This window comes from Cololabis saira, chromosome 2 (genome assembly GCF_033807715.1).
Source record: "Cololabis saira isolate AMF1-May2022 chromosome 2, fColSai1.1, whole genome shotgun sequence".
Taxonomy (NCBI): Eukaryota; Metazoa; Chordata; class Actinopteri; order Beloniformes; family Belonidae; genus Cololabis; species Cololabis saira.
The window spans coordinates 4,958,322-5,019,269 of NC_084588.1; the positions used below are offsets into that span (position 1 = coordinate 4,958,322).

General features: G+C 45.5%; 1 protein-coding gene across 1 annotated transcript; it reads left to right on the forward strand.

The window, feature by feature from the left end:
- The first annotated feature begins 24,182 nt into the window (after positions 1 to 24,182).
- On the forward strand, positions 24,183 to 57,494 carry hsd11b2 (hydroxysteroid (11-beta) dehydrogenase 2). Its single transcript, XM_061736516.1, has 5 exons — positions 24,183 to 24,630; positions 43,639 to 43,851; positions 50,116 to 50,301; positions 52,631 to 52,768; positions 53,113 to 57,494. The coding sequence occupies exons 1-5, from the start codon at positions 24,330 to 24,332 to the stop codon at positions 53,532 to 53,534; spliced, it is 1,260 nt and encodes a 419-aa protein (XP_061592500.1). The 5' UTR covers positions 24,183 to 24,329; the 3' UTR covers positions 53,535 to 57,494.
- Positions 57,495 to 60,948: the final 3,454 nt, after the last annotated feature.

The following is a 60,948-nucleotide window of genomic DNA, read 5'->3' on the forward strand; positions in this document are numbered from 1 at the left end:
AGTATGATCTTTGCATGGGCTAAGTATTTAGCTTAGCTCCGGAGCACTCACCGGACCGGACCGGTGAGTGGCCCCGGCGGCTCCAGTGTTCCCTAACGGAGCCACTCACTCGTTAGGTAACACCGGAGCTACTCACCGGAACGGACCGGACCGGACCGGTGAGCAGCTCCGGTGCTCCGGTGTTCCCTAACAGAGTGTTAGGGAACACCGGAGCTCTATTAGTAATACATTTTTCTTCTGTTTATGGTTTCTGATCTTCCAACCACCTGAATCTGTTCAACGACACCTTCAGAAGACGCACGGTCCTTCCTTGAGCCAGCAATAGTGCATACATGTTATTTATATACAACTTATGTTTTATTTTTTTTAACAATAAAGTTGCCATTTGTGAAAATTCAGTGTTGTGATTTCTTTACAGTTAACATGATTAATTTGTCTTGTAACATAAGAAATGAAATGATGAGCAATTGGAGTAAAGAACTGTGGTGTACGCTGCGGTTTAGAATTCAATTAAATCTTCCTGTGTTAAGACGAGGTGATTAAAGGCTGATTTATGGTTCCGCGTTTCACCAACGCAGAGCCTACGGCGTAGAGTACGCGTCGATTTAACGCAGAACCGTAATTCAGGCTTAAGATCCGTTTACACCGTGTAACTGCATGCGAGCGTCCGACTATCGCGTTGAGCTGCGTGACATCGGACGCTCTCTGTCCACACTGAAACCGTTAAACTTGCGGCCAGTTAGGACAGTCCAATACAAAAAAAATAAAGCAATGGAATTTATTTTGTCGCCGAAGCTCACTCGCATGGGACATGCTTTGTGTACGGAGCCGGCTCTTCTGCCCGGAGGCTTTGTTCCCTCCCCTCCTACATGTCATTCAGGCAGCCAATCAGCGCAGAGCCTCATTATCATAGCCCCGCCCCCTCAGAATCCCTCAGATAATGAGGTTGGAAGCGGTAAAACTAGAGACATGGCCCACAGGCTGAATTTCTGTTTTATGTAGAAAAAAACAAGCTTTAGATTGTTTTTAAGACATTCAAGCCCTGTTTAAAATATACATTAAATGCCATAATAGGTCCCCTTTAAATGAAAAATCACGTTTATTGATAAATGGTTGCCTAAGGGGAGTGCCTTAGGATATATAAGCGGCTGCCAGTAGAGACTCTAGGAAGGAGTTGAGAGTGGAGTCTGGAGGGAGTAGAGGGATACTGGTTGTGAAAAATATTAAGACTGAATTATTGTTAGATTGGATTACGCATTACTGGTAACGGACGAATGAACTATCACCCGGAGAGTCGATACTATCCTGTACATATTTGTAAAAAGTTTTTGTTTTTTGCTGTTGTTTGCACTGCTGAGTGACGGTAAGGACATAATAAAACCACCACTAACAACAAATCGGCTTGCCATCATTTTTATCACCCAACACGAACTCTGTCACACAAAGATTAGCAACATCCTCTCGCAGAGTGATGCGGAAAAACTAATTTATGCATTTCTATCTTCTAGGCTAGATTACTGTAATGTGTTATTAGCCCAAGTCATTCGATAAATATCATCCAGCAGATCCAAATTGTGGCAGTCTGACTGCTGACAGGAATCAGCAGGAGAGACCACGTCTCTCTAGTGTTAGCTTCACTCCATTGGCTACCCGTAAAACTCAGAATCCAATTCAAAGTTCTGTTCCCTGTGTATAAAGTCCTAAACGGCCAAACTCCTGGTTTCTCCAAGACCTGATAGTTCCTTATGTTCCTGGCAGAGCTCTCCGTTCTCAGAGTGCAGGTTTACTCGTAGTTCCTAGAGTATCCAAATGTAGATTTGGAAGACGGGTCTTTGCTATCAGGAACCGTTACTATGGAACCAACTTCCAATCTGGGTTAAGGAGGCTGACACTACCTCCACCTTTAAAACCAAACTTCAAATGTTAGTGTTTGGTAAAGCCTATAGTTATTTGTAAACTCAAGAGTCTTGAGGGGTGTCAAACTCACGGATTTTCATGGAGGGCCACATCAGCATAAAGGTTGCCCTTAAAGGGCCAGATGTAACTGTAAAATAGTATAAATGTAACTAAATATAAACAAATGTAACTACTCCGTAACATATCGTGAAATAACTTTCTGTATTCATTACTTGTGTTGTTTTGTTAACAATAATCAAACTATTCAATTAAATACATTAAAATATGATCAAAACACAAGTTATGACATTAACTTTGTTTAAAACATTTTAACACAGTTGAGGTCAGAGTAACATAGAACCAACCAGCTGCTAAGAACATGTGTGACAGATGTGGCATTTTACAAAATAGAAATTTGCACGGCGTTGCAGGAGTAAACATCTGTCTGCATAAACACATACACCTGTAAACAACAAATAAACTGCTACATATGAAGTAGTATGTGTAATAAACTGAAAATAAAATCAGGGTTGTGTCAGTTCACAACTGCGAATTGATGATGAGGACATTCTGCCTGTCCTTGAACACACCAAGCCCCTCTCCTCCATCCTCATCCATTCATTGTGTTCTGAAAACAACAAACACTAATCTACATGCAAGCACAAGCATTACATTTATTTTTATTCTTGGTTGAAATACATATATACATATTTATGTATATATATGTATATATATATATATATATATATATATATATATATATATATATATATATATATATATATCCCCTCCTTGAACCGCCACCTTACTGTGGTGGAGGGGTTTGTGTGCCCGAGTGATCCTAGGAGCTATGTTGTCGGGGGCACTTTCGCCCCTGGTAGGGTCTCCCATGGCAAACAGGTCATAGGTGACGGGCCAGACTAAGAGCGGTTCACAAGCCAATCATGAAGAAGAAGACAGCGAGGACCGTTACGTCGCCCGGATCGGCGTCACCGGGGCCCCGCCCTGGAGCCAGGCCTGGGGTTGGGGCTCGTAGGCGAGCGCCTGGTGGCCGGGTCTTTGCCCGTGGGACCCGGCCGGGCTCAGCCCGAAACGGCGACGTGGGCCCGCCTTCCTGTAGGCCCACCACCCGCAGGAAGGTCCATGAAAGGCCGGTGCAATGTGGGCTGGGTAGCAGTCGTGGCGGGGTGCCTCGACGACCCAATCCCTGGACCAAAACCCTCACAGTGAGGACATGGAATGTCACCTCGCTGGGGGGGAAGGAGCCGGAGCTTGTGCGTGAGGTTGAGAGATACCGGCTAGAGATAGTCGGGCTCGACTCCACACATAGCTTGGGCTCTGGAACCCAGCTCCTTGAAGGGGGCTGGACCCTCCACTACTCTGGAGTTGCCCAGGGTGAGAGGCGGCGGGCTGGTGTGGGCTTGTTAATAGCCCCCCAGCTCAGCCGCCATGTGTTGGAGTTCACCCCGGTGAACGAGAGGGTCGCTTCCCTGCGCCTTCGGGTCGGGGAAAGGTCTCTCACTGTTTGTGCCTACGGGCCGAACAGCAGTGCGGAGTACCCGGCCTTCTTGGAGTCCCTGGGAGGGGTACTTGATAGTGCTCCAACTGGGGACTCCATTGTTCTACTGGGGGACTTCAACGCTCACGTGGGTAATGACAGTGATACCTGGAGAGGCGTGATTGGGAGGAACGGCCTCCCCGATCTGAACCCGAGCAGTGTTTTGTTGTTGGACTTCTGTGCTAGTCACAGTTTGTCCATCACAAACACCATGTTCAAGCATAAGGGTGTCCATCAGTGCACATGGCACCAGGACACCCTAGGCGGGAGGTCAATGATCGACTTTGTTGTCGTTTCATCTGACCTTCGGCCGCATGTCTTGGACACTCGGGTGAAGAGAGGGGCTGAGCTGTCAACTGATCACCACCTGGTGGTGAGTTGGATGCGCTAGCGGAGGAGGAGGTTGGACAGACTGGGCAGACCCAAACGGATTGTGAGGGTCTGTTGGGAACGTCTGGCCGAGCCCTCCGTCAGGGACATCTTCAACTCCCACCTCCGAGAGAGCTTCTCTCGGATCCCGGGGGAGGCGGGGGACATCGAGTCCGAGTGGACCATGTTCTCTGCCTCCATTGTCAACGCGGCGGCTCGAAGCTGTGGACGCAAGGTCTCCGGTGCCTGTCGTGGCGGCAATCCTAGAACCCGGTGGTGGACACCGGAAGTACAGGATGCCGTCAGACTGAAAAAGGAGTCCTACCGGGCTATGTTGGCCGGTGGGACTCCTGACGCAGTAGATAGGTACCGGCAGGCCAAGCGGGCCGCGGCTCGGGCAGTCTTGGAGGCAAAAACTCGGGTCTGGGAGGAGTTCGGGGAGGCCATGGAGGAAGACTTTCGGTCGGCCTCGAGGAAATTCTGGAGGACCGTTCGGCGCCTCAGAAGGGGGAAGCAGTACTCTGCCGGCACCGTTTATGGTGCTGGTGGGGAGCTGTTGACCTCGACTGGGGACATTGTCGGACGGTGGAAGGAATACTTCGAGGATCTCCTTAACCCGACTGACATGCCTTCCACTGAGGAAGCAGAGGGTTGGGGCTCGGAGGCGTGCTCATCCATCACCCAAGCCGAGGTCACTTAGTTCGTAAGCTCCTCAGTGGCCGGGCACCGGGGGTGGATGAGATTCGCCTTGAGTACCTCAAGTCTCTGGATGTCTTAGGGCTGTCTTGGTTGACACGCCTCTGCGACATTGCATGGAGGAAGGGGACAGTACCGCTGGGGTGGCAAACCGGGGTGGTGGTCCCTCTGTTTAAAAAGGGGGACCGGAGAGTGTGTTCCAACTACAGGGGGATCACACTTCTCAGCCTCCCGGGGAAAGTCTACGCCAGGGTACTGGAGAGGAGATTATGGCCGATAGTCGAACCTCGGAATCAGGAGGAACAATGCGGTTTTCGTCCCGGTCGTGGAACACTGGACCAGCTCAATACCCTCTGCAGGGTGCTCGAGGGTTCATGGGAATTTGCCCAACCAGTCTACATGTGTTTTGTGGATCTGGAGAAGGCATTTGACCGTGTCCCTCGTGCCATTCTGTGGGGGGTGCTGAGTGAGTATGGAGTCCGGGGCCCTCTACTAAGGGCTGTCCGGTCTCTGTATGATCGAAGCAGGAGTCTGGTTCGCATTGCCGGCAGTAAGTCAGACTTGTTCCCAGTGCATGTTGGACTCCGGCAGGGCTGCCCTTTGTCACCGGTCCTGTTCATAATTATTATGGACAGGATTTCTAGGCGTAGCCAGGGGCCGGAGGGGATCCGGTTTGGGAACCTTGCAGATGATGTTGTCCTGTTGGCTTCATCAGACCGGGACCTCCAGCATGTGCTGGGGCGGTTTGCGGCCGAGTGCGACGCGGCAGGGATGAGAATCAGCACCTCCAAGACCGAGGCCATGTTTCTCCATCGGAAAAGGGTGGCGTGCCTTCTCCGGGTGGGTGGAGAAGTCCTGCCTCAGGTGGAGGAGTTTAAGTATCTCGGGATCTTGTTCACGAGTGAGGGAACAATGGAGCGTGAGATTGACAGACGGATCGGTGCAGCGTCCGCAGTTATGCGGTCGATGTACTGGACCGTCGTGGTGAAGAGGGAGCTGAGTCGAAAGGCGAAGCTCTCGATTTACCGGTCAATCTACGCCCCTACCCTCACCTATGGTCATGAACTTTGGGTAGTGACCGAAAGGACAAGATCGCGGATACAAGCGGCCGAGATGAGTTTCCTCCGCAGGGTGGCTGGACGCTCCCTTAGAGATAGGGTGAGGAGTTCGGTCACCCGGGAGGAGCTCAGAGTCGAGCCGCTACTCCTTCACATTGAGAGGAGTCAGCTGAGGTGGCTTGGGCATCTGTACCGGATGCCCCCTGGACGCCTCCCTAGGGAGGGCTTCCAGGCATGTCCCACCGGGAGGAGACCCCGGGGAAGACCCAGGACACGCTGGAGAGACTATGTCTCTCGGCTGGGAACGCCTCGGACTCCCCCCGGAGGAGCTGAAGGAAGTGTCTGGGGTGAGGGAAGTCTGGGCATCTCTGCTGAGGCTGCTGCCCCCGCGACCCGGTAACGGAAAAGCGGGAGAAGATGAGATATATACATATATATATATATATATATATATATATATATATATATATATATATATATATATATATATATATATATATAAATAAAGTGCTTAACACCAAACCCAGTGGATTATGAAATTAATAATGGATCTATAATTTATTTAGCAGAGCGATACTAGAGGGTATATATTTATAAGTATATATTTATATTATAAATACAATATAAATATATATTTATATTATATATATTTTAACAAGGTTTTTAAGAATGCTATATCTGTTTTCTGGAACAAATGTCTGACACCAGAGTGTCAGTGTCTGTTTTTAGGTCTTGTAACGCAGCGTGGAGGTTGTCATCACTGATGCGTGATCTGGACTTGGTTTTGTTCATATTCATTACTCAAAACATCTGTTCGCAAAGATAGTACCAGGCAGCATGGAGGCGAAGCCGTGGCATCACAGTAGATGATACCATTCCTCGATTTTAGCATCCTGGAACTTTGTTGTCAGGCCACTGTCGCTTGGAGGCTGGATTAACTCCAGTTGAAGGTGATGGGGCACGCTGCGGACATCGGTGGTGAAAGGACTGGAGCAGATGGCAAAGCTGGGGTGCTGTGGTCTGAAGTTAGAGAAGCGCCAATCAGTCATTTAGGCCCAGTCCCAATCCCCCCCCAGCCCTACTTTTCAGTCCTACCCCTAAATTTTGCGCGTTCCCGTGAGGGTAGTGGTGTCCTAATTCCTCTTTGCATGTAGGGCTAGTGGGCATATCGAGGGCTAGTGTGTATGAATCTAGCTCTACAGAGCGAGGGATTTCAGATGCTGACTCGCCGACCGAGGGCCAGAAAAATTTCCCAGACTGCTTTACGTCATCATTTGCAGACTGAATCAAACAAAAAAACATGACGGACATTTTCTAATTTTAAGTGAATAAAATCAATATATAACAGAGTTAGTTTCTGCATAAAAATGCATTTTGATTACATTTCTAGCGAGAAATATATATTTTACTTTCATAATATTCACTCAGTGAATGTACATAATCACTCGCTTGCCCGTTGTTGCGTTGTATCCTCAGATCGTGCCAGAATAAAGGCTGATTTATGGTTCCGCGTTACACCAACGCGTACCCTACGCCGTACCCTACGCCGTACCCTACGCCGTACCCTACGCCATACCCTACGCCGTAGGCTCTGCGTCGATTTAACGCGGAACCATAACTCAGCTCCCGAGCCGGCGGCTCTTCTCATCCCGAAAACATCAGAGCAAATTTCTTAACAGGCGTTATTTGGATAAACTGAGCCCAGGTTGGGGATCTTAACGGTTACTTTTACGCCTGAAAAAATATTAAAACTTAAAGGTATAGTCTGTAATCGTATTCTAAAACATGTATTGTTATACTGGGTGAAATGGTCCTTCCATCCTGAGAGTAGCCAGTGAATAATGTGTTCAGAAAAAGGAAAGAAAAAAATCCGACCTCTCTGACAGCTTTAATCCTGTAAAAACTCTGACCAATCTGTTTTTTGCGCACCGAATGGCACGGATTGGTCAGAGGACCAGAGGATTGGCAGGGGGGAAAAAAACAATCAGATGCCTTCATTTTAAGTCCCGCCCATGCCCCCTCTGTCCCCTGCGCGCACTCTGCTTCCGGCCCCCGTGTCCACTTCCCACGGGTCCTCCTCGGCTCAGAGTGTCCCAGTGTTCCCCCCCCCCCCCGTTCCTCCAGACCGACTGGCAACCGCGGCCTGACATCGGAGGGCCCCCGCCGCTCCCGGCTTCACCGCCGGCTCGCGGTCGGGCGGTCACGTCGAATGTAACGGCTCGCCCTGCTAAAAAGGCTAAAAAAAGAAAGCCAAAGTGCAATTCTGCGGTGCAGGTTGTCCGCTACGAGGGCGGAGGGCACCGGTGCGGGTGGCGGTGCCCTGCAGGCTCTGGAGGCACAGCTACGCCATAGGGTACGCCATAGCCTACGCCGTAGGGCACGCAGCGACGCACACCATTCTGCGTTGGTGTAACGCGGAACCATAAATCAGCCTTCAGTGTGCACTCTTTTGGTGGATGATGCAATGATACTGTACGTTATCAGAGACGTGTGACAGTCACTTTTCTGCATTTTGTCCTTCATTAATCCAACCGAGCCCGTTTTTCCTCCACACATTGCAGGTGCACCGTCTGTAGTTACTCCCACCAACTCTTCCCAGAGCTCCTCTGTGACGGAGAGGTCCGACCTCATGCCTCTCTTGAAGCTACAGTAGATCACTGTGCCGTGTTGTCTGTGCTTCCATCAACAGCTAACGAAAGGCTGTGTAATTGCGTGACTCTTCGGGCAGCTGTGCCAACAGGTTTCCTGCTAGCTCCTTGACTTGACCTGCAATGGTGTTTCTTGATGAACTGACATTTTTAAAAGTCTGTATCTGGTCGGGACACACCTGCTCACACACTTTCAGCATGAATGATTACATGCAGTCAATAACCCTTTTCTAACCGGGATATTAGCAATAACCCGGTTGCGCACGGCCATGTAAACACCAATAACCCCTTTGAATAACCGGAATTTGCTCATATTCCGGTTTTTAAAAACCTGAATATGACCCCTGGGTTACTCCTTTTAAAACCTGAATATTTGGTCATGTAAAGCCTAACGGGATATCCCCATCAAAAGGAACAGGAATTTGTTTTCTGCGCATGTTCTTTTCGCAAGGAATCTTGCTCTTTTGAGTCCAGGAAGTTCTTGAAGAAACGCAAGACCAGGAGGAGACTAATCACTTCATAAATGTAATGAAAGATATGAACATTTTGGCATTTGTAGACGGTAGAAAGTACCGGGATAGCCAGATTTACAAAAAGGTGAGCGAAAGGTTGCGCAAAGCAGCATTTTTACGAACGCCAGACCAGATCAAGCTCTGCTGGAAGACGCTGAAAAAGACGAACTACAGGACCGAGAAACAAAACGACTTCTACTGGGCTGTTCATTATCCGCCGTGCTGCTGTTGTTGTTTTGAATTTGGATACAGGAAGAAGAAGCAGAAATGACGGGAATTGCTTCATGACGTTCTCCATGCGTCACTGGTTTGATCCAGATATCCCAAATGATTAATTACCATGTATACAGGGATAACCCTGTTTGCTCACGCATGGAAACACATTATTCCCAATGTTTCAGTAACCGGAATATTGACCTTAACCCCAATTTTGACTGCATGTAAACATAGTCAATGCTTCAAAAAAGGCACGCTCTGAAAAAGACTTCAGCCACAATGAATTTAGCGTCTTTGGAGGTGGCTTTTGTGATCACACAGTTTGTTGTTTTTCTTGAAGACTAGCTTTGGAATACTTGGCTCCATGTTTGGTCTCAAAATGCCGGTGTAGATTGAACTCTTTGATGACCGACGCGGCCTCATTACACACAAGAAATAGCGGCCTTTCTTCCTGAAGCACAAACATATATTCTCCCTCCCATCTGTCATGAAGCTTCCTTCCATCTGCATCAATCTTTGGCTTACTGGACATTTGGGGATAATTTGTGGATATTCCTCAATCTGATCAATCTCACTTGTGGACACTACGATCTAGTGGCAGGTTGCTGTCACTTCGAGGGTAACATAAACGCGTAATGTATTGTGGGAAATGTAGTTTATGGTCAATGTACGATTTAAAGCAACATAGACCTGTTTCTTTTTGTTGTTTTTTTTACAACCAAGGAAGCATTTGCTGGCCACATGAAATGACACCGCGGGCCTTGAGTTTACCACATGTGCTCTAGTGTGTTGGGGCCTATAGTCATAGCTGCAGCTGCAGGACCAGACTAGAGCAGCTGCTCTGAAAGAGAGCCAAAATGTCCAAATGTAATGGACATGTCCAAAAGTATTACCATGTGTCCAAAATGTATTCTACATTTTGGACACATGGTAATACTTTATATGATGCACTTTGATTCTTTGAATGAACTCACTGTCTGAGTCTTGGAAATGCAATCATCTTATCTTATGCTCTTTGTTTGTTGTGTAACTTTATCTGAATCCAGGAAGGAACTACTGATCACCTGACCATTGTAATTTCCTTCTTGACTGTTTACAGACTTGATGACATTTGACATTACAACACAACTATAGATTATTATACAGGGCATGGGGGCCGAGGCCCCATCTGTAATCTGATAGGCCCCTGAAGTGCCCCTGTTCTGTCAACGGGCAAGCCGAGAATTTGATGATCACTGCTGCAGTTCCACCCCCAAACTGGTGGTGGCGCATGTTGCGTCAATACAACTGAATAGAAGACTCTAGGTGGGACAAAAACATTATGGTAGACGTTATTGGACAGTTTTCCGTAGGCTCTGCGTCGATTTAACGCGGAACCATAAATCATCTCCGAAAACATCGGAGCAAATTTCTTAACAGGCGTTATTTGGATAATCTGAGCCCAGGTTGGGGATCTTAACGGTTACTTTTACGCCTGACAAAATATTAAAACTTAAAGGAGCTGTATGTAAGAGCAATAATAAAACAAATCATAAAATGACCCCGATATGTCAACAGACATTTAAAAATCATGTTCATTTCAAATACTTATGTCACTGACAACAGCACTCAAGCCAGGATATTCCAGTTTAAAAAGAGGAGTTGCAGCCCTCAACTGATGTTTATGTTGTCATTTTTTGTTTTGGCCTGAAGCTCCACCCTCCACCTATCTCCCAATCACCAAGTCAGTATTGTTTCTGAAGCTCCACCCTCCACCTATCTCCCAATCACCAAGTTAGTATTGTTTCTGAAGCTCCACCCTCCACCTATCTCCCAATCACCAAGTCAGTATTGTTTCTGAAGCTCCACCCTCCACCTATCTCCCAATCACCAAGTCAGTATTGTTTCTGAAGCTCCACCCTCCACCTATCTCCCAATCACCAAGTCAGTATTGTTTCTGAAGCTCCACCCTCCACCTATCTCCCAATCACCAAGTCAGTATTGTTTCTGAAGCTCCACCCTCCACCTATCTCCCAATCACCAAGTCAGTATTGTTTCTGAAGCTCCACCCTCCACCTATCTCCCAATCACCAAGTCAGTATTGTTTCGGCATCCGGGTTGCCAGCTCGGCTCTAATTATGGCAGCCATGGCAGCCTACGTTCCTGCTGCATTCTGCAGCCTACCTGGCAACCTCTGGTCGGGGGGAGGAGGGGGAGGGTACACGCCGCTCAACAATATTTTGAAAGTGACTGCAGTACCAGTTTTGGCCATTTCTTACAGACGGCTCCTTTAATAAAGTGGCATGTTAACAGCACTACAGCTGAAATTAAAACAGCTTTTAGCTCTGGGCTTCCTGATATGTTGTGACGTATGTGCAAACGTAACTACACAGTCGCTTACGTACCCGAACGTAAACCACGCAGTGACGTAGCAAGTGGTGTCCCAATCCCTAGGGAAGATTACAAGGGCCTTACCCTAGTGGCTTCATTTTTAGGGCTAGTGGTAGTAAGTGAAACCTAGTGGTAGAAAGTAGGGGGTGTATTGGGATTGGCCCTTTATCTCATGGAGCAGCCTGTTCGGGCCCCCAGGAACTCGGTGTGGGACCTTCAGGTCTAAGATCAGTGAAGCAGAAATTTAACTCAGCTTTCATTTACAGCATCACGTCTTGATCTCCAGTCCAGGACCGTGGTTCTGTTCTGGACTGAGCGGTCAGCCGGGGCCCACCTCTGTCCAAGGGGCCCCTCCTGGGGTCTCTGCAGTGAGAACCAGGTCGTGTCCTCTCAAAGAGACGTGCCCAAAACAAACAGCCTCCGTTGTCACAGTCTGTATTTATCCAGTTCCACGAAGTCTCAGCACACCGGATTCTTGGATGAGGCGGTTGGGCGGGGGCCCAGAGCGTCCTGTGGCTGCCAGCAGCTCCTGGCTCGGACACGCTGCCTGTAACGGTCTGTTTCATTCATCACTGACGACGACCTGCAGGCCCCGTCTGAGAGGGCGGAGGACGTCCTGGATGGGTGGGGGTATACTGTACGTGTATGTGTGTGTGGGGGAAGGCGTTATATAAGAGCAGGTTGTTATCTAATTATACTCCAGGAACGACGTGTTTGCATCTGATCCATGACAGCAGATAAACAGGGGTCGTCCTTCTGGCAGCTCCGTAAGGCCGTCCAAACACTCTTCTGCTGATTACAAACCAAAACACTCAGAGGTCTCAGCCAGGACTTTCTAACGCACAGTTTAGTGCAGTGGTTCCCAAACTGGGGGACGCGCCCCCTAGGGGGGTCACGGCGCTATTGCAGGAGGGGCGCGGTGGAGTTGGAAGGTAGACTAAAAAAAAAAAAAAAAAAAGATTTTTTTTTCTAACCGTGGACCTGCTTCTTCAGGAAGAATCTAACCGGGGACCTACTGCTTCAGGTCCCACAACTACCCGGTGTTACTGGAAGGAAGATGCATGTGGTAATCTCTCACCTGCAACCTGGTTTGAGAGGATCTGTAACATGAACAAGCCCACCCCACTCACTGAAAAGGTGTGGGAATTAAAACTGACATTTTTGCAGAGCAATTGTTGAGATTTTGATTATTTGTTTAGCTGTTGCTGCATTTTTTTTTTCCTCAGGGAGCTGGTTATTTTTGGAAAAAAAATGTTGAAAGTAATGCATACTGTATTGTACAGTGAAAAGGGAAAAAAAAAAATAAATGTGTTGCACACATGAAGCAAGCCCACTCCCATCACTGAACAGATGTGGGGATTAAAGGTGTACTTTTTTTGTAGAGCAAATGTTTAGATTTTGGTTTGTTGTTTCAATCTATGCGAGCTGGTCAGGTTGAAAATCTATTTTTACAGAGATGGACAGTTTTTTCGCACATATGTTCAAAATATGAAATAAATTGCAGTCGCATTTGAATGCAAAAGATGTGTGTGTCTGCATTGGGGTGGGGGGGGGGGTGCTCAAAAATTCTGTTACGTACAAAAAATTCTGTTACGCCTGGCAAAAAAAGTTTGGGAACCACTGGTTTAGTGGATTCCAGGAGAAAACCGCTAAAAAGATGATGTAATCAGGACTGAGGTCCACAAACCTGCATCTGAACAACCAGCAGAAACCTGGAACCATGTCCTCTGGACTCATGAGACGAACGTGGACATGTCTGGTCCTCATGTCCAGAACCATGTTGGGAGGAAACCAGCAGAACCACTTGAGAGCCGCTGAAGAGCGCGCTGGTGGAGGCATGCTGGTCAGGGGGATGTTGGAACTGTACTCCAGGAATAGTGTTGATCCAAAGCCCGGATAAATGGGGAGGGGTTGCGCCAGGGAGAGCATCTGTCCTGAAAAATAACTAAAGATAATTAAAGCTGCAAGCAGCGATGAATGGGCCCTTGCACCATTGTGCACATTCAGGCGTGCTGCAGTGGAAGCTTGTATGACTTGCATGTAGATTCTTCAGGCCTGGACATTTAGCGGATGAAACCACCCACTACTCTCTTTATCAAACCATTCAAAAGTTACGGCAGAAAGTAGGAACTATCAGATATCGACCAATCAGAAGAAGGGGCGGGGCTAATTCATGCCAATGAACGTCAAGTACTCAAAACCGAGTCAGATGACACCACCCACGAGTCTTTATGACAAACCATTCAAAACTTATGGCAGAAAGTAGGAACTATCAAATATGGACCAATCAGATGAAGGGGGGGCACGCTTTTTGGCGTCTAGCGTTGCCACGGTAACGCTTTTTACTGAGAAAAGTAATGTGCATCGTCGCAGGATCGAGCCTCACATTTTGATGTATAACACACCTGGGTGCACATTACGGTTCGGGCGAAGAAGCGGCTGAAGAAATGGCATAAATTGGGGCAAAATTACATGATTATTTCAAAATGGCCGACTTCCTGTTTAGTTTCGGCCATGGTGCCAAGAGACTTTTCTTTAAGTTGCAACATGATACAGGTGTGTACCGATTTTCGTGCATGTACGTCAAACCGTATTGTGGGGCTTGAGGCACAAAGTTTTCTAGGGGGCACTGTTGAGCCATTAGGCCACGCCCATTAATGCAAACCATTAAATATCACATTTTTCGCCAGGCCTGGCTTGCGTACAAAATTTGGTGACTTTTTGGGCACGTTTAGGGGGAAAAAGGCCCTCATTACGTCGGAAGAAAAACGACAAAAAAAAAAAAAAGAAATTCCTACAGATACAATAGGGCCCTAATTTAGCTATATAAAGCACCAATGTTGCGGTGAGGAAAATTTCAAAAGTATTTTTTTAAATATTTTATTTTGGAATCAAAACCCAAGGACAGTAAAGACCCCGCCGCAAACGTAATACAAGCAGAAACAGCTCACACTGTCAGGTCATGGAGGAATGATGATATGATGCTGAGTCACAACAAAAGTCATCTCAAAGCTCTTGACTGAAAGTGAACGGGAATGTGACTCAGTTTTAATCCCATTCATGAAATAACAGTGTTTTGCAAGTTCCTACTTCTCATGAACTAGTTCAAAGTTCAGTTCTCATAGTTTAAAGTTGAATAGTTCATGTTCATAGTTTACCATTTTCATTTTAAACTAGTTCAAATTCAGTTCATTTCAATATTTTTAGGTGAGAAGTACGAATGAAACGCCCCCCTATCCTAAAACTGTTCACTGTACAATCATGTATTGTCCTAGTGGCTTTTCAACTTTACTCAAAGACTGTAAATCTCCTACAATGTAGTCCATTATCAGTTTATCTCCCTGTTGCTGGGAAATCAACCCCCTGAAGGAGCAGCAGTGACTGGGGTCGTTTGGGGCTGTTGGGTCGTCTTGCTCTTTCCTGATCACTTTGTTTGATTATCAAGAACTTGCAGATATTTTCTCACTCTGGATGGATGTTTTAACTCCAAATGAAGTTTCAAATGTGAAGTTGGCGAGGCAAACGCTTGGACTTGTTTTCTCAGTGCAGGTGGACATAATTTGCACAGAAAGATTTTTACTGTCGGACTCTTTGGGAGACGATGTGTAAAATTCCAGATAATGATAAGCGGAGCATCATCTGACGTCTCGCTGACGCTGCGTCTGCAACGTCTCTCTCTTCACTGGTCATGTAAAGATGCACCGGGCTCAGACTGCCATTGCCATGGAACTGGAGCCCGTTGCTATGCTAGTGTGTGCACTGCATTGTGGGTAATGTAGTGTGAAGTCGTCGTCTCGTGGAGTATTTTAAATGTGCGCTGCTCGCTGGTGAAAGGAGAAGGATTATTCCGTAATAATTGGACCTAAACAGTGAAGCTGAAACTCACATAATGTGAACAGTTCAAATTCCAGTTCATGATCTGCAGAATGAACAAGTTCACGTTCAAGTTCTTTACTTGCAAATATGTTGCGTTCAGTTCAACGTTCTCACAGAAATGAACGTGTTCAATGAAGGCGTTCATTTGAACTCGTTCATGCACAACACTGCAGTCCATGTATGACATTTTCCCGGTGGTCCTCTGTCCTGAATAAGCATGAGGAGTAGAGGAATGTCTCTTATGACGGCACGAAACCTCCATCAGAACCAGACTCAGACATCCATCTTGAGTCGTTTGAGTTTCACAAAACCTCCAAATTTGATAAAATTCCCAATTGATGTTGTAGCACGGCAAGTGCCACAGGGCCCGACTGACAGGATGGAGAGGACACAGAGTTTGGTGCAGAACTCTTTTTATCAGCAATCACCGCCACACGCCTAGGACACAGTGCTCAAGCACCTCACACCAGCAGCACCTCACGATCAGCATCCCAAGGACCCCTTGCTGCTGCCCAGCTCTGCCTTATAAGGCAGGCAGGGTGGAGGGGCGGCAGCCACTCAGTCGGATGGGACACAGGTGCGTGTGTCCCATCAACCTCTCCACCCTGCCACACACCCCCAACGCCAACCTCGCGCCGGGGTCCGTCCGGCCGAGCCTACTCCCCCCCCGCCCCCTCGGAGCGGGGGAGGAAGCCCGGGACCGCCGTCTGCGCCCCTGGGCCTTCTTGGGTCGCTCCGTTGGCCCTGGCGTCTCGGGAGCTGTCGCTTGGTGGCCCGCAGCTTCTGCCTCCCGGCCTGTCAGCTGCGGCACCGCCAGCTCCTCCTGCCGCTGAGCCTACTCCCCCCCGCCCCCTCGGAGCGGGAGAGGAAGCCCGGAACCGCCGACTGCGCCCCGGGCCTTCCTGGCCCGGACGGCTGCCGGGAGCCATCGGGAGGCCGCCCTCGGCGTCTGGCCCACCAGCGGGAACAGTCGGGGGGCCGCCCTCGGCGCCGGGCCGAGCAGCGGGAACGGTCGGCCGGACGCCCCCGGCGTCGGGCCAGACAGTGCGTCCAGGACCACCCCCTCCTCCGTGCCGCGGCCCCGCGCCAGCTGCCGGTCCGCCTCCGGGACCGCCTCCTCCACGGCGCAGCCCTGCTGGTCCGCCTCCACCTCTGCAGCCGACTCCGCCTCCGACTCCACCTCCGCCTCCGCCTCCGACTCCGTCCCACGAGCCATCGCCTGGTGGCCTGCAGCCACTGCCTCCCGGCTGGTCGGCTGCAGCACCGCCAGCGCTGCCGCCCGCCTGGGGTTGCCGTGGCGAACCCCAGGCGTGGAGCTGGGGTGGGCCGCTCCGTTGGCCCCGCCGTCTCGGGAGCCGTCGCTTGCCGGCCCGCAGCTTCTGCCTCCCGGCCTCTCAGCTGTGGCGCCGCCAGCTCCTCTCGCGCTGCTGCGGCGAACCTCAAGCGTGGCGCAGGGGTGGGTCGCTCCGCGGGCATCAGCGCCGCCAGCACAGCAAGCTGCTGCTCGCCCTGGTCCCGGAGCAGGGCGGCCAGGTCCGCCATGGCATGGGCGAGCGCGTCCAGGGCCTGCTCCGTGCCTCCCTTCTCCATCCCGTCGGGCCCCACGTTGGGCGCCAGTGTAGCACGGCGAGTGCTACGGGGCCCGACCGACAGGATAGAGAGGACACGGAGTTTTGTGCAGAACCCTTTATTGCTATTATTATTATTATTATTATTATTATTATTAACACCCAGGACACACGTGCACAAGCACAGCTTCACTCAGCAGCTTCAGCTTCAGTCTGACCACCAGTCTCAGCAGCAGCTTCTCCTCTTATAAGGCTGGCAGGGTGGAGAGGCTGACGGGCCACACCTGTGTCCCGTCAGCCTGAGTGGCTGCACCTCCTCCACCATGCCACAGATGTCACCATCCATGACCAAGGAACAGCTTCTGGGTTTCATTTGAAACCAACTTGTAGTTAAACTTCCTCTACTGATCACTTATGGTCTGGATCCAGACCTGCAGTTCCTCTTAAGACCAGCAGGGTCTGGATCCAGACCTGCAGTTCCTCTTCTGACCACAAGGGTCTGGATCCAGACCTGCAGTTCCTCTACAGACCACTAGGGTCTGGATCCAGACCTGCAGTTCCTCTACAGACCACTAGGGTCTGGATCCAGACCTGCAGTTCCTCTACAGACCACTAGGGTCTGGATCCTGAACTTACTGACCACAAAAATCAAGATAGAGTTCTGGGGCCTCATGTACAAAGGGTCCGTGGATTCCATTGTGAATCCTTGCGTGGAAATCTTGCGTACACAAAAATAAATTCAAAACCAAAAGCGCTGCAAAGCAGGGTTGACCAAACAAACATGAGAGCAGACGAAAAACCAGACCTGAAAACACAGAGGGAGGAAACAGTACGGAACAGCAGGGAGCAAGGGAAAGACAAGACCAGATATACACAGAGGGGTTGACGAAAAACAGGTGCAGATGATCAGGGCAGATGGGAAACAGGAACGTCAAATAAGAACAGAAACACAAAGACACGGCTTTCAAAATAAAACATGAACTTAAACCGAACTGTGACAGGAGTGTTGCAAGGAGAGACTGGTCTATGTCCCGGCCTCCATCACCGGAGAACTTTCTGGATCCTGCAGCACCTGCAGCCGACTCGATATAAGACTCGGAAAGTTGCCTAAACATTAAATAAAAACTTTATTCATTCATTGCTGAATCACATCAGTTTGAAACCAACCTTTCAGTGACATGTTAGATTTATTTGAAAAGACAATTTTAGAGAACCGTTTTTTATGTTTTTCTGTTCAGACACAGTTATTGGATATTTTAGAATCTGGCTTTAATCTCGAATAGTCGACCCATACGGTCGTCATGGTGACAGAGATGTCCGACCTGTCAGCAGCTCCAGCTGAAAGATCATGTTGGTCTGAACCGGAGCAGCTGGTCCAGTTCAGGGCAGAGATCCAGAAGATCCTCTTGGTACCTAAACCAGCTGATGGTCCAGTCTTAGTCCTGGACCAGCAGGTCCAGACTAAACCAGCTGATGGTCCAGTCTTAGTCCTGGACCAGCAGGTCCAGACTAAACCAGCTGATGGTCCAGTCTTAGTCCTGGACCAGCAGATCCAGACTAAACCAGCTGATGGTCCAGTCTTAGTCCTGGACCAGCAGATCAGTGTGATCTGATGCATCAGCAGGTTCCTCTAACGGAGCCAAGGCTGTCATTGTAATTGACAGGTTCCACCGTTGTGATTGACAGGCTCCTACCTTCATATGTTCATGTGGTTGATTGTGAGATTGTTACAGCTCCACTCTTGTGTAATTTATCTGGTGATGTGGGGACTGTCGTGTCCTTCATGTGGTGGTGAACTTATTGTTGACGTCACGTTTCCTCATATTCTGGACTTCACTGCATCACCAGTGTCGCCAACGGACAAAACCTCAGATAAGTGCGTACGCCAGACATGATGTGTGCGTGAAAGACCTTAACTTTCCACGTTCAAATCACTTTTTGAACATCCAACCGTGAGCGTAGAAAGTGGCGTACGCACGTTTTTTGTGCGGCGCACTCTTTGTACATGAGAAACACCCCTGGTGTTTCTTTACTGACCCCTAGAGTCTGGCTCCAGAACCTACTGCCCAGTATGGTCTGGATCCAGAACCAACTAACCACTATTCAATTCAATTCAGTTTATTTATATAACGTCTATTACAACAGAAGTTGTCCCTAAGATCTTTTCAGAGACCGGAAGGTCAGCAGGTCAGGATGTCAGCAGGCATCTAGCAGACATCCACACAGGCAGGTGGAAGCAGCAGTGGGATGATCAGAGGGGGGACTGCAGGGCAGCATACAGCTCCTGAAGCTCCGGCCTGCAAATAAATATGATTCTGGATCCAGACCAGCGGTTCCTCTACTGAACGTTAGGCTCTTGATCCATAACCTACTGACCACTATGGTCTGGATCCAGACCTCCCAAATCAAATCCATCTGGTTGTCATTGTTGCATTAGCCAGGTTTGGAGGAGTCAGATGTCCCACAGGGTTAGGGTTAGGGTTCAACCCTGCAGAGGTTTGTAGTTGATGTCATAGAGCCTTCATCCAGCTGTCTTCTACTGTCCGTGGTGCACGTTTGTCAGCTCCGCTCATTTCTCCTTCAGGTGACGTCATCCCTGAATGCAGCACCGAGGACAAAAGATAAAGCAGTTGTGAGGTCAAGCTCAGAACATGCTGATCCCATCCTGCTGCAGATGACAGTTCCACTAACTTTCTGCTGTTACTGAACATTTTCTTTTTCTCTGTTTCAGGTGCTGAGGGTTGAGCAGTTTTTCATCTGAAAAGACTGTTCGCCATGAAAGAGCTGAGACTCTTTGTCCAACAGTGTTTTTGACTCCCCAGGAGAGCAGGAGGTGATGGGCTTGTCTCACAGCATCATTGCTCTGCACCTGGAACCCTGCAGGTGAGTTTCCATCCATCACAGTGACATTGATTACGTTTACAAGCAGTCAAAATTTGGGTTATTGCTAATATTCCGGTTACTGAAACATTCGGAATCTTCCGTTTACATGGTAATTAATCATTCGGGATATCTGGATCAAACCAGCGACGCGCGGAGAACTTCATGACGCAATTCCTGTCATTTCCGCTTCTTCTTCCTGTATCCAAATTCAAAACAAACTTTTCACTCACTTTCTTGTAAATCTGGCTATCCCGGTACTTTCTACCGTCTACAAATGCCAAAATGTTCATATCCTTCATTACATTTATGAAGTGATTAGTTTCCTCCTGGTCTTGGTTTCTCCGTGTTTATAAGAACTTCCTGGACTCAAAAGACCAGGATTCCTTGTGAACAGAGCATGAGCAGAAAACAAATTCCTGTTCCGTTTGATGGGGATATTCCGTTTGGCGTTTACACGACCCAATATTCGGGTTTTAAAAGGAGTAACCCAGGGCTCACATTCGGGTTTTTAAAAACCTGAATATGAGAAAATTCGGGTTATTCAAAAGGGGTTATTGGTGTTTACATGGTCGTGCAAATTCGGGTTATTGACTTCATGTAAACGCAGTCATTGTGAGTCCACAACGCTGAAATGGAACACATCCGAGCTCATGGGACGATGAACCGTCATGAGTATCTGAAACAGGATCCTGGTCTGCAGACACTTTGAGTCAAAATCTTAAAATGATCAGCTGGTAGTGCAGCCGTCTCACAGCCAGGAGGTCCTGGGTTCAATTCCCGCCAGGGACGCTGAGGGCGCTGAGTGCGTGTTAAGTTCCCCCATGACTTCGGTGCCCACACCCTGGGTGGGGTTGGAGAAAGGGCCTTTCTGTGTGGAGTTTGCAAGGTCCCCCCTGTGTTCCCTTAGGTAGCTAATGTGAGCTACCCTCACAAAAACATGCAGCAGTCCTGGGGCCTCATTTATAAAAGAGTATGTAGGATCCATACTAAAAGTGCACGTAAACCCAAAAGCCAAAAATGGCTGGCGCAAAAAGAAATCCGGATTTATAAAACTGTGTGCACGCACACTTGCCCGCCATGTTGCTAAAAATGCATTTTGATTACATTTCTAGCGAGAAATATGTATTTTACTTTCATAATATCCACTCAGTGAATGTATATAATCACTCGCTTTCCCGTTGTTGCGAAGTCTTTTTCAAACCTCGCCTGAATAAAGGCTGATTTATGGTTCCGCGTTACACCAACGCAGAGCCTACGGCGTAGGGTACGCCGTAGGGTACGGTGTACGCCGCACGTCGCCGTGTAACCTACGCCGTAGGCTCTGCGTTGGTGTAACGCGGAACCATAAATCAGCTCCCGAGCCGGCAGGCAGTTTTGATCCCGAAATTTTCGGAGCAAATTTCTTAACAGGCGTAGCTACAACTGTTAGATTTCATCTATTAAACCAACATTTATTTTCCTAAATGATTTATTTCAGCCAGCGGCAATTCTCCACAGAGTTGCAGGTTTCTTTGGGTATCTTAACGGTTACTTTTACGCCTGAAAAAATATTAAAACTTAATAAAGTGGCATATTAACAGCGCTACAGCGGAAATTAAAACAGCTTTTAGCTCTCAGCTTCCTGATATGGTGTGACGTATGTGCAAACGTAACTACGCAGTCGCTTACGTACCCGAACGTAAACCACGCAGTGACGTAGCACGCAAAATTTAGGGGTGGTGCTGAAAAGTAGGAGTAGTGGGAGTATTGGGACTGGGCCCTGGGAAGATTACAAGTGCCCTAAAATCTGTGGCTTCTTTTTTAGGGGTAGTGGTAGTGATGGAGGGCTAGTGGTAGAAAGTAGGGGGGGGATTGGGATTGGCCCTTACTGGACAATGAGACCGACCTTGCGTCTTGGGGGCCCCCTGCTGGCTGCGGGACGTCTGTGCATCTCTTCACATGTCAGAGTGAAAACCTCTGAACCAGCCCAGCATCCAACCATGTAGGAACTGTCTCTATGGAAAATGTTTGAATGTTCCGACCCTTTAGTCATCTGCTGACTTGACTGATGTAAAACAAAGACTCACTTGAAGAAAGGGTTGCTCAAAACAAACAAGGTCTCTGTTTCTTAGTTTCTCTCTAATTGTATTTTTGGAAAAATGTTTGTTTTTGCATGTTTTGTCACATTTACACAGACTCAAACACACAGAGTTTCTATGAGTTCATGTTTGTTCTAGTTCTGCCTGGTTAAAAAAGAAAAGTACAAAGGCTTGAAATTTTGTGCTACTTGTGCTTAATTTATTTTTTTATTCTGTTATTATTTTATTTATTTTATTATTTATCAAAGTACTTGAATTTACTTTAATATTATTTTAATTTAAGCAATTTTTTATTTTTTATTAATTTTAATTTATTTTATTGATTTAATTTGCCTGAAGATGATTATTTTTTACTTTAGTCTGTTTGAATGGTTGTGTTAAAAAAATAAATCAGACGTTACTCAACAGTTACTCAGTACTTGAGTAGTTTTTTCATCAAGTACTTTTTTACTTTTACTCAAGTAATTATTTGGATGACTACTTTTTACTTCTACTTGAGAGATATTATTCTGAAGTAACAGTACTTTTACTCGAGTACAGTTTTTGGCTCCTCTACCCACCTCTGCCAGTGACACGTGCAGAGCTGCCAGCCGACGTTTACGTCAGAATATCCCATTGCACATGATGACTTGACGGCAAAACCAGAATTACTGCAGCGTTGAGCCAACGCTGGGTTAATATAAGGCGCTGATTTGCTTTGGTGAGTTTGGTAGCATGATGGAGACGGATGCGGAGGTGATGATGGCCAGCCATTGGCTAAGCTGACTGTCAATCAATCATATTAGAAATAAATGTATTGCTTGATATGAACTCTCCCAGCGTTGTACAGAAACATGCCCCCCTTAGAGTCGTCATGGATGTGAAATCAGAGATTGAGACCAGAACGGATGTTTGTTCCTGAATGTAAACGTGTTTATTTCTGCTCTGAAGTTGGACATTTTAACCTGGAGGTCGGTGCAGGTCGGTGCAGGTCAGTGGAGGTCAGTGGTGCTGTTCACTGGGGGCTCCTCTACACGATGACTGCATGATTCCTGCAGTCGTTTTAGATTATTATGTCTCTGTGGACAGGACTTGGAATTTCATCCTGACTTTGGTTGCAGGACCAGTGTGACGTGGTGGTTGAAACATTGTGGGACAGCCGGTACGGATGTGTGATGAGCCCCATTTCCGTGATTCCTTCATCTGCAGCAGTCCACGTCTTTAGAATGTCCTCCCTGACAACCTAAGGGCACCACAAACTAAGGACAATTTTAAGAGGACTAAAAACCTTTCTTTTTAGAAAAGCATTTTATTGCTAAACAATGCTGTGTTTTTTTTCTCCTACTGTAGTTGCTGTTTTTAATTGTTTTATTCTCTTTTTACCTATGTCTTGATTTTTTATCCTTTTATCTCTTATCTTGATTTTATTTTATTTTCTGTTTCCTTTTTAATTATAAAAATGTAGCACTCTGAGATTCGCAGTAATGTAAAGTGCATTATAAATAAAATGTATTATTATTAGTATTATTAGCCTTTTCTGTTTTAGCCCCTGGCTTATGGAATGACCTGCCGGAGGAGATCAGGGAGATAACACACTGTCTTCTTTTAAGTCACTTTTAAAAACTCACTATTTTAGACTTGCTGACTGTATTATTTGTCTGTTTTTATTATCTCTCAATTGTGTCTTATCTTAATATTGTACTAACTGTTTGTTTCTTGTTTTTAATTGCATGTAAAGCACTTTGTAACTTGTTTTTGAAAAGCGCTTTATAAATAAAGGTATTATTACTATTATTAGTCTAAAATCTTGAAGGAGCGTTAGGATGAATAAACCTCTGTGTGACATCACAGGGGGCATGTGCACTTCCTAATAAAGAGTTTGTGGATGACTGTCTTAACTTTAGTCTTGAAAAACCTCTAAAAAGACTCTCTGTTCCCGATCAAGAACATCAGTCCTGGTCCAGGAGAAGGTGACGTTCTGGGATGAATCCAGACAGATCTGAGCTCTGGAACTGGAAGATTTCTGCTGAGTCCATCTGATCTGATAGCATTTATACTTTATGTTATACTTCTGAACATGTGTTCCTTGAACTTGTTGTCAGATTTGTTCACTGTCACCTTGCAGCTGCTGAGGTCGACTCCTTTCCAATGATCATGTCATTTTAGAGAAGTAATCTCACTACAAGGGTTAGGGTTAGGGTTAGTTTGTACCAAGAAAGGATGGCTGGATGTGTGTGTGTGTGTGTGTGTGTGTGTGTGTGTGTGTGTGTGTGTGTGTGTGTGTGTGTGTGTGTGTGTGTGTGTGTGTGTGTGTGTGTGTGTGTGTGTGTGTGTGTGTGTGTGTGTGTGTGTGTGTGAGTGAGTGAGGGAGAGAGCAGATTACACGCTGCTTCAGTGTGTAGTCCCTCCTCCTCCACCTCCCTGCAGCTCTATATAAACTCTGGCAGAGTCGCAGAGACGCAGCCAAGGCTCTGGTCTGATCAGTGTGTGAAGGAGTGTGTTCAGCAGAGAGGGAAAGTGGCCGAGAGACACCGACTGACCCAGGGACTTCAAAGAGACAAAACAAAATCCCTCCAGAATCCTGCAGGAACCAGAAAAACTGCTCTACAGGTGGTCTCCTGGATGAACGCTCTGGTGATGGACGACTACGCCCTCCCGTTCTGGATCTACCTGGCCGTGCTCACCGTGTTTGTGGCTGGGTTCATGAATAAGATCCTGGCGTCCCACCTGAGCACCGGGCCCATGCTGGTGGCGTGGCTGGGGGCCACGGTGCTGGTGGAGCGTCTGTGGGCGTTCTGCCTGCCGGCGCTGCTGCTGCTGCTGCTGCTGCTGCTCAGCCTGGCCTGCTGCATCTACGCCGCCGCCAGGACCGGCCCGCCACCCGCCACGCTGCCCGCCCACGGCAGGGCCGTCCTCGTCACAGGTACGACCCGGCTCTGCCCACTTTTTAAGCTGTCTTTTTACTGCTGTCATTGGAGTCCAGAGCCATTTGGGGATTGTAAAAAGTCTTGGATTTGAACTTGATCATTGAACTTGTTTAAACTGTAAAATCCTCCATCTGAAAGTAAGAAAATCATTAGATGCAGAAAAAAAGCTTTAACTCAATACTCAGGTTCAGTTTTGGTTGAGTTGGTTTGGATTTTTATATTTGTCCTGAAAAAGTACCAAAACTTTTCACTTTCTCGATTTCAAGGGACGGAAATAGGAAAAAGTTAAACAAACTTTATACTCAATAACCTGTTGATTTATTGATTCCCGATTGGGAGGCTGATTTAGTTTGGTTCTGGTTCAGTTTGGATTTTATTCAATATTTCTATTTGTGCTGAGGAGGGTCAGAATTTCCACCTGAAAGCAAGGAAATCAGCCAGACTTACTTTCCAACAAAAAGCTGCAAACTTCACTATTTGTATTTGTTCTTAAAAGGCATTCAAGTATAAAAAAATCAATCATTTCAAAGTAAAAAGTCCAGAAAAAGCAGAGAAGCAAGGTTTATGCTCCATATTAGTTTGTACTTTTGTCCAATGACCTGCTCAATTTCCTGCAAACTTCTTATCATATCTTTTTGTTTGAACTGAGAGCCAAATTTGTCCTAAAATAAGAGCACAGGTTGTAAGTTTCTGTGAAAAGTCTGAAGCAACAGATTGTTTTAAAAGCCCATTTAGGAGCTGCAGCCTTCCTAGTGTACCGATATAACACCTATGTGTGTGTGTGTGTGTGTGTGTAAGTGTGTGTTGGATGGGTGGTGGGGGGTAGGGGGTCGGCCTCTCACTAAAAGCAGAAGTTTCTCAACCCTTCGCGGGGGTGTAAATGTTCACACAGGTCAAAAAGTCTTGGTATCAGAATGCTGATGCGATCACTCACGGGAAGTGGTGTGTTGGGGAATAAAGTTCATGAACAATAGCTGCCTGGAGTGTGTGTGCGTGTGCGTGTGTGCCTGTGTGTGGGGGGGTGTGTGTGCATGTGTGTGTGTGGGGGGGTGTGTGTGCATGTGTGTGTGTGCATGTGTGTGGGTGGGAGTGTGTGCATGTGTGTGTGTCGGTGGGCGTGGGATTCCCCTTCACAATAAAAGCCTGAGTGTTTGCTGTGCACTGCTGATAAGAACCTGATGAGTGCATGTACCTGTGTGTGTGTGTAGGTGTGTGTGTGTGTGTGTGTGTGTGTGTGTGAGTGTGTGTGCGCGTAAGCGTGCTCTGGCCCCCGCCTCCTCAGCCAGCTGGCTCTGTACTCTCTGTGCCGGAGTTAACGAGATAATCAGATCTGCAGATTAATGTGACGCTTTAATAACCCTGTCTTTGTGGAAAAGTGGAAACCTTCCCAAAGCCGCCGTCGCCATGGCCACGGGCGGACCACCTCCAGTCGTACCTATGAGGGGCAAATGTTAGCTCCCCTGCATTTGATCCTGCCTCGTTTTGTTTTTGCAGCGCTGTAGCACTCAGGCGTGTGCTAACCCAACAAAAGCAGGGACAGACATCAGCAGTCTTCTTAGAGAGGAAGATGCTGCTCATCATTCGGGAAAGAGCTAGGAAATCATTTTCAGTTTATTTGGAATCAGTTGTTCAAAGGAACAAATTATAACTCTATTCAAAAATAAACCCTGGTTAAAAGGAACTCCAGGGTTCTCCTCAGGACCAGGTAGTTTAGTTTAGTTTAGTTTATTTGCACATAAAAAGAATATACAACCGCCAAAAGTTCCGACGAACAGTATGTAGAAAAAAAAGGAAACAAAGAAAGAAATACAATGTAACAGAATAAATGTGCAGGAGGAACCAAAAAAAACCCATAAGGGCTTGTGGAGTGGTCCTCCTATAATGAAACAAACAATATCTACAGAGATATGTAAAACATAGGACAACTAAGGAGAATAAGCTGAATTACTAGAAAAACAGGAATCTGATGAGGATGTGCAGAGAAGTTTCATGGAAATTAGATGTTAAACTTTGCTAAGCTGGGTTAACAAAAAAGTTGTGATTTGTTTTTTGAAATTATTTGTGCTCGAGCATTCTCTAATATTGAGTTGTACGGTGTTCCAATAAAGAGGACCTCTGAAAATTGGGAAAAAGTATTCCTGAAAAAGGTGGGATGGATATTGTTTGCAGACCTAGTATTGAAGTGATGAATTTGGGAACTGAATTTAAATAAAGAATGAAAACAGGTTGGAAGTAGCTTGTGAATGGATTGATAGACAAAAAGACAAATCTGAAAAACATTTACAGTAGAAATAGAGAGAATACTTAGGGATTACCAGGTACCAAAAATAGAGCAACTGTACATGTCAAACTAGAGATCCATCAGGCCTCTGTGTCTTTAAGACTCACTTTTAATCTAAGCAGTTGACTGGTTTTATCTAATGTCCCTGATTTAGGTGTGGAAACCTCTGACCTGGCGCTGCTGTGACTGTGATCCAGATGTAATTCATCTGTGCTTCGTCTGTGATCTGAGTTGATAAGCGCTGATGACCTCATTCTTCCACATATGGGGGATGACCTGTGTTCAGCTCAGTAGATGAAACCCCCCACACATTCTTCACTGCAAGCCTCCGCCGTCCCCATGTGAACAGGGTGGGGGTGGTTAGGGTTACAACAGGGTCAAAACGGAAAATGAGGCAATCAGTCATCCGCTCTGAGGAGGAATTATGCAACAGGCTCTTAGGGGGCACTGAGGACCCCCGCGGATAAAGACCAGGGTCAGACTCACATCTGGGTCTGGGTGGGGGGGCCAGATCAGAACTCACTATCCATCAGATTAGACATAGGGTTAAAGGGAGACGGGCCGTGGACAGGAAGTGATGGATGGATGGATGGATGGATGGATGGATGGATGGATGGATGGATGGATGGATGGATGGATGGATGGATGGATGGATGGATGGATGGATGATGGACGGATGGATGAATGGATGAATGGATGGATGGATGGATGGATGGATGGATGGATGGATGGATGGATGGATGGATGGATGGATGATGGATGGATGGATGGATGGATGGAGGATGGATGGATAGATGAATGGATGGATAGATGATGGATGGATGGATGGATGGATGGATGGATGGATGGATGGATGGATGGATGGATGATGGACAGATGGATGAATGGATGGATGGATGGATGATGGATGGATGGATGGAAGGATGGATGGAAGGATGGAAGGATGGAAGGATGGATGGATGGATGATGGATGGATGATGGATGGATGGAGGGAGGGAGGGAGGGATGGATGATGGATGGATGGATGGATGGAAGGATGGATGGATGGAGGGATGGATGGATGGATGGAGGGATGGATGATGGATGGATGGAAGGATGGATGGATGATGGATGGATGGATGGATGGATGGATGGATGGATGGAGGGATGGAGGATGGATGGATGGATGGAAGGATGGATGGATGGAGGGATGGATGGGAATTCTAGGGGGCATTTGTATTTTAGTGGACGTTTTGTGGATCAGAGTTGAGGCTGTGGTTTGGTTTGTTTTGGTTTGGTTTTGGGTCTAGTTTGGTTTGGTTAAGGGTCTAGTTTGGTTTGGTTATGGGTCTAGTTTGGTTTGGTTATGGGTCTAGTTTGGGTTGGTTATGGGTCTAGTTTGGTTTGGCTATGGGTTTAGTTTGGTTTGGTGTTGGGTCTAGTTTGGTTTGGTGTTGGGTCTAGTTTGGTTTGGTTTTGGGTCTAGATTGGTTTGGTGTTGGGTCTAGTTTGGTTTGGTTATGGGTCTAGTTTGGTTTGGCTATGGGTTTAGTTTGGTTTGGTGTTGGGTCTAGTTTGGTTTGGTGTTGGGTCTAGTTTGGTTTGGTTATGGGTCTAGTTTGGTTTGGTGTTGGGTCTAGTTTGGTTTGGTTATGGGTCTAGTTTGGTTTGGTGTTGGGTCTAGTTTGGTTTGGTGTTGGGTCTAGTTTGGTTTGGTGTTGGGTCTAGTTTGGTTTGGTTATGGGTCTAGTTTGGTTTGGTGTTGGGTCTAGTTTGGTTTGGTTATGGGTCTAGTTTGGTTTGGTGTTGGGTCTAGTTTGGTTTGGTTATGGGTCTAGTTTGGTTTGGTGTTGGGTCTAGTTTGGTTTGGTTATGGGTCTAGTTTGGTTTGGTGTTGGGTCTAGTTTGGTTTGGTGTTGGGTCTAGTTTGGTTTGGTGTTGGGTCTAGTTTGGTTTGGTTATGGGTCTAGTTTGGTTTGGTGTTGGGTCTAGTTTGGTTTGGTTATGGGTCTAGTTTGGTTTGGTTATGGGTCTAGTTTGGTTTGGTTTTGGGTCTAGATTGGTTTGGTTATGGGTCTAGTTTGGTTTGGTTATGGGTCTAGTTTTGGGTCTAGTTTTGGGTCTAGTTTGGTTTGGTTATGGGTTTAGTTTGGTTTGGTTTTGGGTCTAGTTTGGTTTGGTTATGGGTCTAGTTTGGTTTGGTGTTGGGTCTAGTTTGGTTTGGTGTTGGGTCTAGTTTGGTTTGGTTATGGGTCTAGTTTGGTTTGGTTATGGGTCTAGTTTGGTTTGGTTTTGGGTCTAGATAAGTTTGGTTATGGGTCTAGTTTGGTTTGGTTATGGGTCTAGTTTTGGGTCTAGTTTGGTTTGGTTATGGGTTTAGTTTGGTTTGGTTTTGGGTCTAGTTTGGTTTGGTTATGGGTCTAGTTTGGTTTGGTTATGGGTCTAGTTTGGTTTGGTTTTGGGTCTAGATTGGTTTGGTTATGGGTCTAGTTTTGGGTCTAGTTTGGTTTGGTTATGGGTCTAGATTGGTTTGGTTATGGGTTTAGTTTGGCTTGGTTATGGGTTCAGTTTGGTTTGGCCTTGGGTCTAGTTTTGTTATGGGTGTAGATTGGTTTGAATTCGGTCTAGTTTGATTTGGTTATAAGTTTAGTTTGGTTTGGTTTTGGGTCTAGTTTTGGGTTTAGTTTGGTTTGGTTTTGGGTCTAGTTTGGTTTGGTTTTGGGTTCAGTTTGGTTTGGTTTGGGGTCTTGTTTGGTTTTGATATGTTTTTAGTTTGGTTTGGTTTTTGTTTGGTTATGGGTTTTGGTCTAGCTTGATTCGGTGTTAGGTTTAGTTTGGTTTGGGGTTGGGGTGTAATGTGAGAAGTGTAAATGTTGTCAAGATGGAGTTGGTTAAAACAAAGAAGGTTTCACACCACGGTCTGCTGGGTGGTTCCTGCTGTGGTTACTCCAGGGCAGACGAACATGAGTCATCAGCCACTGCAGTCTAAATGTTAATAATGGGTTTGAAAAATCACTTGTGAGACACATGTACTTATGAGAAGATTTTATCACTGCCCCCAGAGAAGTTTATACTTTGTACAGGAAGCAAAGGCAATTGGGAGTACGCTGCCTGGAAAGTTTCTTGAATAGGGGGGTTCAGGTTTGAAAGGATGTTTTGTCAATCAATCAATCAAACTTATTTATAAAGCATCTTTCATACATAAATGTAGCACAAAGTGCTTTACATGTTTAAAAATTAATTTAAAAAAAAAGTTCTTCCATCCAGGATTTGATACCTTGGATACAGTTTAAAAGGGCATCAATTGGCATTGTGTTGTCAGGAGACATGGAAATATAACAGTTGTGTATCATCAGCATACAGTACCTGTGGAATTGTATGCCATGTCTCCTGATGACATCCCCTAGTGGTAGCAAATATAGATTAAAAAGCATGGGGCCTTGCGTAACACCACAGATCCCTGAGGAGCATGTATCAATATTTACCATAAATTTCCAATCTGTGAGGTAGGATTCAAATCATTTGAGGGCAGTCCCAGAGACACCTACCAGGTGTTTAAGTCTATTTAAAAGAATGGGGTTATCTACTGTATCGAAGGATGCATTTAGATCCAGTAGCACCAGGACTGATATATTTTGAGTCCAAATTACACCTGAGTGCATTAAAAATCTTAATTCAAGCTGTCTCTGTACTGTGGTTCATCCTAAAACCAGATTGATATTTCTCAAAAATATAGATGTCTGCCAAAAAATCCTTCATTTAAAGGGTACCTATTATGGCATCTAATACATATTTTAAACAGGCCTTGAATGTCTTAAACCACGTCTTTATCTTCCCATTCTCTAACCTCATTATCTATGCAGGATTCTGAGTGGGCGGGGCTACGATAATGAGGCTCTGTGCTGATTGGCTGCCTGAATGACGCGATACACCGCTACTAAAAAATGGCGGAAGCTCCGGCTGTTAGTTGTGGGCGTGGTTTCACGCATCGGAGGCCAACCGATGTAAATCGCATTTTCGTTACGTAACGACGGGAGTAGAATCTTATTGGCTCGTAGATCCACATCAGACTGGACGGCTCATCCGGGCGGCTGTACAGACACTGCAGAATTTGGTTGCTTTCCTCCTTCTCTGAGTTGGCAGGCTGAGGGGAGACCACTTTATATATGTTAAAGCAAGAGAAAATGTGTTTTTCATAATAGGTCCCCTTTAAGTAAAAACAAGTTTCTCTAAAATTTTGCTAAAAAACGGTAAATTGAATATTGGTCTTTTTTTTTTAAACAGACTTGAAAAGATGCAAAATTTGCACACAGGGTAAAATCCATTGGCTGAGGAGATCAGTAAAATCCCTAGCTAAATGGTCATTAGGATTGTCAATGTGTAGGTTAAGATCACCGGATATGATAATCATTTTAAAAGAAGAATGGATTATTGCTAAAAACTCAGCAATATCATTATTGAAGCCAGCACCCTGTTTTGGTGGTTTGTAAATTTAATACATACAATTTTAGCTTTGCCAAAATCAAAGGCGTGGTGTTCAAAAGTGGCAAACTGATCAAATTGAATTTATTTAATAGCAAGTGTTGTTGATGCTATTAAGGCAGTATCACAACCCTTCCTATTCTTCCTATTTGAAAATGCATAGTTAAAATTTGGCAGGGAGGCCGCTGGTGCATCTGTGCCCAACCATGTTTCAGTTAAAAATAAACAATCAATGTTGTTGTCTAAAATCTTTTCTAAATCGTTGTCTAAAAAAATGTGTATTTAATAAAGAAAGAACATTTAATAAAGCCATATTAAAAGTTGCTGGTGTGTTCCCTATAAGTGAGGCAGTTACAGGTTCTGGACAGATGGGACACACACAACGTAAGAGGGAATGTTTTTAGTTTTAGTCCCACTTGAACAGACCTGACTATGATATGAGTTTTTATGGGATTGGGTTGTGGTTTATTATCTTTGATGACTGGTGCAACAGGTGCCAAAAGGGGGTAACAGGGGGTGCCTGTGCTTGGGCTGATGACCTATGTAGGCAACAAAGAGGAAGAGGGGGTAATGAGTCAGTCACTTTTCTTGACAGCGTGTCGAATGTTGTTGGCTAAAACGTTGCTGCCTAGTCTGCTGGGATGGATCTCGTCCGCCCAATAAAATGTGGAACGGTTCCAGAATAGGGTAAAATTGTTTTTGGTAAAAGCGGACTGGAGCCAAGTGTTCAGACTCAGGAGTCGACTAAAACGCCCCACTCCGAAGGTTAAGGAGGGGAAAAAAAAAGCCTTGCTGCTATTGCTCAACACGTTTAAAAAGTCAATAAAAGTCAGTTTTCGTAACTTCCGACTGGTGTCGGGAGGTGTCGTTATAATCAACCACAATGATCCTCCTGATTAAGAGTGGAAAGGAGTGCAACAGGTGCAGGAGTTTTTCTAAGATCACAGGAACAGTGGCACTGGGAAGCAATAGGTGACAGCATTAAAGAACCGGACGTGTCTGATAATGGAATACTTGACTATGACTATTGCTGTAGTCGTGGGTGAACAGGGGACGAGGAGAGGACTCGACTCCTGGTCCGGGTGCCGCTGTGAACTCCCCAAGCTCTGTGCTGCGGCGCTCACTGTAACGGCTGTGGCGTGGAGCCTCGGCGGACAGGGTGCGGAGCAGCGCCGATGCATCTCCGCTGTGGCGCCGGAGTGAACAGCGGAGTGGAGCAGTAAATCCTAGCATGCGGGTAGCCTACAGGTCCCAGGCCTTGGGGCTGTCCGAGGTTGGTGGATAACGGGGGAGGATATCGAACTTATTTTCCAGTTGGATGTTTGGTGAGTGAAGGAGCTGGAACTGGGAAGAACGGCGGCCTGCCCTGCCACAACGACCCTGCCCTGCGATGGATTGGCGACCTGTCCAGGGTGGACCCCTGCCTCTCACTTGTAATGAGCTGGGATAGGCTCCAGCAGACCCCCATGACACTACAAAGGATAAAGCGGGTTTAGATAATGGATGGATGGATGGATGGATGGATGGATGGATGGATGGATGGATGGATGGATGGATGGATGGATGGATGGATGGATGGATGGATGGATGGATGGATGGATGGATGGATGGATGGATGGATGGATGGAACCGCAGGGCTGCATCCAGACCTTGCTGGTCGGTAGAGGAACCGGAGGTCTGAATGTAGACACTTGTGGTTGTTAGAGGAACTGCGGGTCTGGATCCAGTCCCTAGTGGTCAGTTGAGAAACAGCAACTTGACTTTGCTTCCATGTTAAACTCAACCCTGAAAACCAAATGTTGCTCCTTGGTTCTCATCTCTGGGTAAATTTGCTTTGACGTCCATTTAACAATTGTCTTGTGAATAATCGTTCTCACTGTAGAACACTGCAATTTAATTTCTTTGGATGTACCATTGTAATCCTTTCTCGATTGATGTGCAGCAATGGTCATTTCCGTGAGACCATTGCTGATGTCTTTTCCTCTTGGTGTTGTGTTGACATAGTCTTGACCCTTTACAGAGGTTGTTAACACTGAGAGAAAACCTCTGTGGAGCTCCATGTTCATCTCTTATATAACCTTCTATTAAGCACACATGTTTTTGATCTCTATCCAGTTCTCTGAGAAAACACGATCAGATGGGAACATTTCTGATGTTCTGCATCTCTTTAGCAGTTTTTCATCGACATGCAGCCTGACAGATGCGCTGCATTGGGAAATGCTGGAATCTGCTCGATAGCTCTAACTTGTTTGTTTTACTTCTGTGGCTTGGTTTGGGGTTTGAACAGAGGGGTTTGTAATGAGCGACCTGCCAGCAGGCTTCTGCTTGTTCTGGAGATGAAAATAGTCCGAGCTCAGACCAGCCTGAGGACCGCCTCCTGGAGTGTTTTTACTGCGGACTCCCATGAGTCCCTGCCCAAATGTTGAGCAACATCTTCTAAACATTTTTTTGAGTGTCCTGAGTGTAAACACAACATGGCAGCAAAGCGAAGGTCAGCGTTGCTTCACTTCTGAGAAACGCTTGGGCTGTGGGGTCCAGCTGTAAACATCTTGCAGAGGGGTGGGGTTTTACCAACAGAAATTATTTTTAATGACCAAATACAACTCTTATTATTTAGACGTATTGTGCAATACTTTGGTTTTTCAACACTTAACCCCTTCCTATCGAGGCTCATTGATCTAGAATGAGTGATCGGTTGGGCTGCAGAAGCTTTTTCCTCTTTTTGTGTTCAGACAGCTGCTTGCGTTGGAACTGTCTTCGTGTAGGTGGATGACTGTCTTGGCATCCCTGGATTCAGGGTTACCACGCCACAAAGTCACATAAAGCCTGACTCGTACTGTGATGAGCCCTTGGGAGGGTGAACCTATGTCGCTCCCTCAGGCTGAGCTCAGCCCATTGGTTAAAGGTCTGACCACCAGGTGTTCAGGACACAAGTGACCCTTATCCAACTGAGAGACATCAAGCTTTTAATCGTTTTTTAATCTCCATAAGAATTAATCAAATTGCCCCCACTACCATTTGAACTTGGGAGACCCTACTAGGGGCAACTGCCCTGGACAATATAGCACCTCGGATCATTTGGGTGTACAAACCCCTCCGTCAGAGCCAAGGCTGTTCCTGCCAGGCCAGAGCCAGGCTACCCTTTAGAGACAGGAGGAGAAGTTCAGTTATCCAGGGAAGACTAAGCTCAGAGTTGACTTGCTGCTCATCTACATCCAGAGAAGAAGTCAAGGTGGCTCATCTGTTTGGGATGTCTCCCGGTCACCGCCCTGGGGAGGTGTTTCAGGGTTGTCCAACCAGGAGGAGTCCCTAAGGCAGACCAAGGTTAATGACCAAGAGGTCAACAGCGATGGGAACAGAAGTCAGAGAGGGCTGATTGTCTTGGCTGACATAAAGGTGAGCTCAGATTAACTTTCCACTGAAGCCAGAGAGAGGAAGAAGGCAACAAAGGCAACAAAGGAAAAAGCGAAGGGAATAAGTTGAATAAATAGTTCCAAAAAAGGAAGACAAAGAAAAGTATGAGGGACAAACTTGGTGGAAGTAAGTGGAATGGAAATGAAAAATAAAACACATGAAGCGTAAAAGTAACAGAAAAAAGGGAGTAAAAAACAAACTGAGCGTAAAGAAAACCAAATAAAACAGGAAATGGTTGATACAAAGAAAAGAGAAAGAGAGCAAATACAAAAAACGGAAGGTTTGAGAGAAACTAGGAAATAAAGAGCCAAATGTTGAAAATGAAGAACATTAGTGTGACTTAACAGTAACAACCAACCCATTGGCCTGGCATCACAATACTTCTTCTCCTCCTATTTCTCCCTCTCTTTCAGCCAGTTGCTGAGACAAACAAGAATGTTGACATTTTCAGAGCTGAGGGCTGTCCTCTTCTTTTCAACTAAGTTACCTGCAAGTGAGAAAGGTCTCTCACAAGGGACAGTTGTGGCAGGGCTAGCAAGATACTTGCGGGCCAGGACAGACAGTTGTGGATGGGCCCCTGCATGAGTTGACCACCACTGCAGTGGGTAGTCTGTCTGGCTGATGGTGGGTTCTGCTCTGTAGAGGCTCAAGGCACTGCTAGGCCCAACATCATCATCACAATCAGTGATCAGTGACAATCAGAGTCTGACGCACACAGTAGGAGTCTCTTCTTCTTTGCTGGCTCCTCTGTGGGCTCTGGAGTAGCACTTTTGCATTCTGTTTGCAGCAGTGCCTCAAGGCTGGTCCACACCCCTTCTCGCTCTCCTTTGGGTAGACATTTTAAGTCCTTGAAGCGTGGGTCGAGTACTGTAGCCAGCTTGAGCCAGTCATGGTTGAGTGTTGCTTGACGCTGGGATAGATCCTTTGAGAAGGCAGTCTTGAACCTCGCCATGTAGGCTGGGTCCTCATCAGAGACCTCCATGGCGCACCATAGAACATGAGACATAAGTTTCACCTCCAAGGAGCTCAGTCACATATCTGCAGTGGATAGTTAAGGAAAGGATTATTTTTATCACTGTACAGATTCAATTAAATAAAATGATTTTTTCCTTTTTAAAATCTTAATCTCAAAAACAATAGTAAATTCAAAAAGCTTTTAAAAGGAAAATATGCCAACTAGTGATAAATCACATTAATCAAACAGTTCATGGTAAAAGTAGGTTTTTACCTGCATGGTTCAAGGATGGTCCCACTCCGTCGTAGTCAGCATGGTTAGTTTGTGCTTCTGCTTGCAAAGAGTAGCCTTCACAGCCTCTTGGTCCTCCAGGAGACGAGAGATCATATACAGCGTAGAATTCTACCTTGTGGAAACGTCCTGTATAAGTGGCTCTTTTTTTTGCCCAAGTGCTGTTTGCTCCTGGTGTAGTTCCTCTGTATTAGCAGGGCTGTGTTTAAAATGGCCCACTATTTTGCGACATTTTTCCAGCATATCATTAAAGCCACTGTCACCAAGGCAAACAGTGATGGTTCTTTGCAAAATGTGAGCAACACACGGCATACATACAAATGGGAGCTGTCTAGCTGCAGCGATCATGGTTCGGGCGCTGTCTGTTCCAATTGTAGGGATTTTTGTTGAACTCCCCAGGCCTCTGCAACAGAGAGAAACTGCTCCGCGCAGTTTTCAGCATAGTGTCTGGTGGTCGTCTTCTGCACGGTTAGGGTGAAATACTTAAGATGCCATTCGCTGTCAGTGACGTCAATAGTGTGTGCAGTCACACCGAGATCAATTGTATTGCTTACCAAGGTCCAAATGATCCCCAGTCACAGCAACACATTCGGCTATCTCCAATAAATCGTCTTTCGCTTGCTTTTCAGTGTCATGAAGCTGAGTACTCTTGTTTGAAATGGTTTTTCTGCATGGCAGTTCATAAGTTGGATCAGCCAACGCTATCTGTAGCACCGCTTCTAGCCCCTGATCTTCTACCACCGAGAGTGGCCGACAGTCCACTGCATCCATTTCGCCAGTGAGTTTGTTAATTCGGCTCTGAACCCTGGCATCTTGTCGAGACTGGATTGGCGACACTGCCTGCTCGAACTAGGAACGTTGTCTGTGCTAGCTGCAACATGTTTGGCATTGAGGTGGTAGCGGAGGCTGGAAGAGCTCTGGTGATAGGCAAATTCTTTCTTGCACAATTTGCACACAACTGTGCTTTTATCCAGGTTTCCAGTCGGTAGTGTTTTAAAACTAAAATTTCCGCCCACCGAACCCAGCAACGACTTTCGGCTTCCATTGTTGTTTCTCGTGTTGAGTACTGTGCATCAGTATTACAGGTAACTTATACCGGGAACTTGTGCAATGAGAAACGTTCAGCACTGTTTGGAGTGAAAAAGTAAATTGCGATTAAATGCGTTATTTTTTTTTTGTTTTGTTATTTTTCTGTAATTAATTAATCAATCGTAATTAATGCGATAAAGTCCCAGCCCTAGTTTTAACACATCATCAGTGTAGATAATCTGAGTTTGCAACAGTAACTAAGGAAGGTAGGGTTTACTAGTTGGTCAATTGTACAACACTTTAGTGTCAGATTTGGTAAAGACAAAGGTTTTTGTTTCACTGTGGGAAAAAGAAAAGAGTCTGTTGGGTTTATGGTTGGTCCGTTGGGTTTAGTTGGGTAGGTTGGGGTTATTTGTTCTGACTAGGTCTGTTGGGTTTATGGTTGGTCCGTTGGGTTTAGTTGGGTAGGTGGGGGTTTATTTGTTCTTACCAAGTTCGTTGGGTTTATTTGGGTAGGTTGGGGTTTATTTGTTTTTACTGGGTCTGTTGGGTTTAGTTGGATGGGTTTGAGTTAACTGTTCTTACTAGGTCCATTGGGGTTATTTAGGTAGGTTGAGGTTTATTTTTTCTTATTGGGTCTGTTGGGTTTCTAAGGATTCAGATAGACAAACTCCTCATGGAATGTTCAGACCTTGTCCTGCCGGAGTCTTGGTATCTGTCAAGGCTGCCTGTGGTTCTTCATGATTCCAGCTGTTTGCCTGAGTGATCCTGGTCCTGGAAGACCATACGCCTCCTGATGATGGAGATAGCATGTGCAGAGCATTGCCTGTTCTTTCCTCTCCTTTGCCAGGACATCAAGACATCTTGTCAGGGGGGTGTCCTGCAGTACTAGCAGGACTTGAGGCCTCTGAAAAATGTGCTTCTTTACAAAACAGCAATGAAAGGCTTTCTGGAGTCCTTGCTTTAGCTCATGTTCTTGCTTTCCAGATCAACTGTGCTCTGCCCCGCAGCAGGTGCTGATCTGGGCTCTGAGGCAGTGTTAAATATAGTTTTATTTTCAATTTAGCATGGTCAAATCTGTGAAAAACATCTACAGGGGAATCATCTTCTGGTTTTGACTGTTTTTGATGATGACGACTGGCTTCGCTGGATCTGGGGCAAGACTACCAACAGATCAATCAAGCTGTGTCAAGCTTCATTCGTTATACAAGATTCAACATTTGTTGGGTTGTTGGGTAGACACGGCTGAGGCTGCGGCCATGGGTCGGTGCCAAACTGAGAAAAGGATGACGCTAGGAAAGAAGAGGTCAGTTCCTTAAGTGACATGCATTTGTGAACGGATGATTGACTCTGTTAGCTGTGAGCATTCTTTCAGAGATGTCAATCCTCCACTTCCGTCAGTCTTTCCTGAGATACGTCTTTGTTCAAACACCTGCAGCTCAGCAACTGTTCCACATGGAGACGGAAGATCATCCTGACGAGGTCCCTGATTTGAACAAACCCAGAGCTGCTGGAAATTGTTACAGTTCAGGACATTTACATCAAGTAAAACCTACAGATATAACACCTAAAATAGTTCACAAAACAACAAAGTTGTGATTTTTCTTTTGTTTTTTGCAAGAGTCACTATTTTTTCATATAAAACTACAACTGTCTTAACATGAAATCACAACTTTGTCCTCATGAAATTGCAAAATCTTTTGTCATAAAATGTTTTTTATTTTCTGTTTTGTCATAAAAAGACACGTTATAAAACCTGAAATACTGAAATAAGTAAACCAAATCAGTTTTATGGTTTGGTTCCTTGGAAACCCCATTGACACAGGTCTGTCTATCCAAACATTGGTCTTCAAAAACCTCTGAAACTCTCAAACCTCATGGCAGTGGCTCGGGGGGGGGGGCTCGGGCGGGGGGGCTGTGGCTAGGGTGTCTCCGGGTTTCCCGGGGGAGGCTGGGCCGTGGGCGTGGGGGTCCCGCTCGGAGGGCCCGGCCCTGCCTGGGTGGGGGGTGGCTGTCTGCGCTGGGGGGGCATTGCTGCCTTGGTGCTCCATCGCTGGGCGGGGGCCGCATGCCCCTGCGTCTGTGGGGACTCCGTGACCTTTGGGGTGTCCGCCGGGGTGGCCCCGGGGGGGCGGGGGGGGGTGGGGCCGGGTCCGGGGATCGGGCCTCCCCTGGCCGGTGGGTGCGTGGGCGGGCGCGGCGGCGGGGTGGCACCATTCCCAGGTGTCTATGTCTTATGTTGTCAGTATGAATGGGGGGATGTTGGACCGGTTCCCCCTCCGTCTGGAGGCTCCGGCGGCGCCGAGGGTGCCCGTGGAGGTACGGTGGGGCCCTGGCCCGGCTCGGAGGGCTGACCCCCGTCAACTGGATGGCCGGTGGGGGAGCGTGGGCGTCTTTTCAGGGCCGGCTCTGCTGGTCCTGCCTCCTAGCTTCGGCCTCTGGTCCCCCTCCTTCCCCCCCTTACACGATGCATACGCACATAGGAGGAGAAAAAAAGAAAAAAAACCTCTGAAACTCTGTTCCACATCAGGAATATCAGTCCTGGTCCAATAGATGGTGAGACGTTCTCAGATGGATGTCTAGGGTGTCCAGGTTTTAAACACATAAACCAGACAGATATGAGCTCTAAAACTGGAAGATTTAGTCAGATTTCTGTTGTTTCTCTTCATTTACTCAGCTCTGATAATATTAATACTTAACTTTACATTTCTGCAGGGATCTCACATGTGTTACCTTTATCTTGATACCAGATTTATTTAAATTCACCTGTAGTTGGTGAAATACAGTCATTTTAATTTGGACATAAACGGGCCTGGATGTGTCGAAGCCTGTTCCTTCCGGGCCTTCTTACGGTCAGGTGGATGTGTTCTCTGGGCTTTGGTGTGTGAATGCGGCGGATGTTTGTTTAACCTACACCCCAGGGACCAGTTCAGATCCTTTGTCTAAATCCTGAAGATGTTTTTGTTCAACCTTCAAGTTAACTGAGGCACGACGGCAGCTCATTCAAAACCTGCCAAAAACGGACTGTGTTTGACTTTCGTCGGCAGTCACAGATGCCATGATTTCAGGACTAAAATACATGCGTGCACATTAGCTGTCAGCAGGTATACAACGTCTTCAAGCTCACACATGCACAAGTTGGACTGGGGCTCACCGCTGGCATGAATGCAGTCCACCTCAGTGAATGAACAGAAGCAGAACTAAATGATCTAGACCAGCAAACTGCCAGGAAAAGGTCTGCACACCTGCTGCTGATCAGCTCATCAATGATGATGATCAGCAGCACCTTCCTACGCACTTAAATCCTGCTGAAGCAATCAGGAACTACTGAGGCCACGTTTCCACATAGCCGTGTATTTACAAAAACGGATATTTCCCCCTCTACGTTTTGAAAAACCATCATTTACACAAACCTGCATAAATAAGCTGTTACGGTGCTATGAGCAGCCAAACCTACAGGGGGCAGTGTAACAAGAAGATAAAGTCATGCTAGCCAATCAGAATCCTGGAAAAAAAAAACAAGAAATGACACGTGTAACTTCCAGTTACTTCCAAGATGAACGAGAGTCTTTCGTTTGGAGTGACAGAGAAGTGGAGTTACTTTTAAGTGTGACATTAGAATATAAAACAAGTAAAATAACAGACAATATTGACGGTGGCCAAACAGATTGTAAACACAGGTCGTACACATGATGATGGTGATGTTTCTGTCGCATAACGTGACGTTCTGAAGCCTAATGGCGCTTTGATTCTAGTACCTACTCAGCGTGACTCGTCTCACCTCCACTCGCCTTGCCCTTGTTTGTTTTTAGACACCCAGATGAAAAGTAGGAGGTTGGAGAAGCTGCTGTGACGTATTTGATTGTGTATCTAAACGAAGAAGACAACAACACTAAAGATGTAGAACCTGGAGGAGATGATAAATGTGCTGCTGCGTCTTTGTCTTGTGTTCCATATCAAGTTAAAAAATGAGAGCTCCTACCTAAGCTACAGTCCTGGGCATTGCCATCCTCTACCAACCCCGGGAGTTCCTGCACTGAGCTCAAGTCTCCTCCTTAACCTGAGAAGTGAGCAGGCCGCTTCTTTTCACCAGGCAGGGTGGGGCTTCTCCGGCCAGACGTAGCACGTGGAAGGATCACGCACAATCAGTGGGATCCGTTGCAATGCATATATGTGAATGATAAAAGTAAATTGCACATTTGTCTAAGGAAATATGAGGTGTTCCATGAAATGTTTTGTAAAAGGAATGTTCATTGAATTTCAACATTTTCCTAATGTTCTTGCGCTTTTTTACACCAAAACAAAGGAAAGACATGATATTTTGAGTGCAACTTCCATACATGCTATAATATATATAGCACATGCTATAATATTATACTGTATGGTATAATTTTAATGGCCCGGCCCACTTGACCATTTACCGAGGCCGTATGTGGCCCACAATGTGAAATGAGTTTGACACCCCTGGTGTAAACGAACGGCCAAAACGCATGAAAACACCACTGTTTTTGCTACGTGTAAACGGGGGCCTTAAATCCTGCTGAAGCAATCAGGAGGTACTGAGTATTACACAGATATTTTTTCCTTTAAATTTTGAGCCTGTAAATGTCTTGAACAACTGCACTTGTTTTAAACTGTTTGAGGTCAATTACCATGACCCGGTGAAACTGGATACCCCCCCCTGGTCTTTGGGCTCCGCGCTCGTATAAACACAACCGAGTTCAGAACCTGCTGGCAAGCATACCCGTCCTCAGACGGTTGGGTTTGAAATCAGCTGTTTCTGCTGAGTGGACCTGAGCCGTGGGGTTTATTTCACTGTCTCAGGATGAGTGTCTGGAAGTCCTCCAGGAACATGGTGGGGCGTCGTGCCAGCGCCTCAGCACTCTCGCCAGCGGAGCTCATTCAGACACCCGCCGCACAAAAGAACAACCAGAACAGCGAGTTCTGCTGCAGATCAGGTTATAGGAGTGTGCAGTACGTGACAGAATCCCTGGTGGTGTTTATAAGGGACTCCCCGGGGCTTCTGGGAAAACATACGGGGGTGTAAACACAAGAGTTTTGCGGTTTGTTTCTGTCAAAGATGGATGAAAGTATCAAAGTACACATGTTCCCGTAGAAACCTGCTCAATGAAGATGAGTCACCGCCGCTGTTCAGACTCAGCTTGTCCCGATTTATCTCTTCCTTTTACTTCCTTTTAATCACATTCGGTTTGTCTGTACAGAAAATATCTCAAACCAAAGACAGCCGTTAACCACAAAAGGTTAGACAAGTATCTGGCTTGATTAAACTTTAACTGTTACTCAAGTTAAATTAGGTTGTCTGGCTTCAGTAAACGGTAACTATTAATCAAGTTAAAGACCTATTATGAAAAACAGGTTTTTTCTTGCTTTAACATATATAAAGTGGTCTCCCCTCAGCCTGCCAACTCAGAGAAGGAGGAAAGCAACCACATTCTGCAGTGTCTGTACAGCCGCCCGGGTGAGCCATACGTGGTGCTCCCATTAAAACCTCATTAAAACACTGCTAAAACAGCGTTAAAAACATGCTTTTACAAACTGACAGTAACAAACAGTACGTTGCGCGACAAAAACTCATAATTTAGCCACTATAAAAAAGAATAATTTATACATAATAATAATGTCATAATCCGTGTATATATCACGACCACGGATCCCATTGACTTTGCATGGTACAATATCCGTGGTGCTCACACGGAATTATACCACTTTCCGTGTTGGTACCACGGAAAATAGTGGTGAGAGGTCGTGGGCATTTCACGGATTTTTGTGAGATCAGGTTGTTAAATAAAGTTACCTGACTTCAGTAAACGTTATCTGTTAATCAAGTTAAATACATTTATCTGGTGTCAATAAACAGTAAATGATAATCAAGTTAAATAAAGTAATCTGGATTCAGTAAACAGTTACTTTTAATCAATTTAAAAAAAGTTATTTGATTCAGTAAAAGTTATCTGTTAATCAAGTTAAATAAAGTTATCTGGCTATGGTAAACGGTAACTACTAATCAAGTTAAATAAAGTTATCTGGCTTCAGTATATGTTAACTATTAATTAAGTTAAAAAAGTTATCTGTCTTTAATAAACAGTAAATGATAATCAAGTTAAATGAAGTTATTTGGCTTCAGGAAACGTTAACTGAAAAGATAAATAACGTTATGTGGCTACAGTAAATGTTAACTGATTATCAAGGTAAATAAATTTATCTGGCTACAGTAAATTTTAATCCGTTAATCAAGTTCAATGAAGTTATCTAACTTCAGTAAACGTTATCTGTTAATCAAGTTCGATAAAGTTATATAGCTTCAGTAAACCTCAACTGATTATCAAGTTAAGAAAAGTTATATGGCTACAGTAAACATTAACTAATAAGTTAATTAACGATATCTGGCATCTTCCACAGGATCCGGAAAGTAAAGTCAAAGGCATTTTCAATTTTTTGGAGTGGTTCACAACTCAGTTTGACTCGTGCCAGTGTCTTTTGCATAAAGTCACGCAATAAAATGAAATGAATATTTTTCCCGCTTCCTGCTGACCTGGCTCTGCTTCCCTGCAGGCTGTGACTCTGGCTTCGGGCACGAGGCCGCCAAGCGTCTGGATGCCCTGGGCTTCGAGGTGTTTGCCACCGTGATGGACCTGACGGGAGACGGGGCCAGGGAGCTGTGGAGGACGTGCTCTCCGTCCCTGTCCCTGCTGCAGGTGGACATCACCCAACCCCAGCAGGTCCGGCAGGCGCTGCTGGACACCAAGGCCAAGCTCGGCCTCCGAGGTGACGTTCGTTCTCATCTACAGTTATATAGTTATATGTAGATATGTCCATATATAGATTTATAGTCATTTTTATGTATATAATTGGAGGTAAATATATGAACCAGTGTATATAGCATATCTACTCATATAGTTATTCAAGTATATTGTTATACCATTGCTGTCTATTGTTCTCTATTACCTTGTAGTATCTTAAAGTAATGATAATGTAATACTATACATTATAGTTACTTCTATTAGTACCCCTAAAGGGACACGGATTTTTTTTATATATATAATGAGTTTTACGCGCGCGTGTGAAACCTTTACGCGCGCGCGTAAAACCTTTAAGTGAGCACGTAAAGTTGTTTACTTGGAAGCAAAGTGGTAATGTCCTTATAATGAAGTCCCAGGTTCAAATATAGCTCAGCTAAATCCTGTAATGTCATTTCCATTCATAAACAGAGCAGGGCGCAACTGGAGGGTCTCCTGTTCCAGCAAAACTCCCATGTATTTGTTTTTACACGATCACGTAGAATAACTTTTAGGCGCTCACTTATAAATTTTGCGAGAGCGCGTGAAACCTTTTAGTGAGTGTATAAATGTTTTACGTGCTCACGTAAATAACTTTACGTGCTCACTTAAAGGTTTTACGCGCGCACGTAAAAGTTTCATGCACGCGCGTAAAACTCATTATGTACTGTATATAAAAAAAAATCTGTGTCCCTTTAGAGGCTCCGTAACATACATACATACATAGTAGCACAACTAAATGCTGGGTGTTTGTTTTTTTTCTTTTGTTTGCCTTGATTTGTTTTGATTTTGACTATATTTACATATAATTGAGTATTATACCCAGAGCCGGATTAACGCAAAGGCAAACTAGGCATGTGCCTAGGGCCCGATTGAGAGGGGAGGGGCCCATACAGCGGGACAAAAAAAATGTTTTTTTTTTTTTTTTTTTTTTTTGTCTGCACACATATTAATGGTTGATAGCATGCCGGTATAAACCTAAGGCATATATATATGTGCATTATTACTATATTTAGTATACATACATACAGTATATATAAGCATACATACGCACAGGGCCGCCGCAAGGGGTGTGCGAACCGTGCGACCGCACGGGGCCTCGCGCCCCAAGGGGCCTCGCGCTATGGGCGTTTTTTTTTTTCTTTTTTTTTTTTCCTTTTTTCCCTTATAAATATCAACAGTCACGTTCCATTACAGACCTAAATGTGTACTAGTCTGTGCATATCAATAAATATATGTGCAATGATGACGCGTGTCTGTTGTTCAATACAACTGATCAGACCAAGTGCAGACACAAGCTGCTCTGATCCAGACGGGTGGAGTTGGAACAAACTGTCACACAATGTCGAGAGAACGAGACAGATTCAGGAAATTTCCATCAGGGGATGAAAAAAGAAAAAGACGAAAGAAAATGGAAGAGTGCCTGGCTCGTTTGATAAATTTGTTACAAAAATCACCAATCGGACCGGGTCTTAAGCAGCCGTGGGGCCCCGCGTCGAGGCAAGCCAAATGATGCGGAGGCAGGGGAAGGTATCCAGTAGTTTGCTAATTGGAGAGTTAAAATTGCGCATACAGACACCCGATCCGACCCGAAAAACCCCAAAATTTTGCGCGCGCTCGCTATGCTCACGCGCGAGGGCCCCCCCCGGCCATTTTGCACAGGGCCTCGCAAATCTCCCAGATGTGTCTGCATACGCATACACATACATACATATACACATACAGACATACATACTACAGCACACTTTGTCTTACTGCAAATTTTATTGGTCTTTGTAGATTTGACTTCTTATTTAACTATTCAATTTAATCAACACATTTAATTAAGATTTTCTGCAAAATGCAATAGCTTAAAACATTTATATTATTTTACTCTGTTTACATAGCAATGCTGACACCTATTGGTGATTTACTGGTACTAATACCTTAACAATGATACTCGCAATCGTTAAGATAAGGATAATTTAATAGCATTTAATAGAGCGGTGTAATAACGTATAAATAATAATCTGATAGATTGTTTAATATACAACACATGACTTATTTTGGAATACAAAGAACCAACTTGACTATGCTATGTAAAATGTGAATTAACTTTTATTAGTAACTTTGGTAAGTTTAAGATTTCAATTCATAAATAACATCGATGGAGGGGGGCCCAAAAATCACAGTCTGCCTAGTGTAGTCCATTTATTTAATCCGGCTCTGATTATACCACTGTATGGAACAGTTATTAAAGTAGTGGTGTTTCATAAGAAAGCTTATTGAAACTCTTGTTATATGTAAGAATGTATGTAAGATTCAGGGTTAGGACTGGATAAGTGTTTACTTCATTCCTACTCCGTTTGGAACATGTTGGTGGATCCGTGAGGTCTGACCAAGTGCTATACATATATATGTACATATATATTTGTATTCTATTTTTTTTACTTTTTTGTACTCATGCATGTTTTCATGCATGTTCAAAATAAAATCTTCATGTCTTCAAATCTTCAAATTCTTCAAATTTTCAAATCTTCATCTTCAAAAAAATCTACATGGATGAGATTCTTCCACGATCATGTTCAGGTTGAAACACAAGTTTAAATGATGTCAGACTGTGAGGCCACCTCCAGGGAAAAGAACATTTTTCTCCTAAATATTTCACCAGTTTAAATGCAAAGACTTTTCTCCTAAAATTAGAGCATTTTTCTTGTCATACTAAAATACATTTTTCACTTTTCATTTTTTGTGGCTCCAGACATATTTGTTTTTTGTGTTTTTGATCCAATATGGCTTTTTCAACATTTTGGGTTGCCGACCCCTGATCTAAATGGACCAGTTCAAACCCAGTGTAGCTGCTCTGAAGGAGGCGGGGAATGTAAAACCGTTCCTGCAGTCCAACATACTGGTTCTGCACCGGAGGGGGGCGTAAAAGATGAGTGATATGGGACCAGTTTCAGGGTTTGGAGGCCGTCTGAGGGGGTCTTGTGTTTTTGCTCCTGCTGGTTTCCTAACGACCTAATCTGAGATCTGGCTGCTTGTCACCCTCAGTCGTACAGTGTGTGTGTGTGTGTGTGTGTGTGTGTGTGTGTGTGTGTGTGTGTGTGTGTGTGTGTGTGTGTGTGTGTGTGTGTGTGTGTGTGTGTGTGTGTGTGTGTGTGTGCAGTCAAATGGCTCTCCCAGACCAGTGTACGTGATTTGTGAGTTTCCAATCTTGTGCAGACATAAATCTGCGTCCTTGCTGCAGACTCTCCTGACTTCTGAGGACAGATCAGAATCACGTCGGCTCATTAGAGTTCAGCACAGAGCGGTTTGAGGTTGGGGGCCATTGGGGGGGAGTTTTCCGGGAACCATCCAGGAAGTGGTCAGACCTCCTGCTCTCAGGAACAAAGTCAGACCTCGCTTCTGGAACATTCTGCAGATCACTTTAAATCCTCAGTTACAGAGGAATTCAGATGTTTGCTGCAGCTGCAAATTTCCTCAGCCGATGTCCTGAAACGTCCTCCAGACATCTCCCAGCTGATTGGACAAACTTTCCATGGGAATTAACAGGAATGTACCCACGTCAGACGGAAGCACCACCTCCTTTAATCCTGATTTTGGTGTGAAATCAACATAAAATGATCTTACTGTAGTGGGTCTTAGTATTAGACAGAGAACTTTTTCTCTCTACCATCGTTTATGTATCAAAACTTAATGCCAAAAAGAGGGGGGAAAATCAAAAGGCCAATATAAAGTACCGCTTTAACGCTTCCATAGGATTTAAGGGTTTCAGCCAGGTGCTGCTGATCATCATCATTGATTAACTGAGTATCACCTGATGTGCAGACCTCTAGAAAAGCAGATGTTTTGCCAGTATGCTGGCAGGTGTCGTAACCTGCACCATGAAATAAAGACATCAGCAATGGTATTACTGTTAGAAGCAACTGTAGCTACACGTCAAACTGGAGAAGGTTATGTAGCTATTTCTGCACTATCTGGAGTTCAGCGTTCTACAGTGAGAAATATTTGTCACAGGTGGAAAATATTCATGGCGGTTGTAAGTCTTAAGTTCAGACCCTACAATTATTTTGATCCGGGTTGATCCACCGCATTACGGTTTAAGTTGAAAGGACCCAAATGCAGGAGATGAGGCAGCAGGAGTCTGTCTGTTAGGTACTTTATTGGGCAAAAAGCGCTGCACTTGCAGTAATACAAACAAAATGAAAAAGGAGTTCACTGCAAGAATAAAGAAAACTCAAAAATCATCCAGTTAGAAAGGTAAACAGATTAGAAGAAGGACAAACAAACCAGCCAAGAGGACATGAAAGACTGTAGAAGTCTGAAGGATCTCCCGTAGAGGTCTGGAGGATCTCCTGTAGAGGTCTGGAGGATCTCCTGTAGAGGTCTGGAGGATCTCCCGTAGAGGTTTGGAGGATCTCCTGTAGAGGTCTGGAGGATCTCCTGTAGAGGTCTGAAGATCTCCTGTAGAGGTCTGAAGGATCTCCTGTAGAGGTCTGGAGGATCTCCTGTAGAGGTCTGAAGGATCTCCTGTAGAGGTCTGGAGGATCTCCTGTAGAGGTCTGAAGGATCTCCTGTAGAGGTCTGGAGGATCTCCCGTAGAGGTTTGGAGGATCTCCTGTAGAGGTCTGTAGGATCTCCTGTAGAGGTCTGGAGGATCTCCCGTAGAGGTCTGGAGGATCTCCCGTAGAGGTTTGGAGGATCTCCTGTAGAGGTCTGGAGGATCTCCCGTAGAGGTCTGGAGGATCTCCCGTAGAGGTTTGGAGGATCTCCTGTAGTGGTCTGTAGGATCTCCTGTAGTGGTCTGTAGGATCTCCTGTGGAGGTCTGAAGGATCTCCTGTAGAGGTCTGAAGGATCTTCTGTAGAGGTCTGGAGGATCTCCTGTAGATGTCTGAAGGATCTCCTGTAGAGGTCTGAAGGATTTCCTGTAGAGGTCTGAAGGATTTCCTGTAGAGGTCTGGAGGACCTCTTGTAGTGGTTTGAAGGATCTCTTGTAGTGGTTTGAAGGATCTCCTGTGAAATTTGTTTCTGCACTCCAACTATGCAGCAGCAAGAATGAGACACAAGACAGAGAGAGGTTAGATTCAACAATCTTATTACTTGTATAAGGAGTAGTCAGGCAGCTTAACATAAGTGTCAGCTTCCTCCTGGCTACTGAAGTTAATACAGACGTAAGCCATTTATAGATATATACTCCATAGTTACAAATCAATCATATTGAAAGCATTCAGTTGTCTCCAAGGTTTATCTGATTAAATCATGACTACTACTGTGACAATCAATGGAAGTCTATGACTACTACTGTGATAATCAATCACAGTTTTCTAGTTATATTCAATAGGGCAAGGGAGACTCTTCCAACACTCTTCTAGTTAATTCCATAGGTCAAAAGTTGCTTCCAACACTCATCACCGTATTTTTCCACTTGTAATGCTGTGAGTATGATAGTTACAAACATAAAATATAGATAATTTACATACATTTTCATAACACCTGTAGAGGTCTAAAGGATCTCCTGTAGTGGTCTGGGGACCTTCTGTAGCGGTCTGAATGTCCTGTAGAGGTCTGAAGGATCTCCTGTAGAGGTCTGAAGGATCTCCTGTAGAGGTCTGGAGGATCTCCTGTAGAGGTCTGAGAGATCTCTTGTAGTGGTCTGAAATATCTCCTGTAGAGGTTTGATGGATATCCTGCAGAGGTCTGAATGATTTTCTTTAGAGGTCTGGAGGATCTCCTGTAGAGATCTGAATGATCTCCTGCATAGGTCTAAGGGATCTCCTGTAGAGGTCTGAAGGATCTCTTGCAGACGTCTGAAATATCTCCTGTAGAGATCTGAGGGATCTCCTCTAAAGGTCTGAGGAATCTCTTGTAGAGGTCTGAATCATTTCCGGTAGAGATCTGAAGAATATCATGTAGATGTCTAAAAGACCTCCTGTAGAGCTCTGAACCATCTCCTGTAGGGGTCTGAGAAAAGAGAAAAGCAGCAAGGATCTGCAAGGATCTGTATTTTAGCTGCTTCTTTTACAGAAAATCTGTTTGTTTTAGTGTAAAAATGCTGCAGGGACTTCCTTCAACACAACAGATGAATACAAGCTGCTGCTAAACGAAGAGTGTTGCTCGTTTAACTCGCTGGTTAAAGCTTCAGTTCAGGAATTAGCTCCAGAAATTATACACAGCTGCTTCAGGAATTACCCAGTCTCCTCCAGAAGCACGTTCACCAAGCATCAACATGCCACAGGATCTGACCGTCGAACCGTGTTTGTGTGTTTTCAGGTCTTTGGGGTTTGGTGAACAACGCCGGGGTGTGCGTGAACTTTGGAGACGCAGAGCTGTCGCTGATGTCCAACTTCCGTGGATGCATGGAGGTTAACTTCTTTGGCACCCTCAGCATGACCAAGAGCTTCCTGCCACTGCTGCGACAGGCCAAAGGACGCATCGTGAACATTTCCAGTCCGGCCGGTGGGTAGCACACACCTGATGTAGAACCATGACGTCGGGCTAACCCTTGTACTGTCTTTGGGTCAAAATGACCTAATTCTCCTTCCTTCTTCCCTTCCTTCCTTCCTTCCTTCCTTCCTTCCTTCCTTCCTTCCTTCCTTCCTTCCTTCCTTCCTTCCTTCCTTCCTTCCTTCCTTCCTTCCTTCCTTCCTTCTTTCCTCCTGCTCTCTCAGAATCAGAATCAGAAAAAGCTTTATTAAGCTTTAAGTCAGACATAAATCAGACGAGAGAACTTGACTCCGGTTCACACAGATGGCGCTATTAACACGGACGCCATTTTTTAGAGGAAGGATGACACCGGGATGGAGGAGGAGCGAAAAAAAAGGCATCTTCACACTGTGTATTAATACCTAGTGTCAAGGTGGGGTGGGGGGGGGGGGGGCGGTCCTGTCACAGTACATCCAAGTGAGGGCCGCGGCTTCGTGGCGCTTGAAACCCGGAGACTGTTGGGGGGGGGGGGGGCGAGGAAGGCGTTGAGTTGAGGGAGGTGTGTTTATCAGTAAGTGTATGTGTAGCGATGAGTCCTTGAACTTCGCTCAGAGCTGCTCTCAGCCAATGTCCTTGATGTTATCAGGTGGCTTGGTACAGTTCTGAAAACAGGGTCCGCATATGTTCGTGGGAGAGGGGGGGGTTAGTGGGGGCAGAGTCATCTTGTTTACATTCCACCAGAAAGATTGTGACCAGGACGATCGGCCAAAATCGCCCTGTCAAGGCCAGATTATAGAATCAAAAATTATATTGCAAAAACAGGCAGCCTCAGTAATTTTCCGTCTGCCTTAAGTCTCTGGTTCATCAATGGCGACTCCAATGAGACGAATTTGTGATCAATTTCCGCCAAGCTGAGCTTCCAACTTCTCCAAGGTCTTATCCATCTTGCCAATGAGCTCAAAGACCACCACCAGCCTGCGATTCTGTTTGAGAATCGCATCCAGCTTACGGCTTTGCTCCCCCAACGTTAAAGTCTGAGCGTTGATCGCCTTGCTTGACCCTTCAGCCACGTCTGGCAGCTCTGAAAGAGCCAAAACAGCTGTCGACGACTTACGCGTTTGTCGGTAGACCAGGAATCCCCCTCCTCCGATCAAGAGGATAATCAAGAGAAATACTGCTATCATAAATCCAATTATGAAGGCATCTTCAACGTCCTTGACAGACAGAATCGCCAAGCAAAAAGGTTTCCAGTATTTGTAGGAATCCATTGTGTATCCAGCAAAAAATGTCCCATCGGGGCAAGAGGGCTCCCTTACCCCCTGGCTTCTTGTCGCAAAAATTTGGTCAATTGTGCTGAGAGACCAGTTAATCAATTCCATGATTGTAGAGTTTCGGAGGAGTGAAAAGAAGAGACTCTGAAGACGAGACAAACAAAAGCAGTAGCAGGGCAGATAGATAAGGGAGAGGAGCAGAAAAAGCGTCCGCTTTCATCGAGAGCCAGAAGAAGGAGACTCTCCTTCCTACTTCCCATCCTCTTTTCTCCCTTCCTTCCTTCCTTGCTTCCTTCCTTCCTTCCTTCCTTCCTTCCTTCCTTCCTTCCTTCCTTCCTTCCTTCCTTCCTTCCTTCCTTCCTTCCTTCTTTTTTCCATTCCTTCCTTCTCCCTTCCTTCTTTCCTCCTGCTCTCTCCTTCCTTCTTCCCTTCCTCTTTTCTCCCTTCCTTCTTTCTTTGTTTTCTCCCTCCCTTCCTTCCTTCTTTCCTCCTGCTCTCTCCTTCCTTCTTCCCTTCCTCTTTTCTTCCTTCCTTCCTTCCTTCCTTTTCCCTTCCTTCCTTCTCCCTTCCTTCTTTCCTCCTGCTCTCTCCCTTCTTCCCTTCCTCTTTTCTCGCTTCCTTCGCTCTTTCTTTCTTTCTTTCTTTCTTTCTTTCTTTCTTTCTTTCTTTCTTTCTTTCTTTCTTTCTTTCTTTCTTTCTTTCTTTCTTTCCTTCCTTCCTTCCTTCCTTCCTTCCTTCCTTCCTTCCTTCCTTCCTTCCTTCCTTCCTTCTTTTCTCCATTACTTTCTTCTTTCTTTCCTTCTTTTCATTGTTCCTTCCTTCCTTCTTTCTTCCCTTCTTCTCTTCCTCCTTCCTTGACCCGAAGACAGCACAAGGGCTAAATAACCCACATTTGGGGGCGAGTGATGCTGATGGTGTTTGAAACCTGTGTCTGAGGGATGATGAGTTTTGTCTCAGAGCGGGCTTCCTTTGGATCTGTCATGACTGGGTTCAGGAAAACATACTGGGAGGTGTTTCAGACTACACAGCAGCAAGCGAGCTCATTGGTCAGTTTGAATGTAAAGTCAAGATGATATCATGTGTGCTCCCAGGTGACCAGCCGTTCCCCTGCTTGGCGGCGTACGGAGCCTCCAAAGCAGCTCTCAACCTGCTGACAGAAACGCTGCGTCATGAGCTGGAGCCCTGGGGGGTCAGGGTGTCCACCATCCTGCCTTCTTCATACAGGACAGGTGAGCACCACCCCCGCGTTACAGGACTTTCAAGAATAGTTATCTTAAGTTAGAGTAATGCTCATGATAGTCATGGTGACGATAATGGAGAATCGTTGGAGGGATGTTATACTACTTTTGTTGTTGCTATTTTGTTTGTCTGTTTGTAAAATAAATAAAAGAAAAAAAAAGAAAACAAATCCTGTCAATTTGCAGGGTGGGAATTGTCAAAAAAAGTTCTGTTTCAGAACACCTTCTTTGTATTGTCAGGAAACAGATTCAGATCCAGTACTGTACAGAAATACAGAAAGATGTTGTCTTGCTGGTTGCCGTGGTAACCCTGAGCTGTACCCCTACCCCTTCAGGTCGTACCTGTGACCACACCTACTGGGACGGGCAGCACAAGAAGCTGCTGCAAGGCCTGTCTCCGGCGCTGCTGGAGGACTACGGCGAAGACTACATGCTGGAGACCAAGGACCTGTTCCAGAGCTACGCCAAGCACGCCAACCCCGACGTCAGCCCCGTCATGGACGCCATCATCCAGGCACTGCTGGCGCCGCAGCCGCAGGCCCGCTACTACGCCGGCCCGGGCGTAGGTCTCATGTACTTCATCTACACCTACTGCCCCTTCAGCATCAGCAACCGCTTCCTCCAAAAACTCTTCGTCAAGAAGACGCTGATGCCACGTGCCCTCAGGAAGCAGTCGGGGCTGGACATGGATCTCCACCAGAACACCACCAACAACAACAACAACGAAAACAAGACGGAGGAGAAGATGCAGCTGTGAGCACAGTTGAGGACCACTTTTCTGATCTCTGTTCTGCATCAAAGTGGCTTCTGTTAGTCCCCCTGACACACTCCCAACAGAAGATGAGGGCACAGAAGCAGGTCAGGGGGTGGGCTCTGCTGCAGATTGGTCAGACAGGGACATTTCTTGCTTTTTGGGGACCCTAGTATGTAGGAGCTGTGTTTGGGGGCCACTCCCTAGCAGAGCTCCAAATCCATTAAGATGATCTGCAGCGATGCGTTCATCTGTTACACTTTGAAAAGAACACAGGCTGGATTTGTGTATTTAAAGTTCAAATTCAAGCTGATCGAGCAAAAAAAGCCCAACTTGAATTTAGCCAGGGCGAGCTGAGCTAGCGCAGCGTTGCGATAGGACCACCTGAAGACACTCTCACGTTGTAAACCGAACATTTGCAAGGAAAAGAAGTTCTGTCTGAGCTCACCAATCTTCAAGAGAAACACTTGATTTGTGAGTTGTTTTGCCTTTTAAAATCTCAACTTTTGATACAAAACTCTTGTGTGTCCCAACACAGATGGTGCATATCTAAGTCATGATGTAAGCGTTGTTGTTGATTTGTTGATGTGTCTACACTGACCTTGTAGCCGAGGGGCCATGTTTGGCTGCAGGGGCCTTGTGTGTGTGTGTGTGTTCTGTATGGACAGGAGCGGCCCGGTCAGCCCGGCGGCCCGGTCGGCCCGGTGGCCCAGCGGCCCGGTCAGTTAGCTTTTCATTACTCGGATCTGACAGGCGACTCATCACTCAGCATTTGCCTCCACAGTCAAAGACAAATATGTGAGGTCATCTGTGAGAACATCAAAGATTTTAGTTGTTATAGAGGATCTGCTTTGACGTCACTTCCCCACTGGACCAGCCCCCTTACTCACATTGAGTGGCAAAAACAGCTGCAACTAGTGGAGAAGATGGGATAACAACCGATTATGGGCTTAAATTAAAGTCAGTTGGACTTGACAGTGACCCGTACAGTTACCCCAAGAACCAGTGGTCCATGGACATTAATATTTGGTACAGTTACCAAGAACCAGTGGTCCATGGACATTAATATTTGGTACAGTTACCAAGAACCAGTGGTCCATGGACATTAATATTTGGTACAGTTACCAAGAACCAGTGGTCCATGGACATTAATATTTGGTACAGTTACCAAGAACCAGTGGTCCATGGACTTTAATATTTGGCCACGAATCCAGTTTCCTGATATTTATATGTACTTAATTTCTACACTGGGGAAATACATGAAGCAAAACTTGAAGGCTTACGAAAGTCTTGACGCTTGTCCGACTTCAAGCCAGGATTTGTTGTAGAAATTAAAGTGATGAGGACACCGAACTTTATGATTTAAAGCAGCACAATGTAACTTTCAGCTTTTGTTGAGTTTGGCGGCTCCTTTGGACAAAAGCGGAAGTGCTTTACAAGTAGTATCCACCTCAAAGTTACATAGTGCCAGTGAAGGCGATACAGACCCCTCAGACGATGACAGAGGTTCATTAAACCTGTTGGAAGTTGATGTACCATCACAATGACTCTGGAAATATGATATTAAGGTGGAAAAGTTACATAGTGCTGCTTTAACGTTAGCTACCCAAAAATCCAACATTACCTGATACAAAATGGGAACCACAAATCCACGTTTCGGTGCCTGGAATCCAGTTGTTTCTGTGAATTGCAGCAATCCATTTGTCTTTCTTAAGCTTATTTTTCGGCAGTCTGTAAGACGATAACTCTGATTTCTTGCTAAATCTATGAGTACAGTCGATCGCACAACAGCTCTTTCCCATTTTAGATGTTTTCCAGTTGCTCAAACTGAAAGTCTACGCTGCCACTCAGTCTTTCTGACACTCAGTCTTTCTGCCGCTCAGTGGGCGTAACCCGCTGTGAAGTCGCATCTGTGACGTCATGCGCATTCCCTCTATTACCAGTGAAAACCGCCCAACAAGGATGAAAAAAACGCTGTTTTTTGGGTGTTGTCTGACGTCACCAACGGTAACAATAAAGTCAGCCCGTTAAACCTGACTTCCCTGCAGCTGCCGAAGAAGCCTTCAGGCGAAGAAGAAACTCCTTACCCTTAGAGCTTCATCAGATACCAGCATTCATTAAGATGGTTTTGTCCAGCTCTGACATTGTTCTGTCGGTGCAGTTAAAGCAGAAAACTGCTGATACCCCCGTGGTGGATGGAAGTGTGACCGGGCTCCACCTGCTGCACCGCGAGTCACCACACAGGCGCTTCCACTAAACTCAACTGCTGTGTCCATCCACTTCCTGTTCTCACATTCCACTGACCTACAGGTGCTTCTGCATCACAGCAAGCAGGGAGCATAGCAGGATGGAATCCTTTCTAAATAAAAGTGCATGTTCATTTTGATTTGTTTATACTCGCCGAAGCAAAATACTGAGGCCCAATGACACTATTGCATGTGCATGTGTTAAATCAGGTCACTTCAGCATGCAACTCTTTTCATGTGGGCTGTAGTCGTCCATGTTCCAGACCAGATATCAGCACCACTCAAGGTGACAAAACTTGCTTAGAATTTTTTTGAAAATATCCATGTCTGTAGATATTTTGGTAAGTATGATACAGCTGCCACTCAGGAAGGGTTATCTTACCAGAATATCATCTACAGACATGGATCTTTTCAAAAATCATAAGTTTTGTCACCTTGAGTGGTACTGACATGTGAAATTTTGGGCTCTGGCCTATGGACTAGTAGTGACTCCAATATGGAGACTTACCAGCAGGTACAACTCCCAGCACCCAGCCAATGAACAAATGGTGACATGGACGGAACAAGCAAGCTCGGCAGTTGGTTGGAGCACATCGACCTTACCTCAGTTACCAAAAGCTACTGGAGTTTAGCTTCAAAGACTGGCTCATGCTAGCCAATGTTACTTTACGTTCAATCTGACTGATTCTGATCAGTTCATCCCTCTTTGTCTTGGCCATCCCATAGTCTGCAGCTTCATTTGCTTCAATTCAAGGCTCAAAAGTCAACGTTTTAGCAAACATTTTTGGACACTGGCATATTCCGCTTAGTCGGCAGAAGGGATGCTTGTGAATTGGAAGCTACAAATCACATGCTAACGTCAGCTTTGTGCGTACAGTACTTCCGATTCGCAGATAGTTAAACTGTGGAGAAGCTGAACCTGTCGTTGTGACACTGAAACCACGTTCAGCTAGGACCTCAGCTGCTGGTTAAACTGGAAATGTTGAAGTGTTAAAACACAGCTAAAGTAGCCACATGCTAAGTTAATTGGACGATTATTTTAGAAACAAGCAAGGTTGTCAGATTTCACAATAAAAGCAAAAACATGTTTCACCACATGAATTATTTGTAATGAACCAGCTGTTTACGATCGTATTTTTTTTTTATCATTATCAAAGTATGTAAATGTGTGTTTCTGGCCAAAAACAAACATCTCCTTCGTCTAAAGTTTTGACCTTTTCAAGTGAAACCAGAATTGTAGGGTTGCATTTTATGTTTTATTAAACTCAGCCAAACTGTTGTGCTTCTGTTTTAAAGGTTTGATGAAGAGAAATTAATCCATCAATGTATTTTTACTCATTTTGGTTTGAAATGAACACATTTCTATTTTCAAACCTCCAAAATGTATTGCCTCATGTTCAGGGATTGACCTGGTGTCCTCCTGTCAGTGTGTGTGTGTGTGTGTGTGTGTGTGTGTGTGTGTGTGTGTGTGTGTGTGTGTGTGTGTGTGTGTGTGTGTGTGTGTGTGTGTGTGTGTGTGTGTGTGTGTCTAAGTTCTGTAATACTGAAAGAACTCTTGCTCTGTTTCAGGCCACGTTTGTTCTCCTCTCAGACTATTTATGGCATTATCCTGATATCAACACTTTAACTGTGAATTTTGTACGAAAAAGATAAAGAATACGTAACACATGGAAGTGTTCACTTTGTTCATTTTTTGATAGAAATAAAGTTCTTGTTTAGACTTTGTCTCATGTTTCTTGTAAAAGGGTTCTACACATCCCTCTGTGACATATTTAAGTCCCATTTGAACGTTCCTCAAGGAAAGATGGTCCTTTTGTGCTCAAAATATGTCAAACACCTTGGGACAAGGTTTTCATATGGGCGGTCTCCGTTGGTAAACTGTAAATAACCCAGATAAATTATCTCAGCAACAAGCACCGACCATCTAACGTCTAGGTTGAGGCTCATGAGGAACTAAACTCAGTTGCAGTTCCTCAACTGGCCGTTAGAGGCTCCAACAGTGAGCCCATCTCCAATGACCTCCACTTTAGAGCAGAAACAAACATCTTTACATTCAGGAATAAAACAACCATTCTGATCTCAATCATTTGATTTCACATCCATGATGACTCTGAGGGGGGAATGTTTTTGTACCACATCAGGAAAATTCATATAAAGCATTACATTTATTTCTAATATGATTGACAGTCAGCTCAGACAATGGCTACCCATTATCACCTCCTCATCCATGATCATCGTACCACCGCGCTTAACATAGGAACCACCCATTTGTATCAACCAGGGTCGGCTAAACACAACGCTCATATTTGATTTCTCTGTCTAGTCGACATGTGTAACGGTTTATCCAAATAGAAACGTCAAACAGCAGCTCTGCAGATATTTCGGCCGAAGGAGCATGGAGCAAGGTGTTGTGGCAATTTATAAATTGCACAGAGTAAAGTCCAGGGGCCTCATTTATAAAAGAGTGCTTAGGATTCATACTAAAAGTGTACGTGCGCACAAAAAAATCCTGATTTATAAAACCGTGTGCACGCACATCTGCATGCAATGTTTTCTTTATAAATCACAGTCCAGCTGGAAGGTTGCGCATGTGAATTCGCCTCATATCCCTCTACATGCCCAGTTTTTACCATGAATGGGCAATGCAAACTACATGACTGTATTTGCATATAAATGAGCCTGCTGAGCATGTGCAGCGGCTTCCTGCAGTCTGTTTCTGCTGACGGAGACCAAGATCGAGATGTTGTGGATGAGGTGGAGGCCAGGAAAACCACATTATTTTGTGGTCACATTAGTGGCATCACTAACAAAAATAAAGCGAGTGAGCGGCAGCACGTCGTTCCTGCTGTAAACGCGGTGAGTGCCACGGACAGATCTGTGGCAGAAAAAAAAAGAAGTGGTTCGATCTGAAGGTGGAGGCCAAGAGAAGAGTGGCCCAGTGCCTCACGACAGGTGTCGTGCCAAAAAGTGATTACCTGCCAGAATCTGATTTCTGGCCGCGGGAGCGCGCACAGATGCCTGTTGAGCGATAGCGCTAAAACGTCAGATTTTTAGATTATGAAGCTCAAGAATGAGATCAAGTCATATTTAGGCAGAAACAACTTTTCATTAACTGTATTTGGCCTTCAATCAATTTTTGGCAGGTGAAAATACCTCTTTTGTGTTGTAATGGTCCTTTAAAAGAGTTAAAAGCAATCCTATGAGCATTAGTGTTTATATTATGAAGCTCAAGAATGAGATCAAATCTTTATGTAGAAACAACCTTTCGTTAACTGTATTTGGCCTTCAATCAATTTTTGGCAGGTGAAAAGACTCATTTTCAGGGGAGAAATCAGATTCTGGCAGGCAATCACTTTTTGGCACGTGTGTGGCCTGGGTTCGGGTTTCTTCCTTATCGACTAGGGTCTCTCAGGTGGCGGGGTTCTGCCCTCCCTCCTCCACTATAGTTGCAGTTCAGGTAAAACCTTGCTTTCACTTTGCACACACACAATTACGGACATACACACCTGCTCACTCACCTACATACTCACCCCACAGTTTTGGGGAACTTAATCGCAGTCATGGGCGTCAGTTTGATTTCAGAAGTGCTGGGGACATTTACCATAAACCTGAGTAAGGTTTGAAAAGTGCTGGGTACGAGCTACGCCCATTACTTCCGAATTGAGGTTTCATGATAAATAATAGGCATTGCATTAGATGATGCGTATTGACGCGATATTGTCCCCATATTAAAAGCCATCTGTGCGGTCTTATTTAGGTCGTCGGAAACATCATATAAATATTGCAAGCCTTTTATTATTTTAATATTGCTGATCATGGTTTACAGTTTAAGAAAACTCAAATATCCTATCTCAAAAAATTAGAATATTCTGGGAATCTTAATCTTAAACTGTAAACCATAATCAGCAATATTAAAATAATAAAAGGCTTGCAATATTTCAGTTGATTTGTAATGAATCCAGAATGGATGACATTTTTGGACTCCGGAAAAATAAAGGACTTTATCACAATATTCTAATTTTCTGAGACAGTCCTGTAAACTTGTTTGTGTCGTTGTGCTTGAACCACTTGGGAATATCCACGGTTACTTTGTGTTAACGGAGCAGCGGAGAGCAGCGTCTTGCTGCTGCAGGCACGCTGCTGCTGCCCGCAGTGACGGACACTGGTTGATTTATGGTTCCGCGTTGCACCAACGCAAAGCGTACGACGTAGGATACGCATGGATGCGAACGTACGGTATGCGACGCTGCGTAACCTACGCCGTAGACTACGCCGTCGATTTAACGCGGAACCATAAATCAGGCGCATTTGTCAGTTTTTTCAGACTTTTCGTCTTTTCAACTGAGCATGAAGACACATAAAATGAGGGTGCAATGCATGCTTATGCACCCTCGTAGAACCGGGCCTGCGGAACGCAACTTTTAATTCCCTCCCTCCAACTCCTACCTGGAGGTGAAGCCCGAGTCCTCCCCGCAGCGCTGTCTGTCATACAGATCTGGGCACAGACGCAGCAGGTCCTGTTGTCCCGCCACTAAGATTTTGCTGGCCTTAGGGCCAATCCCAATTCTCCTTCACTCGCCCTTCTTTTCTTCACTCGCACTTCTTTTCTTCCCTAAGCCCTAAAAAAGAAGGGGGAGATTTTAGGGCACTTGAGATCTAGGGCACTTGGCCCAGGTGCCTGTCCCATTTCTCCCCCTACCCCTCGTTTTCATCCCTACCCTGATCAGGAAGCTGAGAGCCAAAAGCTGTTTTAATTTCAGCTTTGGCGCTGTTAATATGGCACTTTATTAAGTTTTAATATTTTTTCAGGTATAATGGTAACCTTAAGATCCCCAACCGGGGCTCAGTTTATCCAAATAACGCCTGTTAAGAAATTTGACCCGATGTTTTCGGAGATGAGAAGAGCCGCCGACCCCGGGGAGCAGCCTCAGCTCACAGCCCGAGAACAGACGTGATCGCCGGGTCAGGCTGCTCCGTCAGCCCCGGGAGAGACACTCTCTCCCGGGACGCAGCTCTGTTGAGAATCACGCCGGCTGAAATAAATCATTTAGGAATATGTTGGTTTAATAGATGAAATCTAACAGTTGTAGCTACGCCTGTTAAGAGATTTGCTCCGAAATTTAGAGATTTCTGTCTGCCGGGTCCGGAGCTTGGGTCCGCGTTAAATCGACGCA

What these genes read in the sequence shown, in the direction of transcription:
- hsd11b2 (XM_061736516.1), top strand. Translation starts at nt 24,330, where the DNA reads ATGAACGCTCTGGTGATGGACGACTACGCCCTCCCGTTCTGGATCTAC. An exon ending in CAGGGCCGTCCTCGTCACAG is followed by an intron (nt 24,631 to 43,638) that starts GTACGACCCGGC and finishes GCTTCCCTGCAG; the next exon opens with GCTGTGACTCTGGCTTCGGG. An exon ending in GCCTTCTTCATACAGGACAG is followed by an intron (nt 52,769 to 53,112) that starts GTGAGCACCACC and finishes CTACCCCTTCAG; the next exon opens with GTCGTACCTGTGACCACACC.